The sequence below is a fragment of the Centrocercus urophasianus genome, unplaced genomic scaffold, assembly GCF_019232065.1.
Source record: "Centrocercus urophasianus isolate 14NV4802_14NV808 unplaced genomic scaffold, USGS_Curo_1.0 seq_12, whole genome shotgun sequence".
NCBI lineage: Eukaryota > Metazoa > Chordata > Aves > Galliformes > Phasianidae > Centrocercus > Centrocercus urophasianus.
In genome coordinates, this window is record NW_024884364.1 from 51,915,581 (window position 1) to 51,987,669 (window position 72,089).

The 72,089-nt window shown below is 37.3% G+C and overlaps 1 protein-coding gene across 1 annotated transcript; it reads left to right on the forward strand.

The window, feature by feature from the left end:
- The first annotated feature begins 1,254 nt into the window (after window positions 1-1,254).
- On the forward strand, window positions 1,255-18,817 carry MXRA5 (matrix remodeling associated 5). Its single transcript, XM_042810866.1, has 6 exons — window positions 1,255-1,442; window positions 5,045-5,174; window positions 5,499-5,889; window positions 8,188-13,170; window positions 13,788-14,688; window positions 16,100-18,817. The coding sequence occupies exons 1-6, from the start codon at window positions 1,255-1,257 to the stop codon at window positions 18,009-18,011; spliced, it is 8,505 nt and encodes a 2,834-aa protein (XP_042666800.1). The 3' UTR covers window positions 18,012-18,817.
- The last annotated feature ends 53,272 nt before the right edge of the window (window positions 18,818-72,089 follow it).

Genomic DNA, 72,089 nt, shown 5'->3' on the forward strand with positions numbered 1-72,089 from the left:
TTTCCGCTCAAGAGAGATTTAAGGAAAACGGCACCTGAATAGTCTCAGAGCAAATTATAAGCTGGTTTTTGAGTTGGTTTTTGTTGTGGGGTTTTTTTTTTTTTTCAAAGAATGGTAAGTGTCTCATTAACTTAACCACAGATATTTGAAAAACGTCTTCATCTCGATGAGCCTCTCCTTTGAACTTAATGGTTTGCACATGATGCAAAAAATGATGAAAAAAATCTCTCACTAGCTGGCAGATCTGAGAAAAGCTTACGTTTATACTAAGAGTAGTGACTAATGGAACTAATAATCTCCAGCAGAACTGTCTTTCCCTCTTTGTCACACTGTTATACAAGAGCAGGAATGCTAAATTTCTGAGGCTAATAGTTTGCCTCCTTGTGTGGCTTTAATCTGAACAGCTCAAAGTCTTTTGATGGTGGAGATAAGAACAGGGAGGCAAACTTTCTTCAAAGCTAGGCAGCTTCATCTGTAATGATACATCTGTACAAATTATTTGATACTCAGACGTGGCCGGTGCTCAAGTTGCTCATCATCAGTTGCATTTATTTGCCAGATCTGGCATAGTGTGCCTCTTCAAACGCCTCTCCATGAGCCCAGCCATTGGTCTTCACCTGCGCTGCTCTAAGAATTTGAACCTCAGTGCTGATGGACACGGCGCAGTTATGGATACTTCTAATCTTGCGCTTGTGCTTCCTCTGAGGGCTGTGCTTGTATTTCTAAATCTAAATCTAGTTAGCAGCCTAGGGACTTCAGGAGGTTGATTTGTACCATTTTAGGCAGTTTTCTAATGGGATAAATATCTAGTATTACCTTGTGATGAAAATGACTTTCTTTCATCGACTGTAGAGGGAGCCATGGCAACTTGCTTGAACTAGATGCTTCCTTTGAAATTCTGATTTTTAGATGAGATGGGCACTAGCCTTGATGTGTAGAGCAAACCTACGAAATTTATTACCTTAAGGAGACAGAATAACTTTAGTAGAATAGGTACTGAAATGTGTTACAAGAAAAAAAGTTGACTTTGAAGTAGCAAGAGACCTCGATGAAATAAAAACTCCTTCCAGTTGAACTTTGCCTTAATTGCCTACAGAACTTCTGCGAGGTTGCAGAGCATCAGAAAGTACATAAAGCGTTTTCAAGGGATTGAAAAATCATCATTTCTTCTCTCTGCCCCCCCTCCCCGTTCCCCCTATTTTTTTTTGTTCCCTTGTACAACCCAGGAGGAGCGAGGCGAGGCGAGCCGACACGATGCGGGAGAGGGCCGCGGTGGGGGCACTCTCCGTGGTGCTGATCCTGGCGCTGGAGCTCCCACTAGGAGCCCTGGCCTGCCCCCACCCTTGCGCCTGCTACGTCCCCACCGAAGTCCACTGCACGTTTCGATCCTTAGCAGCCGTGCCGGCAAGGATTTCTAAACATGTGGAAAGAATCAATTTTGGGTTTGTATTGCAGTTTATAGCAAACATTTTTGCGTTCTTGGTGTGGAATCCTGGAATGCTTCGAACACGTGCGGCATTCCAGGATCTTTGTGTGCACTTTTTAAGTAGAATTGCAGATTGCTGTTACTTCCAGACACTATATTTCAAACATTGCAACTACTGGCATGAAGGGAATTTTAGTGTAAGTTCCATGTTCCAAAAAAAAAGTTCCTTTTTTTTTAAAATAAGTATTTTTACGGTGCTGTCAGTTTTTACGCTGTCACTTGTTATTGACAAATAGTACATGCATCTTACAGTGTTTGAAAACTGTATTGATTAAATCTACTATGGGATATTTACTAAATGTTGATTGTTATACCTGATACACAAAAAGGTAGTAGAAGTAAAATTCTCTAACTAGGTAGCATTTTGGATCACAATGAGATAGCGTATCCTAAAGCAGTACAGTAAAGAGAAGTTACTCCATAGGATTTGGAGTTGTTTGTTTTTTCCCAAGGAAATTAACTGTGGTAGAAGCAGACATCACTGCTATGGGGGAAGAGAATTCAGGCTCCAAGTCACCTTTCTCTGAGTACTGCCAATTCACATCTATCTATCAGACTATGAGATAAGAAGGCAGAGTCGAAAAGATGCATGAGCCAGCAGTGTGCAAAGGCTGAAAGCCCAGTGTCCTGGGATGCATCAAGAGAGAGTGCCAGCAGGGAGAGGGAGGTGATTGTTCCCTTATCTCTGCCCTTGTGAGGTCCCATCTGAAGTGCTGTGTCCAGCCAGGCCTGGTACTCCCAACACAAGAAAAATGTGGAGGTGTTTGAATGGTTCTGAAGGAGAACCACAAGGATTTATCAAAGGGCAGGAGCACCTTTCCTGTGAAGAAAATCTGAGGGAGCTGGGCTTGTTCAACCTGGGAGAAGGCTCAGAAAAGACCTCATTGCAGCCTTCCAGTGCTTGAAGGGAGCTTATTAACAGGAGGAGACTGACTTTGTAAAAAGTTTAACAGTGTTAGGACAAAAGGGAATGGCTTTAAACTAAAAGAGGGGAGATTTAGGAAATTCTTTACTCACAGAGTGGCGAGGTAGTGAAACTCATTTCCCAGAAGAGTTCCGAATGTTGCATACCTGGAGGTGCTCAAGGCCAGGTTGTATGGGTCTCTGGGCAGGCTGATCTGGTGCATGGCAACCCTGCCTATGGCAGGAGATTGGAATCAGATAATCTTGAAGGTCCCTTCCAGCCCAAGCCATTCTATGATTCTGTGACTGCTGACAGGCTGTGTATCCCAAAAGTGCTGTATAGGGCCATTGCATGACATAGCATGGTAAGAAGTTGTAGTCCTCTTTTTCTTGATATCAGAATTACGTCACTGGCTGACATGAATTCCTTTCACCATTCCAAGGCCTGTAACCTGTGTCTGATGATGCTGAGTGATAGTAGGGATCTTGATTTATTTTGTCCTCTGTAATTAGATTGTCTATCCTCCAGTAATTTATCCATCTAAAGTCTGATTTTATTCTCATATTCCCAGGTACTCGTAAATCTGTATTGCAGAAATCAATTTTTTTTTAATTTTCATTCAATTTTTCAGTCATCCCAGAGTCAAATTAGTGGAATTAGTATTGGAGTTAATCACAACTGACAAATTTCTGCAATTACAAATTGAATTGAATGAATGTCCAATTGGGTAAATCTTAAAACATTCTGTGATGTGAAGGATGTGGGGTTTGTTTGTTTGTTTGTTTGTTTTTTAGCATGTCTCAGCCTATTTGTTCATGATCCCTTCTGAGAAAATAAAATTTCGTACACAATGACTACTAATTTTGTCTTGACTTGATGAACTTAACGCATGATTCCAAAGAGAGTCATTGAAGCAGATTCATTAAAGGGTGCTTGCCAAAGAAGCTGTAGTGCAGACTGGCCAAATTCTATACACCAGAACATGTCTGCAAGTGGCCTTATATGCCTCTTCGACTGTGCAATGAAAGTATTTTGGAGCCTGATGAGTAATCCATGTCCTTGTTTCCCTGGCTCATTACTCTTCTTTGAAGCCTACCTAATGTTACGTTACTTCAAAAATCCTGTGCATCAAGCTGCCCTCCCCTTTCTTGTCCCACATTGAAAACTATACATCTTCAGTCACCTCTTCTCTATACATTAACATTCTACAGCAAATTCTTTTCCTGAATTGGTTCAGAAGATCTTAAAAATCTTTTTCTAAGCTTCTAAATTATGTAGGCATTTTGGAAGTTTTATTCTGTTTTGTTTGTTTGTTTTGTCTTTTAACAAAAGTACATCATTTGATGCTGCTATGGTTAAAGTCCTTTTCCATTTTTTGTATTTTCATTGCTGCAGATCACGTTTTCTGAAACAGTCTTCCCTACCTGTTGCATTTCTTTCATTTTTGAGAAGACATTGTAGAATATTTCCATTTTAAGGTGTTATGTATTTGGAATGTAAAAATGATTCGTTTCCTAACTAGAAATAATTTAGGAAAATTTAATTTGTAATATTTAAAGACGGTTGGTTTTTAGTGGGCTTTTTTTTTCTTTTTTCTTTCTTTTTTTTTTTTTTCCCAGAAGGACTGATTTAAGATAAAGGAGTTTTAGTACGATGGCTGCAGTATAAATTTAAGTGGTCTGTGGTAGGACTAAAAATACTGAAATATTAGTCTGAATTTTTTGTAAATTCAGAATCTTCAGATAGGTAAGATGATGAGAATCTAGAAGTATTCCCTCATCAAAATATTTACATTTCTCTGTGTCTCTTCCCTTCATGCCTAGAAAGAAACTTTTAAAAATAGGAAAAAATCTTTAAAATTGGATGCTTAATTTGGAGCTTTCATGCCCAGATTAGCTTGTATGTCTGATTTTTGTGTCTACATTTGGAAAACTCAAATGCAGAACTAGGCAGCCAAACTTAAGACTTAGGCACTGGCAAATAAAATCTGACTTGTTAGCGCAAAGTGAAATCAAATAGTTTTCAAAAGGTAGATTTTCAGTATTACTTCTTACAAAAAGGTTCCTGGGCTCAAATTATATGATTGGAAACTCAGTTCCTAGATCTTATGTAATTAATTGATGCAGCCAGTTAATTGTTGCAGCAGTTAAGCATGATGTGACTTCCTGCTTCTCTTGTTGTTTGGGAGATATCCATTTTTAATGTCCTCTTTCCAAGTCTTTATTCATTGATTATTAGATGCTGTTTTGGCAACACTGCAGCCCAGTTTGCCAAGCTCCATAGCATCATGGATTGGATACAAGCCATTAATTTATTACCATTCCATAAACTGAACTGCATGGAAAAACATACTAACAACTATTAGAACTTAAACGCCTATTTGTTACTCCCAGTTTTAAATTAAGACTAAAGTGCCATGAATTGATTTGAAAGAAATCTTAATGTAAACATGAGCTAAGTATACTTGGCCTTATAAAAATGTTTCAGTTACTTCTGGCTCTTTGACAGTGTGCTAAGATCCATCCAATTTTTGCTGAAAGTTAGGTTATACTAATTTTACATCTGCAGTCCATGATCATTGAATCATTCCAGTTGGAAGGGATCTTAAAAGGTCATCTGTGTAAAATGTAATTGCATTGTGGTTTTTTTTCCAGGTTTAACAGTATACAGTCTATATCTGAAAACTCCTTTGCAGGACTCACTAAACTGGAATTGCTTATGATTCATGGAAATGACATTCAGAATATACCTAATGGTGCTCTGAAAGATCTCATGTCCCTGCAGGTAATGCTCAGGTCTTCCTAGATTTCCTAAATTCTGACTTATATGAATAACTGAGGACAAAAATAAGCTTTTTCTTTAAAATATCTTTCTTAGAATAAAGGTAACATTCGCCCTGCCCTAAAATATTGGACTCCTGTTAACTTTGCCAATGTCATGCTTATTAATGCCAAATAATATTCAGTTTATTTTCCAGCTTTTGTCCAGCAAATCATTTTTTTAGTGGTGCAAAGGATATTTGAGTATGTGAGGAAAACTTTGGAATGCTTGTTTGGATTTAGATACAAAAACAAAACTAATCTATTTTTTTTTTTTTCTTTTTTTAAGGTCTTCAAAATTAGTTACAATAAATTGAAAGTTATAACTGGCCAAACTCTCCATGGACTTTCAAGTTTAATGAGGCTGCATGTGGACCACAACAGAATCGAGTTTATTCATCCAAATGCTTTTAATGGATTAACTTCTCTGAGACTGGTCCACTTGGAAGGAAATTTACTCCAGCAGCTTCATCCACACACCTTTTCAACATTTATGGTTCTTAATTATTTTAAACTGTCAACAGTAAGACATCTCTACCTATCAGAAAATGCTATTAGCATGTTGCCTGCAGGGATGTTTCAAGGTATGCCACTGCTGGAGAATCTTTACCTTCATGGGAATCCATGGGCCTGTGACTGCAGTTTACAGTGGCTCCTTGATTGGAATGAAAATTCTGGAGGTAAGAACAAGATTAGAAATACATTTTCAAGTCATAATATTTAAAAAGTTTTGCATATGAATAGCTTTGTTATTTCTTGGCTGGCATTTCTTACACGATGCCTATGTGCACTATGTTGTTGGGCAAAGGAAGGAATGTGGGAATCAAGTTTCCAGATTCCTCTGTGAGTCCTTTAACTTTGAGCTATTAACTTTAATGCTGTTATTCATTGGCATTTCTCCATAGACCACAACTTACTTTTCTGAGGGAGGCAGTTTACACCTACAATCCTGCCACTTTTTCAGAGGAATGTCATTTAGGCTTAGATGTGAGAGAAGTACCAGGCTAGAACAGTTACAGACATATGCAGAAGCAAAATAAAAAAAGCAAAACCAAAACAAAACAGTTGCATAATACCTGTAGGTCAGGAACCCATTAAATGTCAGCTTCTTTGAATGCTTGTTTTTCAGTTCAGGTATCTGAGTGCCCCATCTCAGGTTACTTAGTGCTTACTGTGTAGTAGACCAGAGTGACTAGTGTTACACCACAACTGTTAAAGAGGGAATCATCATTTAATTGCAACTGGAGAGGTTTCAGAAGAGTTCTGGAGTGATTTATATAACCGTTTAAAGCATTTGATGATGATGGATCTTGTCATCTTAGAATATGTTCATTGCAATTTTGCACTTAGCTGTACTATTAGGAAAATTAGTAGTATTAGCAGTACTTAGCTTTACTTTTAGAAGTGTATGATACTTTAATACATAGTGTAAGAGTCACTGATGGAGCCATAATTGAGGCGTCTGACTGTTACTGTATGTAATAATGTTCTTATATATTCTCCCTTATCAAATAAGTGAGTATATTAAGTGTACTTAAGATGCACTCCAAGTAGTAGTGATGAAATATTAGATGGTCTTCTATTCCCTACACAGTGATGACTTGCTACCATTTTTATTCAAGTTGATTATTTTTCTACAATAAACCAACCAGTGATTTTAGGAAAGAGAAGATAATTATTCTATGCCATTTTCATGTGTGACAATTCTTGTATTTTTGTACAACTGTAGCACTAACTTCTGTGGGAATTCTGACAGGAAAACAGCAGTGCTGTTTCAGTGCTCACTTTGAGTATTTCAAATCAGTGTAGCAACTGCTAATAAGGTGACTGTATGCTAGCCCTGTCATGAAGTATGCTTACTTCATCTTTGAAACATATATGAATATGCAAGTAATTGACAGCTTCACTTAATTATTACATTTGTAAGAATTTCTCTATAAACCTTATCTTTCAGACTAGCAAAGTATATGTTTTTCTGTTAAAAAATAGGTAATGACATTTTTGATATTCTTTTCGCCTTCTAGTATTTTACATTGTAACTCATTCATTCATCCTTTGTTCCTCAGTAGTATTCAACATGACACTTATTCCTAGAAAAACTGGAATACAGCATGTGTCCAAATCAGTTATGTAAGGCAGCATTTGAAGCTATAGTAAAGTTAAACATAAATACACGACTGTTGTTTTCCAGACAAGAGTCTTATTGGCACTGATAGAAGGACTCAAGGCTATCATTTCCTGTTCTAATACTCCTCTGTTTAATCTTCATTTTGTCATTACAGTTTTGTTCTTTGTTTGCAGTTATTTCAGAGATCAGGGAAGAGGTGACATTTTCATTTTTTTTCTGCTGTCAAAAGATTGCAAGTGCAGGAACTAAGCAGTATAGTAAATTTAATAGCTATAGGGGATTTTTTTTATTATTTTTTTTTTGTGTGTGTGTGTGTGTGTGTGCCAGTACAGTACTGTATAGTTCTCCTGTAGCTACTAAAGGTTAAAAACTTCTATTTTTTTTTTTTAATGAAAAAAATCTGGCATTTCTCAGGCAAATGATGCATTTTTGAAAGGTGGTATGACCTAGTCTTCAGACGTCCAAAAGATAGATAAGCAGGTTGTTGTTGTATACATTCAGGCTTTTTTACACAGCATAAACATTTGCAGGCTTCTAAAATGTTGCTCTGGACACATCAATTTCTAGTCACTTGATTCAGAAGGAACAAATCTAATTTCCAGAACAACAGAGTAACCTGTCATTACAGTCAGAAGAATTTGTGGTTGGTAGGAGAATCAGGCTCATTCAACTGTGAAAACAAAGAGATAGCATTTAAAAAAAAACACTGGCTTCTATATGCCACATGTCCATGTGTCATACCATGCTTCCCATGACATCTTACGATCTTGGAAATTCTTTAACTCTGGGACACAATTCTACAGCTTACCCGTGTTTTCTTTTACTTTTTTAGTTTTTTCTTTGCTTACAGGTGTTCTAAAATGCAAAAAGGACAAAGCCTATGAAGGGGGACAGCTCTGTCCTAGGTGCAACAGCCCAAAACAGCTGCAAAAAGAAGATATCCAAAACTTGAAAGATATTTCCTGTAGGAAACCTATCATTCAGTCCTCACTGAGGCACAATAGCAGCACTCAAGACGAAGAAGATGGTGAGAATTATGAACTCCCTCTGGAAGTGTTTCAGTCTTCTCCATGGAACATTACACTGAATATGACTGATGAGCATGGCAATGTAGTCCATTTGAACTGTGAAATCAAGAAACCAACAGGCTCTACCAAGATTCAGTGGAATCAAATCCAGACTCAGGAGATTGATATAAATGCTACAATATCATTGGATTTTGAATGCCCAATGAATCGAGAGAACTATGAAAAACTGTGGAAGCTGATTGCTTATTATAGTGAAGTGCCTGTCAAATTAGAAAGGGAACTTATGCTCAGCAAGGAGCCTAAAATAAGCTATCGGTACAAGCAAGGCTCAGACTATGATGCTCTTTATTACACAGGTGTAAAAGCTCAAATACTGGCTGAGCCTTCCTGGGTGATGCAACCTCTTATAAATATCCAATTAAACAGGCGCCAGAGTACAGGGAAAAAAGTGGTGCTATCTTTTTTTACTGTGTTTTCTCAGGCAATTCATACCAAAGACATGAGGCAGCAGAGAAGCTGGGTAATGATAGAACAAAATCAAAGCATGAGGAAAGCACAGAGTGTGGTAGAAGGGTCAGAATGTCAGCTGAACTGCAACGTGAAAGCCTCTGAGCGTCCTTTCATTCAGTGGCTCTTTCCAGATGGGACAAAACTGCAGGCACCGTTTAATCAAAAGGACAGCAGATTTTCTGTTCTCACTAGTGGTCAACTAGTAATCAAACCAGTGAGTTACACTGATGCTGGCTTGTATCACTGCATTGCCCAAGTGAGAGATGATGTGGATATTATGGCTTACAGGCTTCTAGTGCAGCCTCCTGCTATTCAAGTAGCTGACTCAGATATAGTGAGAGTTGAAAAAAATGTTGGAGATCCCATAGTTTTGCCTTGCAGTGCAATTGCCAGCCCAGAGGCACAATTGAGCTGGATTCTTCCAAACAGCCAGGTACTTAATGTTTTGTCAAACTCTTCAAAAGGATATGTGATGGACAATGGTACTTTGCTTATTCCAAAAAGCCACGTCAGTGACAGTGGCCATTACAGATGTGTGGCTGTCAATCAGCAGGGATCAGATCAGTTTACTGTAAGAGTGACAGTAAATAAAATGGTGTCTGACAGGTCATTTAAAAGGATAAAACTGAAAAAACGCACAGGCTCGAAAAGCTCATCGAAAACAAGAGGGCGGGTCATAGATGACGGGGAAGGATCAGGCACAGGAGGGGTTGATGAATTCCCACGAAGAAAGAACCACCTGAAGGACAGGGAGATATCCTTTAAACAAAAAAGTGACCAGATGCTAGAGGCTCAAATTAAAAAGGGGAAGAAAGGCAGAAGGAAAATGAAAATTTGGAAAGGTACTGATAGAACCCAAGACAGCAATGTTGCGGAAGGCCGAAGGGCATTTGAATCTCGAAGGAGAATTAATATGGCAAGCAAACAGATTAATCCACAGCACTGGGCTGACATTTTGGCAAAGGTCCGTGGGAAGAACCTTCCTAGAACTACAACAGCTACAGCCATTTTGTTAACAACTGCACTGCCATCAGATGTGCAGAAAACTACTCCTGTCCCTCGTCCAGTAGCCATCCCTCTGCCTTCAGAGACAACAGCTGACGTAATTGATTCTTCTGCTGATGCATCACCACTGGGAGAAAATGAGCCGTTCTCAGTCACTGTTTCCCACAGCAGTAAAACATTTTCAACTTGGTCCACAATAATAGGGCTAGAAACTGAGCACTTCTATGACCAAAGAATTTTAAAAACACCTGCAAGTGTACATTCTGTTGAAATCCCTGTATCGAGTCCTGTCCTTGCAACAGTGCAACCCCAAGGCCAGCAGCATCAGGATGGCAGGGCTGATTCTTCAGTTGTAGTCACAGAAAATACTCATGCTGTCACTGAAGAATCTTTGACCAAAGAAACAGTGACCAACTATCTTAATATTCAGAGTAATTCATTCACAGTGGAACGTGTAGATGCAACTGTATCTTCTAAGTCAGAGGAAAATTCTGCTTTTGCTGAGCTACCACTTGATGCTTCTGTCCTAGCTGAATCTCAGACTGTAGATCTTTATAATGTCTTGGAGAGAAATGAGAGATTAAATGAAGTGGATCAAAGGAGTGTTGGCAGTATAAGTTTAGCACCTTCTCAGCTGTATGACATCCCTGCAGATTCTGTAGGTTCCACTGTCATTTCTTCATCTGTTACAGTAAAAAGCAATGACTTCATACATGTACACAGAGATGGATCCACTGGTCAGACAAAAATAGCAGATTTAAGTACAACTTCTCCAGCTGTTATATCCATCAAAGTCCAGAGCAAGGAAGAATCAGAGACCCACAGAAGTACAGTGACTCAAGAAAGCATGTCCAGCACTTACACAGAAAGTATTCAGGGAAGAGAACAGAGAAACCTATCTACTCCAAAAACAGATCCCACGTTTGTTTCACCAAGCACCAAGAATGTTTCTTACAAAAAAACAGAGGAGATAACTGCTGCTTCCATCAGCAAATTGACTGCTGCCACAACATCAACACCCTATAGGAAAACACCTTCACTAGTTACTCAGCATGCTAGGAAAAGGCCTTATGGGAGAAGGAGGCTGAGACCAAATAGAATCCGCCAAAGAACAAAACATTTCCCCCGTGTTGTTTTAACTACAGAGGCAATGCCTAACATTCCAAGAACGTCTAAAGTTGAAGCTGTGACCCAGGCTTCCTCTACAGTACTTGAAAGTCCTGATCTTAAAAGCAGTGTCAAAATACAGGCTAAGGAAGAGGAGCATAGGGAAATCACTCCTTCACTAGTAACTGATCCTGATGTATTAGGGAAAATGACCAAAACCAAAGAGGTGGTCACGGCTTCTTTCTTTAGGCCTACTACTTCTCAACCTGAAAGAAAATACATGACACACTCTACTCCTGAAACCTTGGTACTTCCAGTGACTGAACCCATCACAATTTTGTCATCATATGTTGCACATAACACAGTTCCCACAAAAGAGTCAAGTGCACCTCAGAAACCAGAGCAAAATAAAGTGCCAACATTTGACTCATTAGAGAATGTATCTGAAGAGAGTAGCCTTAAAGCAGATCCTGAAGCTCCAGATAGTGAGGCAGAACCATCAAGTACAACTACCTCTGAGTATAGGAGCAGCTTGGTATCATCTACAAAATCCAGTTACCCAGAATCTCAGGAAGAGACCATCGCTTTTCACTCAGATGTTGTGGCTAATGAAGCTACTGCTGGAACATTCCAGCCGATGTATCCTACTGTGACAGATTTAAGTATTCCTTCTGACACATTGGAAGTTCTTGAAGATGTCTCAGATTCAGAGGAGTTATGGAAGCCCACAGTAGTTTCAAAAACACCAGCAATAACGGAGACACCCCAGCAACAAGAAATGATGTCCTCCTCCTTCAGCACAATGGAAACTCAAACTTTTCCACATACAGAAACAGAGATGTCTATTGTGTCTCATGCTGGGGCAAAATCATCTTCCATGGATAAGGAGGAAACAGTATCAAATGTATTTCATCACGATCCCACTTTGCAGACATCTGAAAAACCTCAGACTACACACTATATCCTTATTCCGTTTACAAAACCTCCTACTCTTCCTCCCCCCATCTCAAGCACTTTACGTCATTCTCTTCATTATACTTCCAAAGCCAGTAATGCCTTCAATCAGGAAAGGTTGCCAGCAGTAAAACAAGTTGAAGCAGAAAGTGAAAGAACGGTGGTGAGCTCAAGACTGAATGTACGCCCTACTCCCTTCTCTAGTCAAAACAGGATTAGCATACAGTCTAAAGAGGAACAATTCAAAGAGATGTACAGTAGCAGGTCAAATAACAGTATATTGCTAAATCCAAACCTTCCCCATCCACCCGCTGGAATGATACCAAGCCTAAATCAAAGACTGCCGGTTGTGCCTCCAAGACATGTTCCAGTAAGAGGCACAGTGAAGCCTCCATATGTTGTAACACAAGGTTCATTTCGTTATTTTATGACACATCAGCCTCTTCACTACACAAACAAACCAGAGATAACGGCATATGCAGCAAACACCATCCAGGACAAAAAAACTTTTGCCTCTGAGAGAGAGACAACTACCCCAACACAAGCTACTCCATTTCACAGAACAAATATATTCCCTACAAGCAAGTTTAGTAATCATGGTCAGAATAGATACAATATGAATTCAAGATTTTTTGGTAGCAACTCTGTTCCAGATAACAGAGGCACAGCAGGGAGACTACCAAATCAAGAGATACCCTACTATCCCAGTTCCAGAGTGCCGTTCCTGTTCAACAGAACAAGGATTTTACCTCACTTGGGTATACATCCTAAACCTGTGATCCCTGGTCAACCAGTTCCAAAAGACTCAAATGAGAAGAAGGTTGCCCAGGTCTCCCCTCCTCGGATTACAGTGCAGAAAGTTACAGCTGTTCCAGTGCCTTCATATACCACAACCACCACATCACCACCAGCAGTGATTTTGAAGATAACCCCTCCATCCTTTTTCTCTCAGAGCAGAAGACCCCAGACTACAGTTCAGCCTCTTCAGCCTCTTAAAAATGCCCACTATCACCAAAAAGTTCCATCTGTGCCTTATGTGGGAGGCATTACATCACACAATTTATCTGTAATTCAATCTTCAAGCAATTTCAGGACACCTGGAGAAAGACCTAAAATTATCACGAAAGGATCTCAGAGCATATCTGTCCTTGCTGAAACAGATGCTCTTATCCCTTGTGATGCAGTGGGGGAACCAAAGCCTTTTATTACTTGGACAAAAGTCTCTACAGGTGAGACAGATGAAAAAGTTTTCTTCTACACAGTTTTAACAGTACTAATACTTGGGATTTTACATAGAAATGCAACGTAATTACAGGGATAGTCCAAAACAAAGAACAAACACTGAATATTTTGTCTGTATCAGTACTGATAAAATGTGATTAATTGCAAGCAATAGTTACAGATAAAAATAAGTTAGCAGTACCTCTTGTAGTAAAATAAAAGCTCTAGCATTTAATTAATTTATTTTTTGAAGGAGGAATAGCAACCAAAAGATTATTCACAGCAGTTGAACTTGCTAGAAAGCTTGTGAATAACTGTTAGCTTTGCCACCTTAAATAATGTTGTATGTATTATCTCCATAAGCAAAAGAGAAATTTTCTGAAGTTCTAAAGTAAAGCACAGAGCATGTAAAGGTTCCCATACTGCATGTACTTGCAAGCTTGTATGGTTAGATTTGAACTAGAAACAGACTGTGGACAGTATCAGAAGATGTCATGTGATCCATATGAAGTTGTAGTTGGCATTAAGTAGATCTGTTGTCTTCCATAAGGCTTCTTTAGTGCGGGAAAGCATGTCTGAAAAACCAACCCTTTGCCTTTCTATTTCTTTCCTCTTAATTTCTTAGGAGCTCTAATGACAGCCAACACCAGGTTACAAAGGTTTGAAGTCTTGAAAAATGGTACCTTCCTTATCCGAAATGCTCAGCTTCAGGATCGTGGACAGTATTTGTGCACAGCTCAGAACCTGCACGGTGTAGATAAAATGATTTCTGTGCTCACAGTTGTAGCCCATCAGCCCAAAATTTTACTTTCCCGCTACCAAGATGTCACTGTCTATTTTGGAGATACCATAGCAATGGAATGTCAGGCTAGTGGGACTCCAAGTCCACACATTTCATGGATTTTCCCAGACAGGAAGATTTTGCAGACAGTCACTACTACAGAAAGCAGGATAATGCTTCATGAAAATCGAACCTTATCTATCAAGCAAGCAACATTTTCAGACCGGGGAGTGTACAAATGCATAGCTAGCAATGCTGCAGGAGCTGACAGCATAGCAGTGAGGCTCCACATTGCAGCCTTACCCCCCATCATTCAACAGGATAAACAAGAGAACATTTCTTTGCCCCTTGGTAGCAGTATTAATATCCACTGCACTGCCAAAGCAGCACCTTCGCCCAGCATCCGTTGGGTGCTCTTCGATGGCACACAAATTCGACCTTCCCAGTTTGTCAATGGGAATTTATTTGTTTTTCCCAATGGAACTCTTTATATTCGCAATGTCTCCCCCAAGGACAGTGGGGTCTACGAGTGTATTGCCGCCAACATGGTGGGAGCTGCCAGGAGAATAATACAACTTCATGTGAAGAAACAAGCATCTAATGCTAAAATCACTGGGAGCTCTCCTCAGAGGACAGATGTAACGTATGGCAGTATCCTGCATTTGGACTGCAGTGCTTCTGGTGACCCGTGGCCTCGGATACTATGGAGGTTACCTTCCAAAAGGATGATTGATTCCCTACACAGGTAAATTACTATTTCAGGTGTTGAAACTAAATTAGAATTGAACAAACATTAAGAGAACTCATATCTGCTGAAGCTTCACTCTTGCCTTCTGTGAGTTTTGAATTAGAGCTAAAACCATTAAGGAAGAATTTGAAATTATATCAAAAGATAGTCAAGTTGTAATGTAATAGCATAACTTTCCTGAAAACAGCAGTACTCTTGAAAAGAAGGCTTCAAGTGTTGAGAATAATTTGCCACTATTTGTGTCTGTAAATGTAGCAAGTCCAGTGCCAAAAAGTCTTGTTTCAGTGAGTATGATAGTATATTTAGAGTTTGCATAGATCCATACTTCCCCTAGAACAACTGGGATCACTATTTTTCACTTCTACTTGTATTTATCATTATACACTATAAAAATGGGACAAATAAATTAAGTAATCATGAACATTTTAACATTAGATAAATTAATGTTACCTTACTTAGATGGTACCATGCTTAAAATAATACCTTCTCTAACATTCATTATATCAAGTAAAATATTGATTCTCCAAAACAACAAAACTGTCCTCAGATTTTGCTGAAAACACAGTTTCTACTCTATAAATTCTCTTTGAGCACTGTATACAAGAAATATACTGAAATTTAAATACACAGTTACCAACAGCTTTCTTAATAGTGGAATGTAGTCAGCATATTTTCATTGGGCGAACAGTATTTGAGTAATCTACAGATAGTACAAAATCCAGAATTATTGGTTTCTTTTCTCTTCTATGACCTTCAGTTTATATAGCACATCTTCACATTGGGGAGAAAAGTGTGAATCCACTGAGGAAATTATTTCTGGACACAATGCACCAATTCCATAGTGCACTGGAAAGTAATAATAGTCTTTTAGCACATGTAATTTTTTTTGCCATGTTTTGACATTTAGATCATTAACAAAATTAACACTGTAGAAGCTACCTACTCTGTATTATTGAGTCTGAACATTTTGCCTATCTGAGATTTTCTGAGGGTTAAAAATGTTGAACCTAAGGCCAGAGGAAGTAGCTCATCTAGATTTGTTTTTAACTGAGTACTGGAGTATCAGACTCCATAGTTACATTCCATATAGGTTTGGATGGAGTGTATCATTCAGACACAACGTATTAGAGAATTCAGCGTATGTAGTCAGAGGGTTCAAAATAAAGGAATAATATTAAAGTCACTACACAAAGCAGGGTAGAATTGTTTGGTTATGAGTCAGTGGAATTATTTTTTTCCATTTTCTTTTTCATGTGACTGTCTTGGATATTTCAGATCACCTAATTGTCTTAACGACAGCTTTGCTCCTTTGTTTCCATATTGTTGGATTGTGGTTTTTCCCCAGGTTACACTCAGTAATTACTAAAATGTGATTTTGCAACTCATATCCTCTTTTCTTTCCTTACAGTAACTTGGAGACTAGAATCAAAGTATTCAGCAATGGGACTTTGGTTGTCCATTCAGTTACAGATAAAGATGCAGGAGATTATTTGTGTGTGGCTCGCAATAAGATTGGGGATGACTATGTGGTCCTCAAAGTGAATGTGATGATGAAACCTGCAAAAATAGAGCACAAGAATGAGAATAACCACAAGGTCAAGTATGGAGGTGACCTAAAAGTTGATTGTGTAGCTACTGGTCTACCAAATCCTGAGATCTCCTGGGGTCTGCCAGATGGCAGCATGATCAATACCTTCATGCAGTCAGATGACAGTGGCAGCCGGACAAAGCGATATGTGGTCTTCAATAATGGAACCCTGTATTTCAATGATGTTGGACTGAGAGAGGAAGGGGACTACACCTGCTATGCTGAGAACCAAATTGGGAAGGATGAGATGAAAGTAAGGGTCAAAGTAGTGGCTGAACCTGCAACTATCCGGAACAAAACCTATGTCATTATTAATGTACCCTATGGTGATGTTGTCACAGTAGCATGTGAAGCCAAAGGAGAACCTACACCCAAAGTAACTTGGCTTTCCCCAACCAACAGGCCCATTCCTACTCTATCTGAAAAATACCAGGTATATAGGGATGGCACTCTTCTCATCCAAAAGGCGCAAAGATCTGACAGTGGTAACTATACTTGTGTAGTGCGGAACAGTGCTGGAGAAGATCGGAAAGTAGTCTGGATCCATGTCAATGTTCAACCTCCCAGAATCAACGGGCATCTCAATGCAATAACATCTGTAAGGGAGACAGCCATCAGGGACAGCAGGAAGCTTATTGACTGCAAAGCTGAAGGCATTCCAGCTCCACGAGTCCTGTGGGCTTTTCCAGAAGGAGTAATCCTGCCAGCCCCCTACTATGGAAACAGGATCACTGTGCATCGCAATGGTACTTTGGACATCAGAGGGGTGAGGCAGACAGATGCAGTGCAGCTTGTATGCATTGGACGGAATGAAGGAGGTGAAGCGAGACTGATTGTGCAGCTCGTCATCACAGACCATTTGGAGAAACCTTCCTTCAGGGACCCTGTCAATGAAAGGATCACTGCCATTGCTGGGCACAGCATCAATCTGAACTGCTCAGTCCAGGGGTACCCTGAGCCCACCACAAGCTGGATCCTTCCCAATGGCACAGAAGTGCTGAGTGGCAACCGTCTGCACAGATTTTACCATAAGCGGGATGGAATCTTACACATCAGTGGTCTTTCCACAGGGGATGCTGGGACCTACCGCTGTACAGCTAGAAACCCAGGTGGTTACATGGAACGGATAGTCTTCCTGAAGGTGGGACTCAGGCCAGAAATCAGCAATCAGTATAACAACCTGGTGAGCATCATCAATGGAGAAACTCTGCAGCTCCATTGCATCACCCAGCCAAACCAGAGGGCGCAGATCTCCTGGACACTGCCCAATGGGATGGTCCTGGATGCTCCCCAGGCTGTGGGTCGCTTCTCCCTCCTGGAGAATGGCTCACTGACAGTGCGTGAAGCTTCTGTTTTTGACAGGGGCACTTACCTGTGCAAGGTGTCCAGTGACTATGGCACTTCTATTATGAACGTGCCTGTCATTGTGATAGCCTATCCCCCTCGGATTACTAGTGAGCCAGCACCTGTGATCTATGCCAGGCCTGGAAATTCAGTAAAACTGAACTGTATGGCCATTGGGATTCCTAAAGCAGAAATAACATGGGAGCTTCCAGACAAATCTCATCTGACAACAGGAGCTCAATCCCGTCTGTATGGAAACAAATTCCTCCACCCTCAGGGGTCATTAGTCATCCAGCAGTCTTCTCAAAGGGATGCAGGCTTCTATAAATGCACTGCTAAAAATATACTAGGCAGTGATTCGAAAACAACTTACATACACATATTCTAACACTAAAACAAATGCCTTTGGCTCAGTGCTAGAGTTCCAGTCACTGCCAGCAAGGAAAGTACTGTTTGCAACAAAGCCAGAAAGGCTGATGGCAGAAAAAAAAAAAAAAAAAATCTGTTTTCATGCAAAGTGCATTGCTTTTGTACTCAACATAATAGTACTTCCCTGCAATAGAAGAAGGCAGTAGATGTATCTAAATTAACACATTGGAAAAGGTCTTTAAATTGTTAAGACAATGTGATGTGTTTTTTCATGCTACCCAGTAGCATTTGAGATCTGAAGTATTCTGTTTTTGTCAATAGTCCAAAGCTATTCCGTGTTTTAACAAGCACCTTAAAAGCACCAAAGAAGTATTAACTGCTAATAAATGAGCTGCAGTGATAGAAGTGCTTTAGTATTTTGGAAAAACATACTTTTCTTTTCCCCTGCAGCGCTTTTACATAATCTAGTCTTATAGAATATGATTACTAACTTTTCTGTTCGTTCTCCTATCAGCTCTTCAAAATCAAAAACTAATTTAGCAAATAAGAGTGATCTATTTTAATAAAATTACATGCAGACATTAATTACCATAACATACAAACAAACCTTTTCCAGCTACTATGGATGCTCCAGTCAAATCATCCATATATATATTTTATATATATTTTTAAATCAGACTATGAGACTAGAAAGAGTAACAATGAATTTGGTCTCATTTTATAAATTATTGGTCTTTACAAGACTCTGATACATTACAGTGTTTTATAATGTTTAGGTCAATATACTGTACATTTTATAATAAAAAATATTTTCCAAAAATTGTATTCATTGGTTTTTGTTTGTTTATTTTTTGAGGAAATAGTGATCTCCAGACAGTGAGAATATGAAATTAAATCAGAAAAACAGAATTCATACATTGTTATACATATTCTTCTTCTTTGTAAACATGATGTCCTTATAAAAATGCAAAACTTCTGTTATATATAATTCAGAATGCATTTACATATAAGTACTTAAATACTTTTCTTCCAATCAAGGATGGTTATTTGGGTAATTACATAATTTTAATAAGATTCATCTATTTTGCTGTTGAAATAATTGCTACAAGTAGCTGAATATGCCCTTGTTTCCACTCAGAATTTTGAATAAGTTTAAAACATATGGATTCTCTGAGGTATTCCTGAAGTCTTAAACTTCTGATTGATCGTAAGATTTTTGCTCATATTTTAAAGCAATGTTGAGGGAAAAAAAAGCTTTCTTGTTCTGTTGATTACAACATGATGGTAGTAATGTATTCAAGTATTTACATTTTGTAAAAATGTAAACTTAATGATTATCACATAACATAAGAAAATATTAGTTAGAATTTACTTTTAAGTTGGTGCAGGGTAAAATGGGTTTTATAGGATGATGTACTGAAGTTGCACTTATGTTTAATAAGTGCATAAGTCAAATAAATAGCACTTAATTATATCTTTTTTTTTTTTTTTAATATTTAAATGCTTGGTCACTAAATTAGCAAATCACAACATAAGTTGAGGAATAAGTCTAAAAAATTGGCAGGGAAGTTGCTGCACAGTGGAGCTAATGAAGAAACAGACAAATGTTCAACAACTTCAGCAAGATCATTGACATGGTCTTTTCTAATCTTGCCAATTTCATTGAACGTGTCACAGATTAGGTGTGCCTTTAGTACTCAATTTTAAAACTATTTTATAGTAGTTCTTGTAAAATGGCAATATAATTTTTGATAATAATATATCTTTTGAAGGCACTGAAGTTCTCATGGTAACATTTGATCAAAATCAGGCACTTGCATTTATTTCTCTCTCTAATCTTCATTTAATGTTTAAATGAATTCGGATGCTGGATGACTTCTAGGTTATTCTATTATGAAAAAAAAACAAAAACAAAAACAAAAACAAAAAAAAAAACCCAAAACCCTAAAATCAAATGTTTCATCAGTTGGGATGAAATGAAGCATCTGATAATGTGCTATTCATGAATCCAGAGTTTGCTGCCAGTGGAAGCTTTGCAGGCATAAAAAATTGAAAGATTTGGCTTTAGAATTCTTTTTTCAGGTCAAGACCTGCATGCTTGCAAAATTCCCTCAGAATTGGATGTCACATTTTTTAATGTGTTATGATTTCCATTATGTTTACCTTTAACCTTTCATGAAAGCATATTACCAGTGAGAGGCCTACAAAACACAATTCTCTTCCAAAAGAAATATCACTACAGCTTAACAAATATCAGATGAATATGTTTCACATTCACACACAGGCAGTGTATGTCTGTATATTCTGCTGCTCTTAGGCCTAAGTCTGAATGTCACTCCATATGTTAAAATATTCATTAAATGAAGGTAGTCATAAGACTATGAATATAAATCATAATTTCTTCCAATATTTCCGTAATTATATGAAGACATTAAATAAATCAATGAAAAATTCACATTACTTTGAGGACATTAGGCTTCACTAATTTTTTATTCAGAATCCCTCAGTCATCTTTCAGAACAAGCAGGAGCCATGCATTCAAGCCCAGTGAAGATAATTTCTTTTCCGTTTTGAGAGGTGATGGGAAATTGCTCTTGATTTGAGAAGGTTTTCACAATTTTTACTTCATTAATCAAAGTAAGTCCTGCATAGTTTCCTTGGGGGAAGGGGGTGGGGAATAAAAAAAATCCTTTTTTTGATTTGAAAATGGATTAAAAAAAGATTTACTTGACATCTTCTTTGGAGAAACAGAGTAACAAGATGTTTCATTACAGCTGTGTTGATTATAAATTGTAATTGGAGTTTCATATACAATTTGTTGCTTTGACCATCACAAAAAGAGGTTTATTTTGACCACATCCCTAGTACTACTTACAAGCAATATAAGCCAAGGTGGGAACATAGGCCAGAAAAGCAGAAAAATAAAAAAAAAAAAAGAAAAGAAAAAAAGGAATTAAATAGAGTGTTCATACCGTCAAGATCTGATAAGATCCCTAAAACACTAGCCAGTTCACTTACATATTTTAGTGATTATCTTCAAAAGCTCATGAAGGCCAAGTGAGGCACAAGAGAACTGAAAAAAATACTAATGCCGTAGTTGAGAAAACATAAAACAGCTGAACTCTGGTATCAGGAGAAGTATTTTGTTTAATTCATTACTAAACAATCTAAGAGCATCTGTAGAATAACTCCGTGATAGGAAGCAGCTGTTCTGCAAGTTTCCACCACAACTTACGTCAAAGCAAACTAGTTACCTTTTCATAAAAGTAATTATCTCAGAGAATGGGAAGAGAAGATTGAAATATTAAACAAAATTTTTGACAGTCAGACAGGATGCTCTCATCTCTAAACTAAGGAAATATGATTTATCTGTTATTAAGTGAGAGAACAGATATTTTCAAAACATTTAAAGAGGAGTCATGAATAATGGGTTGTGAGTTATGAGAACATGTCAACTGAGTCCAGACTAGGTTGTTTTTTTTCTGGACCAGTAGAGTTCCAAATTTTCGTTTAAAAATCTCAGGTATAGAGAATACATTCTGAAAATAGGTGGGTAACATAAAACTTGAAGAATTTATAGCACGGAAAACAGGATTATGATTCAGAATGATACTTTAGATAAGTGAAATGACTGGAAATTGATTAATTTAATTCAAAAATTACAAATTCAATAATTTTATTCAGTAGACCGAAATTGAATAAACAAATAGCAAACAATCAGTGAGGAAGACACAGGAGTGGTCCAAATGATGATACTGTTTCAAACAAAACATCACATTGAAAGGAAGGTTTTGTGAAAGAACACAACAGAGATAATGGAGGTAATTATTCCCTTTTCAGCCAGGCTCAAATATAAAAAAAAATAATTAAAAAAAAAAAAAAAGAATGGAATCCAAGAAAGTGTTTTAGGTAAGTCAACGTATAAGGATAAGTCATGTAGTGTAGAGGCAGTATCCCTCTGTTCTTCAAATAGTTTAGTTAATAAAGCATTCTAGCATCAGGCAACTCACAGAGCTGCACAGAGCATAAACAACTGCCAGGCCTTTAGGTTTTTATTTTGCCCAACTTGTATTTTATTTATCAATAAACAGAAAATGAATTTTCAAATGAGCATTCACCTTATCTCAATATAAAATTTCCCCAAACCTATGCGCATCTGGCTTGTGCCTTCATTGTTAGTCATGTGATGTAATAGAGAGTATTCCCTCTCTCTTGTTTGCCACTTGACCATAGTGCATTGCAAGTGATGAAATACAGTTTAAGGTCTTTCAGAAAGCAATTAACAGTCCATTAATCATCCCCAGAAGAAAATGCTCCCTTGAAAAGATAAACAGTAAGACAGAATCCATTGCAAACAGTGAGGAAACACATGAAGGAAACATTGAGAATTATCATCTTATGGTCGAAATAGTGGGTTGTTAGATGTCATTATATTGATGCATAAAGCTGAAGATCGATGTCTGTGTTATAAAGGGTCATGTGATTTTTCAGCTACTCTCATTTTCTAACAAAATCTACTATTTTTTCTCTGAAAACCTTTTACTGCTTGTTCATTCCATTAACACTAACACCGAACAATAGAAAAAATGTGAATAACTTTGCTAGAATAGAATATTCTTAGAAGGGATGAAGAGCAACCCAAAATATTAACCTTCTCTGTGAGCACTTTTTCACTGACATCATGTTGGGTTTCAGAGGTGATGCAATAGAGAGAAACATGGAATGCAATAGAGGGAGGGGATCATAATTGAGGACATTCCTCTCATGCTTCTCTTCCCACAGGCAAGATCCACTGTCACTCTTGAAATGGTGAGAGTGATGCATCCAACACCTAGGGTAATGTGATGAAGAAGATGCTATGACATTGGACTACAGCTGTGTTCCACTTACTAAGCACTTGTTTGAATGGGCCTCCATAAAAGGAAATATGTCTGTTGGCAGCAGTACTGAACGACGACTTCTTTCTCCTCCATGACTCCATTTGTTAAGCACAGCTGGCCACAATATCAAAGTATTTATGCATTTTTGGTGTCTAATGGGCCAGATCACCAAGTGGGAACTTCTGGTGGCTGGAGATGGGATGCAACAGTATGAGTTTTCAGAGGTGTAGGGGTGGAATGACATGAGATGGATAGTCAGATTATAAAATTCAGAGAATAAGTGGTGCTGTCAGATGCAGTTGCCTCCTATGGGGCTTTGTATCACTCAAAGAGCACCTGGCATCACATGTATATTGAATAGCTCTTGAAGTAACAACACTTTAGGAGGCTCACGGTCAACTCTACTTCCATTGTTATAAATCATTAAAGCTCTGGCTTAAAAGTAGGTGTTTTTCTTGGTTTTATCATAAATGCTCAATGGATTGAGCACTAGAAAACTGTAAGAGGCATGTTAACATTCTGTAACATTAACCCGTGTCATTAAAATAATTCATATATATAATCTTTGGATCTCTTGTCTGTCATGCAACATGTTGTTCGTGTGGGCAAGAAGATTACTTACAAGGCAGCCAGGCAAGGTCAGGTGGCCTGATTTAATGGGTTGCAACTACCAAATAATGCACTGTTGTACTTCCTCTGTTCCAACAGAAATTTTCCATTAGATTGCTTACACCATCTATTTTGTTTAATGTAGGAAGGGAGGGAGGGAGGGAGGGAAGGGCAAGATCTGTAATTGTGTAACTTTCTGCCTGATAAGCAGAGATGAACTGGCTCATCTAGGAATTGTAACTATTAAAAAGTCTATGAGCAAAAAAGAAAGTACAAAGCAATCTGGAATGTAATCAGAAGCACCTCTTCCAACAGTAGTGATAAGTTAAGTTTACCTTAACATTCCATCACACTTTGTCCTGTGAGTAATTGGGGAAAAAAAATAATAAAATCTCACAGAATATAATGAGATTTTTGTATTATATCAAAGCTGTTCTATGTACATCCTTCTATATAGTCTTGTGAATGCTTTCATGGAGCATACATAAGTATATGTATATATATATATAACCATATGTAGTGATCCTGAGCAGGAAACCATTCTATGTGTAGAAGTTGGTGGTCCACATCATGGTTAACCTAAGCAGGATCAGGCATCCCGTTCTGTGCTATGATACACCATGCTGTATGTACAGTGTTGTCTTTCTGGCCTGTGTTATGCTGTGCAAATTCCTTGGCTGCAGTTGATTAACTGAAACAGAGGAGCCCACAAGCAGTTCTCAATTTGTTCTGGTGATAGTCTACTACTGTCACAGCCTTACCTTTATGTAACAGAGTATTAAGTGGTTCTTGTATGAACATCCTTTCATTTGACTGTAAAAAAATATTGAATAGAGTTGTTTAATTCTAAAACATAACTAGAATGGCCAAAATGGGCTAACCCTTCCTAGGACAGAACCTACACAGCATGCTGCACCCTAATTAGAGACAAAATTAGCACTGAACAACTCAGAGTTTCCAGCATCAGAAGGGAGATAAGGTTACCTATCTTAAAAGGTTGCCATCTTTTAATACTGTTAGTTTTAGCACATGCCATTTTAAGCAATACTTGGCAGAGTGTCTGCCTCACTGGGATGATAATGAACGAGTACCTCCCAGTGCAAAGCACCATTTGTTCAATGCTCTTGATAGCATGAAAGCTGCACCACCTAATGATCATTCTAGTGAAGAAATATAATAATTACAAAAGCCAAAGATATTATTCAGACAAGTTATCTTTCACAAAAGTTCTCATTGTTTTCCACAAAACACAGCTTAATTTCAGATTTTGTAGACTATAAACAAGGAACTATTTGAGCTGAATTAGTAGCAGCTTTCAAAGGCCAGAGAAATTTATGTAGATTTTTCCTTGTGTTGTGGATGACTTGAAGATTTGCCCTCAATTAGGCTGTATCCCTATCTTTCTCAAACTTGCACCAAAAAAAATTGTTCTATATCCTTGTAATCTCAATACACTGTACACACAACTGCATTTAATAGCAATGCAACTAACAATAATGAGAACAGTGTTCCCCTCATTAGTGGGTATTTTGAGTACCCTGGGAAGCACTGTAAGACACACACTTATAACAAAGGTCTTCCTGGTCCTGGGATGTCATGCTGTATGTCATGCTGCTCCATTAATCGTGTTTTGACTCATAAATTATCTGTTCTTATGTTGAGAGAGAGGGTTAAAGGGTTGCAAAGAGTTAAATAGAGAGGAGACATGAGGTGAGAGTCTGAATATGTGTCGTGAAATAAAAGATTTTGGAGACTAATGAATTTTCTTTGTTGTGAACCTTTTTTTGGTATTTGAGTCTTCATTTTGTGCTTATTTGAGCTATGTGGAGCCAAGCCTTTAAAACAAAATGTATCCTGTTACAGTTTCCTCTAACAGCTTCCAGTTCCATTCTTAAACTATTAGGCAACATTTAAGAGTTTTCAGTTTATCCAGTTCAGCTTTTAAAAAAGAATTATTATTAGAATAAAAATAGTCCAAGTGATTCATACAGAATGCCAGTGAAGCTGAGAGAGATTCCCAGCTCATAAAAAAAACAAAAAAAAAAACAAAAAAAAAAAAAAAAACAGGCTTTTTTACATAATCAGGCACAGAAACACCAAGAGGCTTAGGGTTTGTTAGCTAAGAGACCCAAAGATATATTTTTAATCTCTCTGATTAACTTCATGTAAAACAAAGCAACACATAAATATACTACCTAAATACAAAATATAGGAAACAAAATAACTCGATCATAGGAGACTTGCTGAACAAAGATTTGTTTGAGCCCTTCCTGGATGAAGATTTCTTCATATTTGTTGACATATCCCATCAGCTAAATTCAATTACCGAAGATTAGAATCGAGCTTTCTGGCACTACATGGATTTTCTCCAAAGTGAAGAAAGCAAAAATTAACACTAATTACAGATGTCAGACCATCCCTTAGAGCAAAATGCATCCCAGAGTAATTTCTCATACTGTGTCACACTGACAATTTCTTGGGTTTAGACACTATGTTCTTTCATTAAAAGTAATTAAATTGAAGTTGATAAATCTAAATATACTGCAAGATTTCACTAAATAGAGATTGAAATGTGAAGATCTGGTCCAGAGTAAAGGAAAAACAAAATGACTAAACACTGCCTCCCATTCAACAAGAGGCAAGTGGACTGTGCCATTCCCACTGTCATGGCCATTCTGTGAGATGTTGTTGCTTATGTCCAGTTTATAAAAGCTTGGGTCATTAGTGATTTATTCTAAAAGTAATCTGATTTCATACTGTTCACCACGGCTAACAGTATAATATTCTGTTTTCTGTCTTTATCCAGAACAAATGTTCACATAGATACCTCAGAATTAAGCAGTTATATCAAGTCAATTGTAAATATGGGGCAATATTCTATACTTATATTCCATTTCTTTAAAAGCGCATATCCTGTGCATTTGTATGGCATACTCTTTTAATTTAGGTATGTGTATGTAATGTTCATGTTTGTATATGTGCCTTCTCTCTGTGTATACATATGCATAGACATGTACATATATATTTCTTTCATGCACTCCCCTTCAAAGGCTCAGTTACTGCCTTTCATAGAAAAAGATTATCTTCCAGTATAACTTTGAATAGCCTCTCTTCATTCCTTTCAGCTACTCTGGCATTTTTGGAAGCTATGGTCGAGTTGCAGATGCTGCAGTGAAAACAGTGAATATTGCAATGTTTTAATCATCATCTCAGGAAAACTCTCAGCTCTGGAAGACTCTTATGTTCTGCCAGCAAGATTCAGAGAAGATGCCAGAAGTAGCACAAATGATCTGGTGAGAAGCACACTTCAAAACTTTTGTAAATTTAAAAATACGTATTTTAAAATGGTATCAATATTATAGAATCACTGAATCATAGAATGGTTTGCATTGGAAAGGACACGTGAGATCATCTAGCTCAACCCCACTATAGGCAGAGACACCTCCCTCTAGACCAGGTTGCTCAAAGCCCCCCATCCAGCCTGGCCTTGAGTACGTCTCTGAGCAGCCTGTTCCATTGTCTCACCATCCTGACAGTAAACAATTTCTTCTTAATATGTAGTCTAAATCTACCCTCTTCCAGCTTAAGCCATTTACACTCATCCTGTTGCAACCTGTTGATGTAACAAGTCCCTCTCCAGCATTCCTGTAGGCCCCCTTCAGGTACTGGAAGGCCACTATAACGTCTCCCTGGAGCCTTCATAGGGAAGGTGCTCCAGCCTTCTGATAATCTTTCTGATTTGCTCCAACAGCTCCATGTCCTTCTTGTGCTGGGGGCTCCAGAACTCGACACAGTACTACACATGGTTCTCACAAGAGCAGAGTAGAGGGACAGAATCACCTCCCTGACCTGCTGGTCATGCTTCTCTTGATGCAACTCAGGATACAGTTCATCTTCTGGGCTGCAAGTGCACACTGCTGGCCTGTGTTGAGTCTTTCATCAACTGACACATCCAAATCCTTCTCCTCAGGGATGCTCTCAAGTCATTTCCCGCCCAACCTGTATTTGCAATTGGAATTGCTCCTCCCCCAATGCAAGACCTTGCACTTGATATAGTTCCTAGTTAATCATGTTCTTGATCTCACTATATTTATCCTAAAAATGCAAAGCTCCTCAAAAGCAGTTTTCAAGACAGCCAAAATCTCTATCTAGCACAGTAAGGGGGAAATACTATCTGCTGAGCACAAGAATCCTTGCCTGTTTGTGGATATTTATACAGCACTTCCTATTTAACCTTTCCCTTTGTTTTTGTACTGATCTGCAAGACATGCTGAGAAAGATAACAAGGAAGGCTACATGCTGCAACAGACAAGACATGCAGAAGTCATCAAAAGATATATTGCTGTTGTAAGAAGTGAGTGAATACTTATTTGTTTTAACTTGGTATAATCTTATTGAATTTGGTGAGATTAAATTGTCAATAATAAGGAAAAATTTTGACCAGTCATTGCAGCTGATGCTTAAGCAGGTATACTCACACCTTGACCATAACTCTTCAGTAAAGATAATAAGGTAAGATGATTTTGAAACTTAAGAGCTTTGAGATAGATGGTAGCACATATTTTTTGAGGCTTCCTCAAAAATAATTATAATTATCATATTACTATCATGTCCAGATTATCCTCCTTGTTTTTAGTTCAGGAAACATGCAGAAGTAAGTATGTTTGACATTCATTTTCAAATCACAGGACAGATCTTTGTATAAGAACAGTAGGTTAAAACCAACCACTGAAAATGTTGGAAAGAATTACAATAAAAAGTCTAAAGAACAAGGTTAATATGAACAGCACTAGAATCCACTGGGTTGTTAAAATCACAGTGAGCTAACTTTCAAGATTTGTTTGCATACTAGTTCAAAAATGAGCTACCTAGCTGGCCTATACTTGCTAGAATAGTAGCTGATTATTTATTAATAAATTGTTATCAGTTTAGAACACTTTTCAGACATGGAATCTTATTTCTACATTAGCTGCACAAAGAGTCTGAAGAAATTTATGTATGCAGTCATCAAGTAATTAATCCAGTAATGGTGGAGTGTATTATTCTGTAGTCATATCAACCAGTAGTGTCTGAAATAAGATTACTTAACACTCTTCAATAAAAGCCTCAATTTGTAGGTTTTTATTACTTTGGGCTAAAAGTAATTTATTACTAATTATTTTGGCTGAAACTTCCCAGCTTGCCCTTTGCTTCTGATTCAGGACTCATGTTTTTATTTTGTTTCTTTGTAGTTCATAAAAGGTTATACTGAAAATGGCTCAGTTGCTTCAAAAGTGAAGTAAAGGAAAAAATATCTGCCAATATTACAAACAATTTCCAAGTATTTCATTGAAGCATTTGGTGAAGACTATAATGTTTGGAAGAACATAACTCTAGGATCAAAGACTCACAGAACAGCTCAAGTTGGAAGGGACCCACAAGGATCATTAAATCCAACTCCTCAGAGATCTGTGTGTGTTCTGTTTTACACCTTAATCTCATTTGGCTGACTCTCACCCTAAATGATGTGAATAAGGGGAGCAGAAACAACACACTGGTTAATATGACTCTCTGCAAGAAAATGTTCTGAACTAAATTCTCAGTGGTGCCCCCACATCCTGTTAGGATTCCAGATTCCAGCTTGGAAAAGAACCTAAAATTAAGTTGCCACATGCACAGATGTTCAGCATCTTTCAGAATAGGCTAGGACTGTTCAGTGTGCCCAAATAAACCTCAAGTTAAATTTAATAATGATTTGACCTGCTTGTGAAGCATTGCAAACTTTGAAAATGCTGAACTGTATTACACAGAAAGGAAAAAAAAAAATTCCACGTGGGAAATCAAGATGAACTCATGATGCCACAGGAATGTACTTCTTAAATTACTTGACTTTTATGAATATGCTTATATTCAAATCAACGTCTAGCACGCTGCTGGATAAGAAATCACCATATAAAAATTCAAATGAAAATCTAAGTAAAACAAAAAGGCAAGCAACAGAAGAACATAACCTTCACGAAAAAGTGTCCCACATTAATGCAGGAATGAAGATACATGCGAGTTAATAATTTTACCTACAACTTTTCTGAGAACCTGAACCTGGGGTAGAAAGAAGTTGAAATAGAGGCTTCAGGTTCCCAGAAAGTATTCTAATTAATTGTGAACTCATATTACCATATTTTAAATTTCTGTGTGAGTCTAGAGAGCTTATTTTCAGACATATGTGAGAAATAATAGACCTGCTAGAAGAGCTCCTTCAGATGACTTTCCTTCTGGGAAAGTGCAACCAAATATATGGCAAATGAGTCTTTCTCCTTGCCCCCTTTTCCCCTTAACGTCCACTTGGATTTCCAGCAGGACAGTCATGGACATAAAGTAGAACTGCTAGAATGATCAAATTCCTCCTGTGTTGCAATAAAATGTGCAGTTGAAAAAAGAATATGTTGTCTAGACTTACCTGCTGGGATTCGCTGCAGTGAAAAGCAGAGTCTCGGTCTCTTAGTCTTTGAGTTCAGACATCTGTCAGAGCATGTCAGAGATTCCTGCAAGCTCATATACCCAGGTGTCCTTTATATTTTTTTTTTTTTTTTTTAAGGAAAAAAAAAAAAAAAAAAAGGAGAAAGAAAACACCCAAACATGCAGCAGAAAGATGACTGGCATTTCAATATCCTGCCTTCTTTTGAATACATGGTACTAACAGGTCATGCACCCAGACGTGGGAATTTGAATGTTTTCCTGAGCTCAGTAATATAAATCAAAATGTTCATTGTCAAAAGTACTCAGAAAAAAAATATTGTTGCTTTAGAATTTTTCCAGGCTTTTTTTTTTTTTTTTCTTTCTTGATCTAAGATGTGAATTGCTTGGCTGACAGGCTTTTACCTACAGATTACAGCTAAGATGGCATTTTACTACCTCTCTTTTAAACAAAATAGCCTTCAAACTATGGATCTGCTCAGCATTCACCTTGTACAGATACTTCTGGTTGTGCACGTGTGTCTTTGTCTAACACAGTTTCCACTTTGGGCTTTATTTACAGTGCCTCCTAACACTAATCTAAGTAGCGGTTCTAGTGTTACAAGTATTTCTAAAATGTGTTAACCTAAGACTTGCAAAACTCTTTCTAGCTTTGTCTTTTACAGTCTCCAATCTTTTCTAGGATTCTGTGTTTCCTGTCTGTTCAGTCAGTCAAATTACTCTGCTGCTTGCATTCCTTATGACATATTTCTAATGTGATCTTCAGTTTGAAATCTTAGCCAAACAATAACAATTTTCTTCTGAATGGGGAAAGTAATTACTGAACTTGTGCTTGCATTCCCATCAATTCACTTTTTGCTGCCCGGGGTATTAATGCAGGTCAATTATTTTTTCCTTTGTGGCCTTTGTGACTTTAGGCTTGAAAGTGCTCAGAGGATTTACCACCTCTGAGATGACACTAAACACAGGCTGGTTATCTGACATAAGCTGAAATGACATGGCGTTGTCCTCAATGTGTAGGCTCACTTGATTACTTAAACCATCCTTTTTTTTATGCTGTTTAGTTTCCTGAGCATTCTTCACCTTAGCAGTCCAGCCCTGCTGTCAGCAGTTTTGAAGTATTTGTTGTTTTATACACTGTGGACTCCTCTGTGCTCATCATCCATTTATTTTCAGTTGAAAGAGTCCTTAGAGACTTCATTTAAGCTTGTTTTGATTTCTCTTACTGTATCTGCTGAAACTGGCGTCACATTTGGTAGACACTGTTTTTATTTATTGCTATAAAAATTTCCCTACATTATGAGTCAAGGGGATTGTCTTCTTTTTTTTTACAAAACTTCCATCTCATTTCATAGTGTAACATTTTTTACAATGAGTATAGCCATTTCTATGCTTTTTTTGCAATATGAACAAGAACAGATAATATAAACTAGTATTAGACTTTTAAATCTTTTAAATGCTAACATAAAGATAACTATGAGTGTTGTTCAGCCACAGCAACAAGGAAGTCTTATTCTGCAGCTGTCTGTGATTTCTGCCTTCAGTCTACTTGAGGCAAAAAATTGTAGGTTATTGTCTTGGGGAAAAAGTGTTTAAGTAGTTAACTTGTATATCAAGAAGGTAACTAGCCAGCCATTGTCAAAAAGGGTACCCACATGCTTAAGTGCTTTGCTTGACTGAGGCCTCACACGTCATCTGCTTACTCCAGAGTGATGTGATAGCCTTCCTAGCCTGAGCTATCCCTCCTGACTTGGAAAAATTCCCTCCTCTTCCAACTTTTCTTGGCAGACACTCAAACATTTTGGTTCTTAGCACTGTCGATCTCTTACCAAAAAAATAATGCACTCCACAGAACTTTTTCTTGGTTTGTATCAGATTTTCTTACCATTTTACCAATCAGTCCAATAGTTTTTAAAAGTCTGCAGTGCATCTTTGATCTTTGGTTTGTATTGCTCCAAAGTAAAATTCAGATTTGGTGAAGCAAATCAGACGTTTTTGTTTAGAAGAGTAAAATGAACCCAGGCAAAATCTTAATGAACCAATATATGTTATGTATAAAGGCAAACATCTCAAAACTGCAAACTGTATATATTAAAGGATTTTGTACAAAGTTCTGATTCATATTTTACATGACTTTAGTGTGACGCTGCAGCTGGAAAGATGAAAAGCTTGATACTAAAATCCATATCTGATTTATGTTTGAGAAACTGATTTCTCCTAGTCAAATGAAATTCTGCCCAGGGAAATTTGAACCTGGGCAATGCTGTTTGTCTCAGTTCTAACTCTAAAACATGCCCTATAGTGTCTGTTCTGAGAATAAATGTTCATAAACATTTACACTGAGTTTAAGAAAAACACTAATAAACACAGTAGTTTTACAGCCCTCTTTCCTCCCCAGCTAATCATCTAGGGACTTCTCTCTCCTTAGTTCAGTTATACTCTTCCTAAAGTGAATTGAAATTGTACCTTACCGAGTATTAGGACTTGTGTCTCCCAGGGAAAAGTTACTTTATGTATCTCTCTTACAGCTACTCTACTCCAAATTATGAAAACTAAATATTTATGAAATGACAGATAGAAAAGGTCCTAAAGTGATAGATGTAGGTTGTTCCAAAAGTAATGCCTCCTGTTTATTTTCATGGAAACTAGAACAGCTACAAAGAGCACAAAAACAGTTTTTGATGGAACAAATTCTTAGCTACAAACCACTTTTTCAACAGACATCATTAGCTATGCATTATCCCAACAAACAAAAGCCTGCATGGTGCACTCATAACATTCTGCAGAGGTTACCCACTGTTGCTGTCACCACTGTTGAAAAGCACCACCCTAAGCCTGTACTGAAATCCACTGTTTGGTCTCCATCAATGTTCAGGAAGGATTGATGAATGCCAACGAGTGCCATTTTTTTCTGCATGGAGGTATTAAGTTCCACACATTTATTTCACCCACACTTCCATGTCTGACACCATTCTGTCAGACTGCCCCTCTGCTGCCATTTGTTGTACAGAAACAAAATGTAATGCGATATTGGTGGGAAGGTTAAATCCCTGTTTCCATACAGCCAACATCATAAAGTAGGAGACATCAAATTTGGAGCAGCCCTCGTACAATTAAGCTGTACCACTTTCTATTTTCAACTTGATATTAATTCTTTTTGCTTATGGAAAGGTTCTTTCATCATTTATTTTCTCTGATGGTTAGATGGCTATTAACATGTACCCCAACACATCCTTCAGCATAATATTGATAGGAATAATTAAAAAATACAAATTTGTTTATCTCTAAATCTTTCTTCTGACAGACCTTAGAATTTTATCTATCTATGTACCAGGTTCTGTAGATTTTCAGGTCTACTCTCATAGAGATAATGACCACAAACAGACAAAAAACAGGTTCCCAGCTGTGGAGTTCTGTGATTAGCTGAGTTTATCTGTGCCAGGAAAGCATTGGATTTGAGTTTCAGCTGGTGCTTTGCTTCTTTTGTTGTTCCTGTTGCTGCCCCAAGTAATCCAAAGTCACAAGAGTTCAGCTCACAAAAGTCAGCAAGAGCTCAGGACTACAGAGATTCTGCTCTCGGGTGCTCCTGGCATTCAGGAAGCTGTCACAAATGTCAGTAACACAAAGCAGCTGTAGGATCTGGGGAGCTATTTTATTCTGAAGCACTTTCTATATAGTGTTCCTTGAGCACAACTTCTTATAACTTACAATTCACAGAAAGTTTCAGAAATGTTTAGCTGAGATGGAAATCAACAGAAAAAATTACATGTCTGGATGAATAGTATTCCAAACCAGAAATCTTACTTTATTCCCAAACGTACTGCTTTTCACCCACCAGGCTGAACACATCAGAACAAACAAGGTGTACCTTAAGTTCTTTCTATACAGTAAGTTTTCATTCCCCTGGTCATACTCGTAAACTTTCTCACATTTACTTTGGTTGTTTTGTAGAGAAATAGGCAAAACAGAGAATCACAAAGTTGGAAACGACCTGCAAGACCATCTAGTCCAACACACTTCGATTTGTACTATTTCCTTCACTTCTGTTGTGGTTTTTTGGTTTGTTTGTTTTTTTTGGTTTTTTGTTTTTCAAAAACCAAACTGCTAGTTATCTTTTTTTCTCTTTTGTGGTAGTACAATTATTCTCTACCAAAATTTGCTATAAGAATGTTAAACAAGACTAATCACAGACTTTATCTCAGAAAATTCTGATCACAGCATCTTTTTTGACATTAATTTTAGTAAATTCAAATCTACTTAATAAGAGGTGCATACTATCTTATCTAGTAAGATGTGACAGAACCAGGTGTTTTGAAAGAAACTGTTGTCTACAGCATTTTGGTTTGTTTCTAGGAAGTCAAGCAAGTTACTATGAGATGCCACATCTTTAGTAAAAATTTGCTGTTTAGAAACTTCTTTGTTTAACATCATGTTTCTCATGGTAACTTTTATTTTGAATCTTTGGGGTTTTCTGTTAGTTCATTTATTTCTGTTTTTATTATTATTATTATTATTATGTTTTATTTTTATTTTTATTTTCATGTTTTATTTTTATTATTTTTATTATTTTTATTTTTTATTTTTATTTTTTTATTTTTATTTTTATTTTTATTTTTATTTTTTATTTTTTATTTAAACTTGATCAGCTTTCTAGTGCCTCATCTGAAATGACAACATATTAAGTAGAAATTGTTTACTGCCAGGTGAGATGCTGGAGCAGGCTGCCCAGAAAGGCTGTGAATGCCCCCACCATGAATGTGTTGAAGGCCAGGCTGGATGGGGCTGTGAACAACCTGGTCTAGAGGGAGGTGTCCCTGCTTATAGCTGGGAGGGGCAGGGGTTTGGAACTAGATGATCTTAAAGGTCCCTTCCAACCTAAACCATTCTATGATTTTACCTATAGAAGGAAGAATTGGAGAGAAAGAATGAGAAATTTATATCAAAATCAAGAAATATTATTCATACTGTGTGAATGAGCTCATTTTTAAGTAAATTTTGTGATTTTGATGAAGGAATATTTAGAGAAGCATAGATAATGCTTTAGATACTTCTTCAGTATAGAAACTACTAGTACTAAAAACTACAAAATTAATTCAATTTTTATGAACACAATTCACAAGATCTACTTAGAAAAGATAAAAAGCATAAAAAGATACATTTCTGTCATCACAGTCTCAAACAGGAATATTAAATGACAGCATGAAAAATGGAACTAACTCATTCAAAACTCTGTAAGAAAAGAGCTAGATCTGAGAATTTGCTTTACTTCCTTGGAGCTGATGTCAGTATGAATGTCAGCTCTTTAAGAAGTGCTGTGGAGAATTATACAATCATGGAAAACAAAAATTTGACAGAAGAACTAATGAATAACAATAGTGCTAGAATGATTGTGATGGAAATATGAAATATCTTCACAAACTACACCACCAGGAAGAAATCAAGCTATTTAAGATTTGTTGTCAAGTAATATAGACACTGTACAAAAACTGGAAGTCAACTCTCAGCCTTTCCTTATATGGGAGATACTCCAGCCCTTTGGTTATCTTCATGGCCCTCTTCTGGACCCGCTCCAAACATAGTGCATACTAATAAACACGTATGCCTTTTAGAGTGTATCATTAAACATACATATATATATAGGCAATTCATTTATCACCAGAATAACAACAACAACAACAAAAAAAAAAAAACCACTGCATTTTTGCATTTTAAAAGTAGATATTAAATAAAACTTTACTGTTTTCTCATCCCTGTTTGTGGGAACAAAAGACCAATGGATTTTGCTTCTACAAATATTTTACAGATTAGTACTGGACTGGGTCAGTGTGTTTCCATCTTCCCTTGCCTTCCCTGCCTCTGAAGTAAATATCCTAACTTCTATACTAACATCATTTATGAACGTACTTTTTTCGGGACCTAACAAATATCTTATTTGTCTTTGTTTAAATGAGTACATTTAGGTCACACACTGCATGGTTACAGAGCATGGAGAGAATTCCAGGAGGTCTGGATTCGTTCAGGCTAACTTAGCACTCAGAGGATTTAAGCTGTATCGGGGATCATCTGGTCATGTACTCAGCAAGGAGCTAGGACGAAAGCACACAGCCAGCCTGAGCTCCATATCATGCACTTTAGTTGATTTAGCAGGACAGAAATGTCGGTATGTGCTTATGGCTTGATCTGGATCACATTTTTGTGTATGAATGATGCAGTGGAGGCACAGACTGGGAGATGCAGTGGAGGCACGGACTGGGAAGCTCAAGTCTATTCATGCAAAGAGAAGCTGTTTCAACAGGAGGAAAGCAGAATTTTCTCCCTAACCCACAAATGTATTAGCACAGTTCAACTATCTTCTCAGAGTTGTTTGGAACATTACATTTTTTCTCTTTCCGTGCTTGTGGGAACCAGAAAATACTGTGTCCCAGGAATCAAGACAGCAGCAGTCAGCAGCTGGAAACATTTGGCTCTCACAAACATCTCCCAGCGATCTACCAGCTGTTGTCTCTACTGAACGTCATTCAAAAGCTACCATTCCTGTCTTTGGTCCCCACGCCTTTGTTGTTGCCCCTCATGTATTTCAGGGTCATTGTGCATTTTCAGAACAAGGATACAGACGCAACAAGACAGAAATGGACCAAATATTTTGCACCTTCTTTTTGTAAAATGAGAGTTTTTAATTCTCTAACCACAAATGATAGGCCAAGATGAAGTCCAAGGTGGAGCAGTACAGAGGTAAAAAAAACAAGTTTCACATTAAGAGTTAGACTCAAAAAGCCCAACTGTCTTCATAGACATTTGTAGGGTTTTGTGAAAAATTAGCTTCCTAGCTTTGGTAGCTCTTTAGATTTCTGTATCACACTGTGTTCCTATTAACAACATACATAAATTTAAGTCTGCTGTTGAGGATGAGTACATTTGTGCACAAAGGCCTATGTGTCCAAAGTAGTACAAATAAAAATGGAATTTTCAGCACATTTTCACACACCTCGGAAATATTTAACTCAATTAATTAGTAGTCATCAGAAATCATTGCAGGATTATGATGGAAATAAAACTTTTTTCCCTCAGCATTGCTTTGCAGGTTTTATTGCCCTGTAATTTGTGTTTTGCTTTGGGACATTGAGAAAAGTTCTCTCTGTCTTTTATAATTTAAACATTTTATAGATCTCAGTTTTTAGTATACACTGGACCAAGTATCTTACTGCATCTGTGTCTTTTCTACTAGGTGTATTTAATTAGTACTTCACGTTGCCCAATTTGATAGAATGCCTTTAAAATCATACAGTGATTAGATGATTTCATTTGACTTGTTAGAGATTTGGTATGTGCAGTATATCAAGCAATTCCCTGCTTCTTTCACAAGACCAATGAAGTCATCACATATGCTGGCCTTCTTCAAAGGGCCAGTCTGTTTACCACCAGTTTCATAGGACCACTGGTTGAAGGATTTCAGCTAGTATTGTTTTAGGCACAGAAGAACCACTCATTGCAGGAGAAGATTTTATGCAAATGTAAGATAGATGTCCTCTCTTTAGCCCCCAGCAAAGATTAGTAGACAACACTTTGTCATTTGCAGGTGAGATAAAGAGAATGAGAGAGGCAGAACAGTCAAGCAAAATCCACTAAAATTTAAATTAACATGTGGGTTGAAGAGTTTCATTTCTTTTATGTGGAAGCACATTTGAAATTCTGTATGAATTTTTACCAATTTTATCCACTCCTTTCTCCAAAACAATTGTGGACTTATACTTGACTATTTTATTTATATCCACGACCTGCTAAAGATTTCAAAAGCTTTGTATGATGAAAGCCAAATTCTGAACACAGTTACACACATCTTGATACACAGAAATATTACCTTATTTTATTTCTGTAAGTCAGATACTACAGGGTAGTTCTGAAGGCAGATTGCAAAAAGCAATTAAATATTACGGTTCTGAAATAATGTGAGACCTTTTCTTAGAGTTTTTATTTTATATGTAAATGAACATTTAATTGAACTGACATGGTGAAAACCTTGAGCATGTAGCGTGCCAGTCAAGTTAGCTCAGCTAACCTTGCCCTTTTGCGAGCTGCAATGAATTCTGAAGTGAAGCTCTGGTCTGAGGCAGTAGATCAAAACCATTATCCAGGCTTCCTGTGAGAATTAGGTTGGATCCAACCCAAGACAAGACTCCAGCTGTGCCTCCCTGCTCCTTTTAGACAGGAAACTCAGAAATCTCAGTTAAACTAGCCTAACCACAAAACATTCACAGCTATATATTACATTCCTTCTCTTTGCAAAGAGTTCGTCTTTATTAATCAAATGAGATCAGTTAATCTCATATGAACAATTTTTCTGTTGTCTATCAAGTGTCTCTGTATGTGGAGGGAGAGAGAGAGAGAGAGAGAGAGAGAGAGAGAGAGAGAGAGAAAGTAGAAATATGTACATAGGCTATCCATGAACCTGTACCATGTTAAAGAACACTTATGCTATGCTTGAGACCTGTTAATGTTTTCTTTGGCTTGTTACAACTTTTTTTGTAAGAAAAAAAGGGAATTTCTATAAATCCATGCCTTATCATTAAGAAAACCTTTGTCTCATTCCAAAACAAGCTGAGACTATATTCAGGCATTCCTAAAGGAAAAAATATCAACTATAGCATAACCAGTCAGAGTCAGTACAATGATGTCTGAGGAATGCTTATTTAATTTCATCATTTTTGACAGGTGGACCAAAGCATGAAAGGAGGAGACAATTAAACACTGTAGAAGAGGCTGTTCTAACAGTAACCAGGTCTAACACGAAATGCAGAGGTCTTTCAAAGAAACCGTACTGATGGCAAGATTCAGATTAAAAAAAAAAATTGGATACCAAAAATAAGCATCAACAGAAAATAGTGTTCGGAAGTTTCCCTCTAAAAAGACCCAATGGGCACTGTCATGATCATGCATTCAAATTGGAAGGTAGCCCTTCCACCTTAAACAAACTTAAGGTGTACACCACTCTAACTACAGCATCTACTTTTTGGGCACTTGCCAGAAACCAACTACTGCTTCTTATCTGCAACAGTGAAAACCATGTGTTTCCCAATGTTTTTTTTAAATATACTTACACATATTCCATTTTTGTATCTTCCTCCATTTATAAATATGCTCTGTTTCCAGCTGTTCTGCATTTCCACCCGTATTTTAAGGATTTAATAACATCATCTGAAAAAAAGCCACCACAGACTGTTTTGGCAAATAGAATCTCTACAGAAGTAAACACTGAAACATTACGTCATCACCATGTTTACCTTCCACTGCTTCTGTGAAACATTTATTGCTTCTACTTTCTTGAAGAAGCAATTTAGGCAGTCATTTAGAGTTTTAAAATGTGAGCTTTATTTTTTACAGTATGACCAATGGCAAAGATGTAAAAAGTAATGTAAAGAGATCAGAATAAGCTATTCACATTTCCTTTGACAACCGACTCCATTTATTAAGAAACTTACAATGTACCCCACTATCTAAATTTAGATATTTTCATTCACCTGTTCAAATGTTGAATTCTGTTAAACAGTCACTTGTAACATCAATATTATGATACCAAATTACCTATTACTGTTTGCACATTTAGATTTACATGTATATTTCACCCTTTTCCCTAAAATTCTGTTGGCCTAAATATCATCAAACAGCATAACCATGAATACATCTCCATTTGTCCTTTTTCAGAATGTTGAATTTCCAGATGTATCTAGAAACACAGATCCATGGGTATACTTGCATAATGATTAAAAGAAGCTGTGCCAAGAGAGGAAATCTTTCTGATATCTCACGATTGATAGAATTGAATGCCTATGGAAACAATGAACAGAATCTTAGCTGGTTTTGTTAGGTCACCTAGTAGATTTACATCTTTTGACAATTATCATGAGACTGGTTTTTCTATGGTTTTACTCCCACTTTCTTTTTATTATGAAACAGTTCAAGAACCATATCGCTGTCTACTTAGAATGCAAAATATTTGTAAATCACATTTGCAGATTCTTCCCCTTTTCCTGTAAACAAACATTTTGATCTTTTATCAGGTCTTGTTCAAGGAGTTAACTTCTCATAGAAAGAGTGCTGGTGGGCCACAAATGCCAACACATAAACAAGAGACTTTGCAACATTTTCTCTAATAGATATGGTATTACCTATTACTGAAATCTTACTTTCACAATTTTTTTCTCTAAAAATGTAGATTTTTTCAGGCATGTGAGAAACATAGTCAATCACAGAAACACAGATTAGAAGTAGACTTACTTTCCTATCCAGACTAGTGAAATCCTGGACCTCAATGAATTCTCCAGCAGGGGTAAAAATATTGTCTATTTCCTCAGGAATGGAACGAGCCATGAATCTAGACATCAAAAGCAAGAAAAAAAATATATATTGGGACAGAAAATACTTCAAAAGGAAGTGTGAACAGAAAACCCTCCTCCCCATGCCAGCTGACTGGACTGAATTGAAAAATCCTGTTTTTAATAGAACATTTCTAAAACAGACATCCTCAAATTTACTTTCCTTAGGCAATCCCAGTTTTGGCCCTGATTCCCAATCTCCAGGGACCAGCACTGTGGCAAGCATTTCATCCCTCACCAGGTCTCAAAAAGAATCAAAATTCTATGCTCTAGAATGAAAGATTAAAAATCATTATTTATTAAATCACCTGCAAGTTTAAGTGCCAAATAAAGCAAGTTACTTTTGCTTCATGATGTCCTTTCTTTGCTTTTAACATTAACGATATTATTCTGACATAATGCTAGTTATCCCCTGTGATGCTTCCATTTAAAGATACTGGTATTCATTAGTTTTCAGAGATTTTTAAAAAATGTATTAAGAATTACAAGCCATGTATGTAAATTCCTCAATTTAGATTTATCTCTATATAATTGAGATGTTTTACCCATTTATGTCTACATATATACACTAACTTTTTTTTTAAAAAAGTTTTCTAGTTTTTATTAACTACATTGGCATAATCTCTAAAGTTTCTGAAGTGAATTATAACAGATATGCTTCTAAGAGCTGACAATTATTTTTATATATAGGAAATAGTTTAGTCAATGAAAGCATTATGCTTTTTGCAGGGTTGTAGTGACTGGGTACTAAGAGATAAGAAAATTCACATGATGTGCATTTAGCATTAAGTTATTAATAACCAGAAATTGTTATTACAAAGAAGTTAGACAATCAAAGTTACTGAGCCATTGCTCTTCTTGTTTGTGTATTTGAACTTAAGACTCGATTATTTGTACATAGCCATCCTCTGAGTGATGTCCTTGGTATCTACCTTCTAAGTGCCACACCACAGGATTTTGATTCTGGTCCTCAATTGGAAGAACAAAGCTCTACAGTTTCTCCACCCGTAACAAATTTTAGTTCTGTTTGCTGGAACGCATTTTCAGACAGAATCACGCCTTACAAATTTCAAGTCTGCTTGTCTGAAAACATTCACTGGAACACAAAATCTCAGATTATTCACAAATGTTACTGAACAATAAAACTGAACACAGTCTGAAGCCACACCCAGCATCTAAATATTTTGTAATTTTTTATATCTTTTTTTTATACTGCTTTACCAATTCTAATACAACAATGCTTTCTCTTCCTTTTGGATGTATTTCTTTAATCCATGTGTTCTATTAGAATGGTTCATCCTATGGTTTCTCCCTTGGATCCATTTTGGGTACTATTTTTCATTTCTGCCAAGATGATATGTAAAAATAGAGCATTTTTCATGGCCAAAACAAATATAAGCAGGATAAGCAGAAGAGATGTGGTCCTTAGGCTTATAAATTCATAGGGCTAGAAAGGAATCACATATCTTCTCTAGGTAGTGTCTTACCTTTATTTCTTATTTCATCAGACTATTTTTCATTCTGGAAGTCATAACAGAAGTTTCTAAGTTTCCTTTAATTCATACTAGCAGCAGTTCACTACTGTGAAGAATAAGTTATGCCTACGCTATCACTGATAATAATTTAAATGAAAATAAATTTAATTAAAAATTACAGCAACCACAAGATTTAGGAGATTATTTATTCAACACCTGGATGACATCAGAAAGTGAGGAATTTCTTTTAAAAAAAGTTTAATATTTATAGTACTTAGAAAGTTAGCCTCAGTATTTCTTGATCAGTCATATTGTAGATTTAAAACTTCTCTTTAAAATATATTCTAAATTTCATGTTTCAGTTTTTTAATTTTACATTTCTTTTATAAAGAATACAAAAATTACTAAAGGCACGTACTTTTCAAGTCTTAAATGAACAATGCAAATATGTCTAACAAAGAAATAGCCTTTTTCTCTTCAAGATTTCATCCAACTCATAATCTTTTTTGTTCATCTTCTTTTCAGATTATCATCTTCTAAAATGTGACACAAAAAGATCTGAGTGTGGCCAGAATTTTCCCATGGCATAAAGTATGATTCATAACTTTAGCCTTATAGTTATTTTCAAGAAAATGAGTTGAGTTTGAAAAAGATCACTTTCTTACTTCTATTAAACTCTTCTAATTTCAACAACTAAGGTTTTCTTCTGTGTTCAACAGTATGCTTTAGTTAATCCACTTTGCAGTGTGCAAAAAAAAATACTCTTCTTGTGCACCTTTGCCCTGTGTATGATCATTTGAGTTCCAACACTTGAGAAAGCTGATAATAAGGAGATGAATTCTGTATTTGGTTCTGGTTGGCTGAGCATCTAAGGGTGGATGAAGGCCAGATGCTAAACAGAAGATCCTCAGGGGCGTATTTGAAACAGTCATGTATTATTTACAACCTCCGCTGTAACAAAGTCCTTGCCTGGATGTCTTTTATATGCAACAAATATAAGACTGTTCAACAAGTATCAAGTGATTAGAACTGCATGGAAGCTCAGATGTGATGTCCATAGTACTGGGCATGACACTTTTTGTTCACAGATGCTAATCTTCCATCATTACCAGTTTCTCTTCTCTTAGGGGAATATGTGGGTTAGAAAGATGTATTGCAAACCAGATGTAGTGGCTGTTCATCTCAAGAACCTATATAACTCTGCCAAAATGAAGAAATGGAAATAGATTCATCAGTGATCACATGGAGATCAGACTTCCTAGCAATGTCCTGAGACCTGGAAGTCACTTGCATAACTTGCCTGCACTGTAATGTCACTATCCCAAAACAAAAAGTGGGAGAACCACAGAACTGCTGTGACTGAGAAGACAGACTGTGGAATAAGGAAGCTTGTATTTGAAGTTCAACACATACTTTCCAGTATGTTAAAGCTAAATCGTGTGACAGTGTGTAAAAATGTTCATGCAGGAGAATAAAAGTATTATTGAGTTTGTTCTAACTTATTAAAGCAGCTTTCTCCATAGCACCAATGGCATTTAGATTGGTGGACGGTTCTGTTGAAGATTTTCAATCACAAAAGAAACCAGTACTAGTTTAAAAGAAAGGGCAAGATTCACTGAGTACTTTTCCACAGAACAAAAACATTGATACTGGAAAAATACGGATTTGTTCCTATTGCTTTTAATAAAGCATTTGTACATACATTTTAGAGTTTTCTCAAACGGTGGGCTTGAGGGAAATAGCGTCTGGGCATTCATATCCCAGTTGGTCTGGAAATACTGCCAGAAATATTATAATTGTCTTGTGTTTCTGTTTCTGTGTTCAAACAGAAAGAATGTATCAGAAGATTATGAAAATGAAAACCAGCTCAGCTTGAAGACTAAGTGCATGATGTACAAACGTAGACTTAATCATATTACATAGCATTCATGTAAATATATTTTGAGTAAAAAGCAAATTATTAATCAACCTTTTGGTTAAAGATGAATGTTCAGTTTATTTGTTTATTTATTTATTTTTAAATGAAAGATAAACGGGAAAGTAATTGTCCTACACAAGCAATGTGAAGGATAAATGAATATACGAAAATCCAGGAAGTGTAAACTGTGCTTTTTGAAATAAGTAGAAATCCTGTAAGCAATACCAGTAGTAATAATAGAAAAATTCTAAAACCAACAGTTTGTTCTAAACAGTTTATGTGACTTGAGCCAGATTTATTCTTTGTGTATATATATTCGCAATCAAGGCATGGATATGTTCCAAAGACATGTAAAGCCAATAGTAGAGTAAATCCTACAGTAGATTCCTGATCAGGCCCGTCAGTACGATTTTGACCCAATATGCTAACTGGTAGACTTAAGGCACAATCTTTTTTTATTTTTTTTTTTCAGAAAACCTTCAAAGCAAATGTTCTGCTGTATCAATTCACAAATACTAACCAGATCTCTATGAAAAAAAAAAAAAAAAGACAAAGTTTTTAAACTTTGTGATGAATTACATATGTCACTATATGGTTCTAAGATATATAGCAAGTCAGAAACCTAAAGTACTCCTCAGATTCATTTAAAAATAAGTAATGTACTCCAAGATGGAGGAGTTAATCACAGCACACACAAACCACATACATAAAGCAGAGATATACGTATGTATTATATTCACATGCCTATTATGTACATTCTTTTTAGGAAATAGTATTATTGTTATAGCTTATTCACAAACTTCCAGGGCCTGATTATCCACTCTCAGAACACCAGTGATTCATTTTCCCCTCAGTGGACCTATTGTGCACAAATTGAGGACAACAGCAGTTGATATGTGGCAAGTGGATCATTGAGTGGGTCTATCAAATTCATTGTTTTCCGTGAATCTGGATCTTTAGCTACAGTGGATTAATTTGCCCTCCTGAAGTGGTCTCTGTAGATAGTTATAAAGCATTTTTTTAACTCTAAAGAACGGAAAGGCTGTAATTACAAGAGAAGGATTAAATGCTAAAAGTACAACCAAATTGCTGCTCCAGTGGAAGCAGAATTCCTTTAAAGTAATCTATAGTACTATACAGTACATATCAATCTTTACTCTCTATGCCTATAATAATTGATGACAGATGTGAAATATGTCAATGTAGGGTTGCAAATAAATTCCTCTTTGTATTAGAAGAGAAAGGGGAGAAGAGAAATGATCCCCAATTTGATGAAAAGAAGGTATCCTTGCCTGTTAATATCATGACTGACAGAACTGCCTGTAGAGATGGTGAGAAATCTCTATGTAAGTAATGATTCCACTGGCTTACAGTGAAAATATCAGATTAATAATTATTCAGTGTTTGAGAGAGCAAGTGACTTAGTTAAATGGAATGCTTTTAAAATAAGCTAAAAAAAAACAAGTATCACAGCAGCACACGGATAGTGTAATTTTGTAGACACGTACAGTGTAGGATCAGCTCTGCCAATTGAACTAGAGGAAGCCAAGAGGTTCAGTCACCACATTGGGTTTCAAGTAAAAAATATAGATGTACAAATTCCCCTGCAATTACCGTCCATCCTGGGGGATGATTAAAACATATGGGCTGCTGTGCTGTAATCACCTCTTAAAGGCATTTGACAGATGATTCTGGACATGTCCATAGATGTGGAATAAATAGGTCTAAACTCTACTAAGATTCACAAATTACTTATTTCACCACCTTCTTTAGGTAGGAATACAGATTTGGCAAGGATGATTAGATAAAGCACAGTGAATGAAAATAAGCCTAAGTTAGTCGTGGCTCTGTTCAGGGCAGAAGGGACAAAACATTGCTGTGCCTTTCTTAGGTGACATTACTCGTAACAGGCTCATCCACTCGCTCCTCCTCTCTCTCAAAGGTCAGCGAAGGGCCTATGCTTATGAGAAAAGATTAAATAGAAAATGGGTAAAGTAACAATCATTACTCATGCACTATTTACGATGCCTGGATATTTCCAGACAGAAAAGAAGATAAACATCTGTATCTCCCTCATTCTTACTTCCAAGGTGTGGAATAAAATACATGGCAGGATCGCCACCTGCATTCTTGTCAGTGTCAGAGGAAGGACTGAGCCAGTATACAAACATCCAGACAAATCTGGAGATGAGAATCCCAACAAGATGACAACTTTTTTTTTTCCCCACAAATCAGAATATTTTCTTACACTCTCTGCAGTATCAGCAAATAGCCCCAGGACTGAGGCCATGACTTTCTTCAGTGCCACTACTATCCTAGTACCATAATGGTATCCACAGACCCTATGAACCACCCAAATCTTGAAAGAATTAGATCCAGAGTACCTAACCCTGATCCATAAACTGCATTTTTCTGGTCAGAACATAACAGTTAGTCCATGAAGCAGAAAAACTTATCCAAGCTTTCTTCAGTATCCTTGTTGGAAAAAATACTCAAAGACAGATATGTACAGCCTTAAAAATGGCTACCTTGCCAGAATTCAAAGAGATGGTTAAGTAGGTAAAATGTCTACCTGAAAAGTCATTTTGTCCATCTTCACATTGTTGTCCTGTTGTAAGCCAGTAATCTAGAGATATGAAAAAAACAAAATAGAAGTTCGAGATCTGAATTGTCTTAATCACATCAGACTTAAGATGTATCTTATTGTGATGAATTCTATCTTGTTTTAACAATTGAAAGTATGTTTGTCCTTTCTTTTTGAATTTGTCAGGAAAGACATAAATTCAGTGTAAAAAAAATGTAACTGTCGCATGTGAAACAAAGAGTGTGGATATGAAAAAATACACTCTAACATTTCCTTTTACTCTACTCTTTACAATTTTGTTCTGCCACATTTGATACATGAAGGATTCTAAAGAACCTATCTGTGTGGTCTTCAGAAGTGTATAAGGTGATTTAGTAGGGAATATGGTCAGTAGCAGGGTGGAATGTCACTGAGGATTTAGGTTAAAGCACAGCTTCACAATACCTCTCCATCCTACACACTGCTCCCAGACTAAGCCTATTACTGTGATGTATTTGGCTTCAAAAACAGGGAAACATAACATTCCATAAGCTTTTTTTCATTATGAAGAACAGCTGAAAGATTATATGTATCCATATGAAAAAAGAAAATTGCTGGAACTTTTGAAAGGTGAAATTTAAATCTCCTTCTCACAACTTCATGTTTTTGAGCAGAAAAAGAACTCCTTCTCTCTCTATCTCTTTCTGCCAGATATTTTAATCCACTGGAAGTCAGGTATGAGAAGAAAAATTTCAAATGTTTGTTGTAATACTGAAATGAAACTATCAGTATTTTGAAACCTGTATCAATAAAACTAATTTTTAAATTAATTCTCTTGTGTTTTTAAAGCTGTTAAGGATTATTTGACTTCTGATCATTCACTCTGCTCTGTCCTACTCTACAACTGGTTAATTTTCTTTTAGAATTCAAGAGGCTGGACTTTTCTTCTTTAAAATGAATGCACAAAATCCTAGCCTTTTACATTCTTTCTCAAATATGGCTTTGCATTTGTATATACTGACCAGTACAAATACTCATATCTAAACATCTGCATCTTATTACCTCCCATGACCTACTGCGAAATGATGATGAACATACTCCTATTTATTTACTGATTCACAACCATGATTAGGACAAAAAAGAGGGAGGTGCTTTTAGCTATCCTGTGTTTTAAAAACTTTTCTGAAAGAGACTGTCTAATCAGATTCAATCAGCTAAACACCACTCTTTGTTTTCATTCATTACAGGGCTTTCTTCCCAATGGCTCTTGATTGGGCCAAATTATTCTTGCTCATTCCCTCCTTGTAAGGGAGACAGCATAGGATGGTTAGGTACCGTATCTCTGGTACTTACACTTGGATGAGATGAACCCAGACCTAAGTGAATAAAATGGTGGAGGTACTAATCTAGCACAAGTCTGTGGCTAGTAGATTCGTAAGAACAAAAAACCTGGTTTACTGTCTTCAGCAGCATTTCTGCAATTCTTATTTATCTTCTTCTCCTTTTTCTGTTTTATTCAATCATTTTCACAGAATCACAGAATTACCAAGATTGGAAAAGACCTTCAAGATAACCCAGTCCAACCACCCTCCTATCACCAATAGTTCTCACTAAACCATGTCCCTCAACACAAAATCCAAACATTCCTTGAACACCTCCAGGGTTGGTGACTCCACCACCTCCCTGGCAGCCCATTCCAGTGCCTGACCACTCTTTCAGAAAAGCAGTATTTCCTAACGTCCAGCCTGAATCTCCCCTGGTGCAGTTTGAAGCCATTCCCTCTAGTTCTGTCACCAGTTACATGAGAGAAGAGTCCAACCCCCATCTCACTACAACCTCCCTTCAGGTAGATGGAGAGAGCAATGAGGTCTCCCCTGAGCCTCCCCTTCTCCAGACTGAACAATCCCAGCTCCCTCAGCTGCTCCTCATAAGTCCTGTGCTCCAGTCCCCTCACCAACTTCATTGCCCTTCTTTGAAAATGCTCCAGGGCCTACTTTTTCAATGAAAAATATTCTTAGTATTTGTGTTTTAACAATTGTCTTTACTGTCATTATACATAGGCGTGTCTGAGTTTAAGGGATTTTAGTTGGTTGGTTTTGCTTTTGGTGGGAAAATGAGAGAAAAAGAGTAGGAGAGGAAATGTAGCAGGACATTGAATAGATCTAAAGACTTTATAAATGTAAGCAGTGGAAAACTAAGGGAGACAAAAATCCTGAACATGTGTTGGAGACAGCAAGACACCTTCCCATCTGCTCTTACCAGTCTGTAAAAAAGTAGAGATGTGTAATAATGGAAACATCTGGATTAGAAAATACAATTCCCAAATTAGATCACCACAAATAAGTAGTTAATGAAACACTGGGCTTTCTTCAGTGTTGGAACAAATTATTCATTTCCAGCTAAAACTGTAGGGTAACATTTTCACATCCGAATGGAATGTTTTTCAATAATTGCTTATTTGCATTTATTCCCTTTTTCTACCTAAACTTTTAGTCCATGTTAAATTAACTATTAAATGAATTTCGTAGTAAGGCTCACTTCAATCGTAATGCAAAATTAAATTTTAATCTAAAACAAGGTATGTAGTAGTCAAATGTTAATGCTTATGCAACTGTACATCCCTCATAAATTCTATATCATAACAGTTTGAAAGTGTTTCTCCTAGTTCTTCACATGATCTCAACTGTGTAAGAGAGCTGTATTTGCCATAAAAATTCCTTTTCCCCTCAGAAATATTTCCAGTTTGGAAAAAAATGTACCAGACCATCTTTAATTGTTCCAATTGGTTCAAATGAACACCGTATTCCAAACAATCTGGTTAAACATAGATTACTCAAGCATCAACAAGACAGAAAACAAATGACTAATTGGCATGGATGACATAAGTGACATAAATAATGATAATAATAATCAGCTGTAGACATTTTTTTTAAACGAGTGTTCCAGACTCTTTATAGCAAATGTATACTTTGGTTGCTGCTGATTACTCTTTTTAATTCAGCTTGACTGAAAAAAAGTGCAATAAAAGAGCCCAGTAGTAAATTTACCATTAGCAATACAAAGTCTCACTTCTGTGCAATTTTTTAGAATATTAGATTTCTTTACCACATAAAAAATCACCATAAATGTTTAATCTAATTGACACCTAATTGCATAAAAAGGGCATATTTTTGCACGACTTAACAGTTGAAAAGGCTGTACAGAAACTGTTCCTTCCCTCCAAAATATGGCACACATTCAGCCCCTTCCCTGTTCATAGAATCATACAATCACTGAATCACTCAGTTGTAGAATCATAGAATCATAGAAAGGCTTGGGTTGGAAGAGACCTCAAGGATCATCAAGTTCCAACCCCCTGCCACAAGCAGGGCCACCAGCCTCCAGATCTGGTACTAGATAAGGTTGCCCAGAGGCCCATCCAACCTTGTCTTGAACACCTCCAGGGACAGAGCATCCACAGCCTCTCCAGGCAGCCTGTTTCAGCACCTCATCACTCTGTAAAGACCTTCCTTCTGACAACCAAATTAACCTTCCCTCCTTGAGCACAAAATCATTCCCCCTTGTCCTATCACTGTCTACACTTGTAAAAAGTTGATTCCCTTCCTGTTCATAATCCTCTTTTCAATACTGGAAGGCTGCATTGAGGTCTCCTTGCAGCCTTCTATTCTCCAGGCTGAACAAGCCCATCTCCTTTAGTCAGCCTTCCTAAGGGAAGTGCTCCAGCCTCCTGATCATCTTTGCAGTCTCCTCTGGATCTTCTCCAACACTTCCACATCTTTCCTGTATTGGGGGCCCCAGACCTGGATGCAGTACACTAGATGGGGCCTCATGAGAGCAGAGTAGAAAGGGACAATCACCTCCCTGTCGGGGGTGGCCGCCCCTTTTCTGATGGAGCCTAGGATACCATTGGCAGAGTCCTGGAAACCATTGACCTCTAAGGCTGTTAATCAGTGGTGTTTGGGGACCAAGGTGATTACTTTCCAGCCCCATGGTCTTGCCAGTCAATGAGTGACCAGATTATCATAGAATCATAGAATCAGAGCATGGTTTGGGTTGGAAAGGACATTTAAGATCATCTAGTTTGATCCCTCTGCTATAGGCAGGGATACCTCCCTCTAGACCAGGTTGATCAAAGCCCCATCCAGACTGTCCTTCAATGCCTTCAGGAAGGGGGCAATCACAACCTCCCTGGGCAATCTGCTTTGGTGTCTCACTGCTGTCAGAGTAAAGAATTTCTTCCTAATATCTAGTCTAAATCTACCCTCTACCAGTTTAAAGCCATTTTCCCCCACACTGTCACTACATGCCCTTGGAAAAGGTCCCTCCCCAAGTCCCTTTTCTGCAGGCCACCTTCAGGTACTGGAAGGCCACTATAAGGTCCCCCTGGAGTCTCCTCCAGACTGAAGTGCCCCAACTCTCTCTCAGCCTGTCCTCGTATGGGAGGTACTCCAGCCTTCTGGTCATCTTTGTTGTCCTCCTCTGGACCCACATCTAGTGTCTAATTCTGTTTCTTATCAATGTCTGTGTTTACAAAAACAGAAAGGAAAATTGTGAGTGTAGAAACAGTGATAATTATCATGGGAGCACAGATAGGCTGGAGTCTTCATTCATTACTGAATCTGGCCAGGCCACTGCCATAACTGAAAAACAGTCACTTTAAAAGCTCTCAGGTATGTCTCTTTTTCGCCCCAAGCTCTTTAACTCTGATACTATTGGGATGAAAGACATACAGTTGGTCACTATAGGATTACAACTGTAAATTAATTATGGCAGACTGACTTTTTTTCTGTTTCTCTAAGATTTGGGGAATTGTTTCTGTATATTAAAATGAATATGCAAAGTGAGGAGGCCTTGTAAAAGTAAAGAGAATTGTTAATGAGTAAATTAATCGAGGAAAACACAAAACAAGACTGTGAACTGCTTTCAAAAAAGATCATGAAGTGTTAAAATAGATCATTAATTACCAAGCTGATGAAAAGGGAAGAACCCACGGAACCCGCAAAACTAAAAGCTATCTACATTTAATAATCCATTTTGTATAGATAATATAATAATTAATGATTAGGCTTTTAAGTTTTCATATCTTGAAACCAGTACCCCATGATTAGACAAATATTCTGCCTGTGCATCTGACTCTCATGCAAAAATTAAATTTAAGCAGATATAAATATAAGCAGATATAAAAACACAAATGTAAACATATACATCCACACAACTTTTGTCCCTCTGTCGGTCCTTTAAATAGTTTGACTGCATAAAATCAGTGCATTATTCTATTAGGTGTTTTGGAAGAAATGAATTAGAACTGAAACTGGCTTTGGTCTGGAAAATGAATTATTTGACCTAATGCCATTACTTTTTCATCATTAACATTCACTCTTAATTGAAAGTTTTTATTGTGTTCTTGTAATAGATGGAATGTCTTGATGAAAGTCAATATTCCGCAAATTCAGTGTTCTGAAATTTAACTCCATTTTGTTATTTCTTTTGCCTTACAGGAGCATCCATCTGGTCAAGAGGCTTTTAGTAGATATAAGTTCATTCTTGAAAGAAAATCAGAGGCAGGAAACATTTGCTGGAAAAGGCAGATGAAGACATCATTTTTACTCCACAAGCCACTTTGGTATATTCTCATTCTGCTACACTTGGTGTTTCCAAGCAAGATCAAGGGATGTTTCCTACTGTTTCAGGCTTGTATTAATTATTCTGCACATCTGTTCCTTCCAAACAGCAAGTACAGACATGAATGCTTGTACAAATGACAAAAGAAGGGTAGTCTACAAGTATTTTAGATGTGTACAATAGTGTTTTGGATGTGTGCAATAAGGATCAGGCTAAGACTGTTTTTTTCCACTCTGCTGGAACTGTAACCTCTGGACTTAACATTTTTCTTATAAAGGCAGCATTCTCCAATGAGGAATAACAAATTTCTTTCACTGGACTGTTACAAGATCACTTTCTAATCTCAGTCCTACAGTGAGCTGTACCGTATATGATAAAAGCCTTCTCATAATATTATACTCAAGTCAAACTGACTTGGTACACAAAGGAAATGAAAAGAAACATCTGCCTTATGTAATGGTTTCATATGTAATTAGTTTTCCACAGACTGGATTTCATCCACAATTCCATCATTTTCTCCATTTTGTTGAATCCCTGTTGACATCTCAATAAATTTCTTCCATCGTGAATAGATACTTCTACTCTAGCTGACTGGTGCAGTGGTATTAATAGTTTTCATGAGAGTTGCTGGACAGAAACATGTGTGTACATTTAAACACACACACACACACAAAAAAAAAAAAAAAAAATTAAAGAGTTTTTCATCAAAAATGAAGGAGCATCAGAATCATTTTTTGCAGCACTGTATGAACCAAATTCACACAGACTAGAATGACTGCTCAAAAGCAGAAAGGGGAGCATTTATTTCCCAGACCTACAAGAGGACTGGTTGTGACCACATCCACCTAAAATGGAGGCAGCTAAGATTCAGCTCTCCTTTCTGCTTGGTCTTTACCAGCAATTTCTGCTTAACTGAACTAGAAGGAATCAATTTCTTGAAAACAGAGTGCATTGTTATTTCGTAAGTAAATCAGAGCACTAGAAACAGGTGACCTACCAAAATGGTGACTATTTACATTATTACTACGCTTGATTCAGCCAGAGACTGCAGTCTGACTGCATTACAGTTTACTGGGAGGAGCTACTCCTGTCATCTCCTTCTAAGCATTTCAATGCCTAAAAAAAGTCCAGTGTGCAAACTGTTTAAAAGACGTTTATGACTTCACACCAGCTTAGTCTCAGAAACCTATTTTATTTGGTGGCATTCTAGTGGTTTTTTTTTTAAAGCATTGGTCAGTATCAGTTTGACACAAAAACAGGGATATTACTTCTGGCACATCTACAGCAACAAATACACAGGATGAGATGCAGTGATACTGCCAAGGGATTAAATAAATCAGTTATGCTTATTGCTAAACAGAAGGGTTTTGTTTAAGATTTTATCTCTTTTCAGTAGCAATAATAATAATAATAATAATAATAATAAATTTAAAAAGCTATAGTCTTCTTTTTCTAGAAAAACACTTTCTGAATAAAAAAATAACCCAAAACATCAAGTATGAAGGGTGTCCGTCATCTATTAAAGGACTTTCATGGCGAAGCTGGATAAGGCTCTGGGCAACTGGATCTAGCTGTGGATGTCCCTGTTCATTGCAGGGGAGTAGGACTAGATGGACTTCAGAGGTCCCTTCCAACTCTAAGGATTCTATGATTCTATCTCTTCAGTCACCATACCATGCAACACCTGAGTATCAGTTTAAAATTCTAGTAAGAGTCCTGGACTTTTACCCTGTGAAAAGTAACTGTGTACATGCCATGTTCAGAGTGAGCAGTCAGACTCATCTTACTATTTCCACACTCGTTCCATTTTTTATAATCTATAGTATATCCTGCTTTGGAAATAGCACAGGACAGTTTTTCTTTTCAGATGGTCTCTGCCACAGGATTCAGCTGGAAAAAAGATATTTTACAAGTGGAGAAATAGCAATAGACACAATTTATTTTTTGACAAGGAGCTTCCCTAGACATCAGAACTCACTTTCTCTAAATGCTTTGTGACAATCAAGCAATATGAGTGTGATAGCATCTGGATAATGAGATCTAACCAGCCAACACTGCTCTCCTAACACTCTCACTTCCAAAAAAAAAAAAAATGAATTCAAGATTTACTTCCTCCTGTTTTGCTACACAAACGTCAGAACAGAGACCATATGTCTGATTTTTCTTAGATGATTCAATTCTATTTTACCTGTGAATAAAATATTAAGTACATCACTATAGCTGGAGAAATATTTTACTTTGTGCTCTGGAGTGCCTCTTCATTTCCTTTCAGTTATGTATATAAATTTAAAACACATGTACAGTGTAGGTAACTGGGAGTTCTCTTCATTCTTTTCAGCATGAATGATGCTGACTAAATTGTGTTGTTTGCTTAATATATGATTTGAACTGATACTACTAATGAATTTATGATTGATAACACCATCATATTATCCCCTTGCATGTGAAAAGTATACCACAAAACTTTCTTCCCCATTGATGACCACTGAGATGACCTAAAGCTACAAATCTATAACCATAAACGTGGGTTTCTATCATTAACAAAATTAGAAAAGTACAAAAAGGCATAACTGATGAATAACTGATGCAGTCACACTATGCCAGGAATGAAAATATTTTATTTCCTGATCTAAACTATGCCTCATACAGAGAGTCCAGGTCTCCTGGCTAGAAAATTAGTGCCTCTGGCAGAATTTTAGGTTTTATAATTATGAAAGTGCCTACAAGATGAGAGGTCTGCTGAGGCCTGACAGGATCCACCTGTCTCAGGGAGGGAAACAATTCTTGAATCGTAGCCTGGTGAGACTGACTGAGAGGGCTTTAAACTAGGAACAGTGAGGGAGAGGGATATCATTAAGAACACTGAAGTTAAGCCAAGGGATGGTACAGCACTGTCTAAGGGTAGCAAGGCTAATGGAAGCATCTATATAAATCCAGGGAGCACATCCAAAATGCCAACGCAAGCACTATGATGAAGGGCAAGCTAAAACTTTGGTCCTTTTCCAGAGCTATAATACTATCAGTATTAATAAAACTTAGTGGAATGAGTCCTGTCTACTGCTGAAGTGCTGGGAAGCATTACTATTGGCTGCAGGTAGAAAAGAAGAAAAGCCAAAGTTCAACTTTTGTTGACCTTACTTAGTGTGATGTCAATAAAAGAAGTATTTTTTAAGTACATCAATAGCAAATGTCATGGTTCAGCCTGTGAGTTGCGTAGTTTCGTTCTTTGCTGGATGATGATCTGGCTGAATGGCAGAGCACAAAGATTCATTGTGAGTGGGAATACATGTGGTTGGTATCCAGTCACTGGTGGTATTCCCCATGGCTCAGTTCTAGCGCCAGTACTGTTCAACATTTTTATTAAAGGCCTGTACACAGGAGCGGAGTGCATCTTTAACGAATTTGCTGATGATGCTAAACTAAACTGCTGACTGTCTGGAGGAACAAGAGGCCTTGTGAAAGGATCTAGATACCTTGGAGCCCTGGACAATCAGCAACGACATGAAGTTCAACAAAGGAAAATGCTGGGTACTGCATTGGGGATGGAACAATACCACATAAAGGCACAGACTGGGAGACCAGGGGCTGGAGAGCAGCTCGGGAAGAAGTGATCTGGGTGTGCTGGTAACAGCATCTCAGCATGAGCAGCAGCATGCTGTGGCAGCCAAGAGGCCAAACTGCACTGTGGGGTGCATTAAACACAGAATGGCCAGCTAGTCCAAAGAGGTGATTCTCCTACTATATTTACTGCTGGTGTAGCCTCACATTGAGTATTGCGTGCAGCTCTGAGTAGCACAGTGTAGAAAAAATGTTAATTCCTTGAAAGCAGTCAGAGGAAGTCACCAGTAGCAGGGCTTGTCCCAGTCTTCTAACTGAATTAGCACACTTGTTCTCTGCCAGACAAGGAAAATCTGAGTTTCTTCCTAAGTCTCTCAGATGTGTTTTTTAAGATTACATAGGTGGCAAAAAGAGAGCTTAGACTCCTAAGCATGTTTGAAAATTAAGGCTATCCCTAGTTCATCAACAGTACCTTTATAAATATATATTTATATGTAAGGTTACAAAAAGATGGAAATAAACATTACTGATGCATCTACATCCAAGAAGATCCAGACAACCTTTCTTGACATCATTAATTTAATATTTATTTAAAGGACTTGCATAAATCTTTTAAAGATTTACAGAACTGAATACCATGCAACTGTTATTTGTCAAATATAATCACAGAATTAAACACAGAAGAATGTAGCAGAATTTTTTTAAAACTTTCTAGACCAAAACAGGGCAGTTAAGTAGATCACTCTTCCATGGCAAAATTTTACAGAGAAGTACAACTAATAGTTTATTATATGTTTCCCTTAAACTTCATTTTTAAATAAATGACTGGATAACACACTTATTTTTGTGACTGAAACATGCTGTGGGTTTGGAAAGTGATAAATCAAATGCAGCAAGAACTCTTCTAGTTTAGATCAGGAAATCAAGGACAAAACAGTCTTGCCAGATTGTCTTTAGGGAATGCACACCCTCCAGTTACCATCCCACAAACTTCATGTACGTGAGTTGTTTTATTGAATAATAGTGTAATAAATTCATATAAGTGAAATTAAGGGCCATAATTTACATCCTTGTTGCAACTATTCCTTCCAGATAGCTATTTTGCATCATCTTAAGCCAAAGTTTGTTGATGTTTACAGTAGTTTACAGAATCACCACATTAATTTCATGTGTGACTGCAGACTGTGAATTACATCTGTTCTAAGAAACTGTATTTTCTAATATCTTTGAGTCTCTCCTGTAAGAAGGAAAAAAAAAAAGTTTTCTTTACCTCTACAGTGCTCCTCAAAATATTGTGATGGCAATGTGAAAAAGTCATCATAGAGTCAATCTATAATTTATGTGACACTTTGGAGTTCTTCCATGTAATTTCAGTTTGCTGTGGTATATAACAAGTTTAATAATCTTTTTTTATATATATATAGAAAAAATGAATCAACATGAACTTTCAATAGCCTCTTATTAGCTGATTTTGACAAAACATTTATTGTTTCTTCCATATCAAGGTAGCTGGAGGGTAGTAGGTTGTTTCTGCAATATGAACATTTATCTTAGATATCTGTACTGGACAGAGTGTAAATACTGTAAGAAGATTCTGACATGTATATATCAAATATAATCTTCAGTTTGAACTTTTGACCACACTTAGTTTGCTTTGAAGTACAATTTTAAGGTAGAATTAAATACCAAGGGACTTCAGTAAATAAATACATCTTCCATGGAAAATAATTTTAGAAATATTAACAAAATATTAAAAAACAGAGAGGACAGTTTCTCATTTAGATTTCCCCTATCTAAGTAGCTGTACAAACGTAATATTAGGTTAAGACACCTATAGGCTGGGAAGAGCAAATAAACCTCTTTGGACAGTTCAACTTTATTACAAAGGAAGTATTTATGACACCTTTATTCCTAATAACTTCTAGGAAATTTAAAATTTATCATAAACCTTTGCTAATGTCAAAAATATATTTCAGTTCCTCAACTGCTTTAATGCGGCCCAACTGATCTGTGCAAAATAAATGCTTCACTTTCTTATGGTGCTATGGAAAATTCTAAAATCCCCAATTGTAAACATCATAGTCAAATCTGTTTTGTAGATTTTCAAAACGTTATTAAAATAACTCATGATAAATATCCTCTACTTTACCAATGAGTTATGCATAATTAAAGCATAGAAACACAGAGAGTGGTTGAAGCTGAAAGGGATCTCTGGATGCCCTCTGGTCCTACCCCTGCTTCAGCAGGGCCACTCTGAGCAGGTTCCCCAGGACCATGGCCAGGTGGCTTTTATAAATGTTCAAGGAGGAAACTACAACCTTTCTGGACAACTGTGCCAGTGTTCCACCACCCGCACAGTAAAACATTTTCTTCTCACCCAGGGAAACATCCTGTGTTTCAATTTGCACTTACTACCTCTCATCCTGTGGGCACCAATGGAAAGAAGCTGATGAGGCACTGAGTTTTCCTAGTAAAAACAAAAACAGGCATTTCTAATATTTTTCACATAAAAGTTAAATCCTCAGAATCAGACTGTTTGGTACTAATTTGAAGTACTTATAACAGGTCTTCTCACCTGACTCTTGGACATTCGAGAGAGAACTATGTCAGGACGAGAAGCCTACTTTCTGTGGAAAATGGAGGAAAAATGGACACATTTGGAAAGAGATTTGTCACATCAATGTATGATAGGCAAGCCTGGACATACCTTGGTATCTTGACTAACTCTGTGGGATCTGGATGACATCTGTCCATCTCTAGATAGACCAATTTAGGGAAAATAGTTTCAGACATAAGTAAATATTTGAAACAAACTTTTAAGTGTATTGGTCATATAGCTAACTAGAACCTAAAAACATATTTTGAATGTATAACTTCATTAATCCCCTTAACATTAAAAAGAAGGAAAATTAAAAGCACAGTATACTATTAATATTTCTGTCAAGATAACCCCACAAAATTCAGTGGAATAATCTGATGTTTAAGACTTGGTAGAGACTTAAAGCACAGCCGTACTTTTCATTTTGATAAAGAAATTTGAGAAGACGTTTCAAGATTACTGAAAAAATCATCAATGTTGGACACCCATGGACTAGATTGAGAAAGTGTTTTGAGAGAGGAAGAAAATCACCCTAATGCCTTTCTGTCAGAGTGGTTTCTAGGGTTCTGAAAGAGATGGCTGATGTAGTTGCCGAGCCGCTCTCCATCATATTTGAAAAATCATGGCTGTCTGGTGAAGTCCCCAGTGACTGGAAAAAGGGAAACATTGCTCCCAGTTTTAAGAAAGGAAGAAAGGAAGACCCAGGGAACTACAGGCCAGTGAGCCTCACCTCTGTCCCTGGGAAGACCATGGAGCAGATCCTCCTAGAAGCTATGTTAAGGCACATACGAGATAAAGGGGTGATTCAAAACAGATAGCATGGCTTCACCAAGGGCAGATCTTGTCCAACCAATCTGGTGGCCTTTTATGATAGAGTGACTGCTTTGGTGGACGGGGGAAGGACAATGGATGTAATCTACTTGGATTTCTGCCTTTGACATCATCCCTCACTACATCCTTCTCTCTAATTTGGAAAGGTGTGGATTTCAAGGATGGACTTTTCAATTGATTAGGAATTGGCTGACTGGATGCAGGCAAATGGTTGTAATCAGTGGTTCTATGTCAGGCTGGAGGCCAGTCAGGAGCGGTGTCCTTCAGGAGTTGGTCTTGGGACTGGTGCTCTTTAACAACTTAATCAATGACATAGATGATGGCATTGAGTGCACCCTCAGCGAGTTTGCGGGTGACACCAAACTGAGCGGTGCAGTCAATACACTGGAAGGAAGGGAAACCATCCAGAGGGACCTGGACAGGCTGGAGAAGTGAGCCCATGAAAACCTAATGAGGTTCAATAAGGCCAAGTGCAGGGTGCTACACTTGGGTTTGGGTAATCCCAGGTATTTATACAAACTGGGGGAAGATCTCCTTGGAGAAGGACTTGGGGGTCCTGGTGTATGAGAGGCTGGACATGAGCCAGCACTGCAAATGTGCAGCCCGGAAGGCCAACTGAGTTCTGGGCTGCATTAAAAAAGGGGTGGCCAGCAGGGAAAGGGAGATTGTCCCCCTCTACTCTGCTCTCGTGAGGCCCCATCTGGAGTACTGAGTTCAGGTCTGTGGCTCCCAGCACAAGAAAGACGTGGATCTCTTGGAATGGATCCAGAGGAGGGCCACTAAGATGATCCGAGGGCTGGAGCACCTCTCCTGTGAGGAAAGGTTGAGGGATCTGGGATTTTTTAGCTTGCAGAAGAGAAGGCTGCAGGGAGACCTAATTGTGGCCTTTCAGTACTTGAAAGGAGCACATAAGCAGGAGGGGGAACAGCTGTTTACGAGGGTGGATAATGATAGGACAAGGGGGAATGGTTTTAAACAGACAAGGGAGGTTTAGGTTAGATATTAGGAGGAAGTTTTTCACTCAGAGGGTGCTGACACACTGGAACAGGTTGCCCAAGGAGGTTGTGGATGCCCCATCCCTGGAGGCATTCAAAGCCAGGCTGGATGTGGCTCTATGCAGTTTGGTCTGCTGGTTGGCAACCCTGCACATAGCAGGGGGTTGAAACTGGATGATCATTGTGGTCCCTTTCAATCCAGGCCATTCTGTGATTCTATGATTCTATGAAATTCAACAGGATACATTTAGAAAGTAAGGCAAAACCTAATTGCTTAGTCTGCAGTTTCTCTGTTGGGTGTAAGATTACGTGGACTCTTGTAATATCCAAAATTTTAGGGACAGATGTGTTTATATTTGGTGATTCATATGCTAAGTGTGTTGTTTTGGTGAGTTGGAAAGTTCTGTTGCAATTTATATTGTAGTTAATAAGTTGTTTAGAAAAATACAGGAAAGAAGGGTCATCGTTTTCCTTTCTGTATGTTTTCTGGCAGACCTCACACTTCATCATAAGATGAGGAAAAGACAACTAGCAGGAAAAACTTGAAGCTTACTTCAAAATCCTGGAAGAGACATACTTTAAGCTGACTTTTCTCTGAGCTGACCAAGCTCTCTTAAAAACATGAGGACTTGGAGAGAACGAAGATTGTTGTATGGTGATGCATGCTGGGACAGTCTGAAGAATGTGGGGCTTACTTTCCTGTCCAAGACAGCATGGGCAGATATTAATGTGAAATGCATATCTATGGACTTTTGAAATGCCTTACATTTTATTGGGCTTTATTCTTAAGATGGGAAAAAAATTGAAGACACGTAGGAAACAGGAATAGGAGGAAATTTTAGACATTTATTCCATCCCTGCTCTGACAGAAGGGTTATCTGTAGATAAAGTAATTTTCATCAGCATCTGCTTAACATGTTTGTTTATACATACCTTTATTGAGTAAGGCTTTACAAAACTATTGAGTAAATTATTCCACAGTCCTATGGCTATTGACAATGAGAATGTTTTTGCTTTTTCTCTATTAACTCCGTTTTCTGAAATACAGATCCTTTATTTCTCGTAAGTAGCTGGTAAAAAAAGCTTCTTTCCTCTCATGCACATTGAAGATGTATCATTTTCCTCTTCCTGAAGCCTTTTTTTTTTTCAAATTCTGATTATTCTCAGTGTTCATCTCTGGTGTCTGTCCAAATGGTTCACATCCTTTCTTAATTAAAATACTCTACACAATATTTAGCACTCCATCTGAGGCTTCAAGAGCTTCAAGAAGACTTGAAGGACCACTTAATGTGTTGTGCAGACAATATGTCTCCTGGAGTGCAATTTTCACAATACTTCTGGCTCACATTTAGCTTGTGTTCCACAATAAGCACAGACCCTTTGTATTGTTGTTAGAGAGCTGTTGTTCAGCCAGCTCTTCCCTGACTTGCATTTGTACAGATAGCCCTTCCTAGCAAATACCTCACTTGAGGGACTCTGCCACCAGCTCCAAAGAGAAACCCAGTAAATGCTGTACAGACCCAGAAGTGTAACAGAAATTATTCAAGGTTGATTCTGCTATTTAATCACTGAATCAGAATTCTCAGAGTTGGTAGGGACAATTAGAGGTCATCTAGTCCAGCTCCCCTGCAATGAACAGGAACATCCGCAGGTAGATCAGGTTGCTCAGAGTGCCATCCGGCCTGACCTTCAGTGTCTCCAGGGATGGAGCATCCACCACATCTCTGGGCAACCTGTTTCAGTGTCTCTCTACCCTCACTACAAAAGACTTTATATCTAATCTAAATCTGCCTTTAAGTTTGAAACAATTTCCCCTTATCCTCTAACCACAGACCATGCTAAAGAGTCTGTCCCCTTCCTTCCTGTAGCTCCCCTTCAGATACTGAAAGGCTGCTATCAGGTTACCTTGGAGCCATCTCTTCTCCAGGCTGAATAACGCCAGCTCTCTGAGCCTGTCCTCCTAAGGGAAGTGTAGAAAAGAATGCTGTTTTATGCTGGGAGAGATAAAGGCTTGAGACTCAATGCCTCTAAGGATGTTATTTCTGCAGAACAGAAGGGGACCCAGTGCATACATCTCAGTGCAACGGTAGGGTTGGAAAGAGTTATTGAGTTCACAGTAATAAAAGGAGTAAGGAATTGGTCCCTTTGATACTGAAAAACTTCATGCAATATGCCAGGATGAAAAGGGAGTGTAAGGCTTTGAGGAAATAGATACAACTCTCCCTTTTCTGGAGCTGCTCTTTTACCAGAAGTTCATTTTCAATATGCTTATTGGTGACAGATTTACTAGAAAAGGCTAAAGGTGTGGTGTCCCTCCGTTTCAACTTCTCTACCTTTCCACACACACAGGTTGGCATAGAACACATCCTCGGAAGACAAACTCTCACCAATTTACAGTTTTTTCCTCATCACACTGTGACCCTGTCATCAACCTTCTCCCTTCTATTAGCTCCTGTAGCTGAGGTTATTGTTTGTTAAATGTGATTCTGATAATCTGTCTTCCACAGGGGTGAAGTACATAATTTGAGCAATAACATTTCCTGCACCACATCAGCTTTTGTAATGATGGCCATGGCCAAAAGATTATTCAAACAAATATCAAAATTTCAATTTATTTTCTCTTTACTACTCTTTTTTTGCATTTAATTGGAAAGGCTTCACGATGAAGTTTGATCCTCTGTGGAGCAGATATGCAGAGGTGAACTTACAGCCACTGAAGAACAGATTCAATGTATAACATATGAGTAATGGCATTTTTTAAAATACAAATTAAAGTGAGGAGGAGGAACAGATTGCTGCCAAATGGTGAATTGTAGTGGAGAATTATTTTCATGTATTTAAGAGAAAGTGCTGAAGTGATTTATAATCTGTTTTATAAAGTACTTGACGATGTCCCTCAAACATAAACCTGGCCAGAATAATTGCTAGATTCCTTTGTTATTCTCAGCAAGTTAAAATTAAAGCTCCAGCTTTCCCTGTATGAGAAGTTGTGATTTTTGTCCCTTCAGACAGAATGAACATATTCTCCTGCATCTTTCACTGAATGGCTTCCTCTAAGCAGCTGAGGGCCAAGCAAAATGCAACTGTTTTCTGTTTGTGGTTCTTTTTTCCAGAGATTGAAAGGGATGCTGGGTCTTTTCTTTATGCTTTTAATTTGTAATGAGCTTCTGCCAAAGCACAGGTCAAAAAAAAAAAAAAAAAAAAAAAGAAAATTTAAAAAAATTGGGTACTTAATCCTCCTGACAGGCACAGGTCCAGTACCTCATGAAGATCCTTATTAAGGATGTCTGCTCCATTTCAGTCAGGTGAACAATGTCATGTTGATGAAGTAGCCTAGAGGAACTGTTCAGGCATGACTTCATTAACGCTGAAATACCACATCTAATAATCTTAGCACGGAACTGTGACTGTTTCTCTGAAGCTCCCCATTTCAGCTGCTTCAGGTTGAGCTGAAGCAGCTCCAGAAGCTTTTCAGCCATTGTCCTTTGGAAAACTCCTTTGGAAAAAAGCAATGACAAGTGGTTCAACAAACAGCTATGAGGCATCTGAACACATATTCCATTCTTCTTGCTCCATTAATGCGAATTCAGTAAAAGATACTTACGTTTTAATTAATAGTGTGCAAGACATTGTAGAACAACTCCAAATCCATGAAAAAAACTTTGGGACAGCTCTTCCATAAAGAAACTCTTGTCCTTGAAAACATTTTAGAAGATCGGGGCAGCCAAAAAATGGTACATAGCACTATCTGTGAAATCCTCGTTAGCTGCAAAAAATATCAGATGTGTCAGCTCTAATTAGTAAGAAGGCTACGTGGTAGACCAGGGCAACTTATATGATAACAAGGGATCAAGTGCTTATGTAGCTTTTGTCTTCAACAACTTGCTTGTGTGAGCACACGACCGTAAAATCTTGTAGTTTTATCTTTTCCTCCTCTTTGGAGGAAAGTCAGAAATAGTAGCCAGATATGGGTTTTTATTTTTCCAGAGAATGTTTATAGTGCTTTCCACAAAGCAAAGATGTCTACTTTGAAGTCTCTATTTTAAATATATTGTTGGAAACTTTGATGTATATAGCACATACAGAATCACAGAGAGCCTATTACAGCTATTTCAGTTGTGGAGGCAATAGAAACTAGACTCTGTGATGTCCCAGCATTTCTGCAAATTTACTGTGGTTGGGTTATCATTTGTCTAACTGATACTACAGGACAAAGCATCAGTACCTGAGAGTGAGGAAAAAATATTTCATAAGGGTCATCTATGTAGCAAGAGACAAAAATGTGGAGTTGACCACAAGTTGGCTAAATACCTGTCAGTAATTTGTTTCTCCAGGAAATAAAGTTTCCAATTTCTCCAATTTAAGTACATAATCATACAGGAATAAACTGTGTTTGCCGAAAACACTCAATCCATTTGGTCACTTCCCTTCAGGCCTCCCTTTCCCTGACAACAGGATAACACTACTTGAAGTCCAATTTAATTTTTCAAAGCTTATATTTATGTTCTGGTAAGCTATTTACTTTTTAATACACCTGTATGTGGTCAAGAGCAAGGCTTTTCTAAGCATTCAAAAAGTGATTTCCTTCAAACATCTGCAGAACAAAATCCTCTAGAAACAAAAAAGTCCAGGAACAATAAACAAAATCAGACAAAAGCAGATCCTTCATTCTCATATTGAGAGGTCCCTCCACTGAATGCTGGAAGAAATAGTTTACATCTTTTTCTAGGTGTCATGCCTATTAAGGCTCCCTCATTAGTGAGAGAAGCCTACTGAGCAATGAAACTAGTCCAAAAATGAGTGTTTACTGAAAAAGCTGGCCAAGTAATTCTGGGCAGGAGCTGCAGGGTGGCCTTCTGCACTAGCTCTGCCTTTCCTAGCGGGGGAGCTGGATAAGCTCCCTTGTCACTCTGCTAATGAAACCCAGGTGAACTGTATCTTTTTACAAGTCTATCCAACTGCAAAGGCCCTGCACATCCCAGCTTTATGCATTCTGTAAGTAGAACAGCAGAGCTCATAAGCGTGATCAGAAGAGGTATCCTTTGACTCACAACTCTTTGCTGTACTGAACTGTTTCCAAATAGCACATGAGCAACAGGTTTTTGAAACCCTCCTGCAGGGAGGAAGCACATCAGTTTATGGCTAAAAGCTGATGCAGAAAATTAGCTGATGTGCATGCATCTCCTGCAATATCTCCTATTGTCTATCCTTTTAGATTCTTTCCAGGAAATAATCTTACTTTTATACTTAGCAATTAAGCAGGCTTGAACAGTAAGATGAAATGTCTCACCTTGTCCAAGGAAACACTGGATTCTGAAAAATCTAAGGGCTATATTTCTGTTCCTGTTACAGGGTTCTTGACCAGCTATCATTATTTGTACTCTACTAACACACTCAACAAAAAGATAACTCATGCACCAAACAAACTAAATTCATGATGACAATTATGTTCTTGTGGTTAATCATATTTCACTTTCTCTCCCATCAAAACTAGAGATAGTACATTCTAGAGGAGATAGAGATAGTATCTACATTCTAGAATGTATTTTGAGGCAAGGGAGAATTGCTCATGAAGTTTGGCATGTGCTTGCTTTTTAAGGTGCAGGTTACTAGAAAAGTATTAAATAATATACAGAATTCCCCTCCCAACTAAAATAAGCATTGCAAAGAAACTATGTACCAAATGTAGCTGTTGCAAAATAAGCAACTGTAGTATTACAGATTTTTTTTTTTCTGCATGAATATTGAATAAAACTGTTTTTTAAGTGACCTCAGGGTGTTGTGGTAACTGAGACCACATTCCTTACAAGTCATCATGGTGCTTTGTTTTATTAATAATTATACAGTAAGTTACAGTAATGCTGGAAATCTCCATCTTTTGCACACCCTTACTATTAGATCATCAGTTTGACAGGAATATGTGAAATACCTAAAATCCCAAACCAGCTCAGAAAAGGCTTGTCAGCAGACATTAAAACTGCTTGGTCTTTAACCAGGTCTCTCTGGCTTATCAAAAGCCAATTTTTCCCAGCATATGTGCCTGCTATTTAAGACCTCTGTTTGCCAAAGTGTTCTTCTGGCGGGGATCAATCCCTTGGGTGTTGTGCTGGAATATTTGCCAAAAGAGGAGGAAGATTGCACTGCATTTTGATCTGTCTTTTCCTCAGATTTCTTTTTTAGCCTTATTTTATCTCCTGAAAAATGTCATGGCAATGACAAAGAAGTAATGTTAATGTGCAGTGTTCATGTGAGGTATTTGCCAAACATAATAAATGTATCTTCTCAAAAGCACATTATTTCCCAAATTTTAAATGTAACTATTAGAGGATAAACTTGGAAGCAAATTTGTTCTCCTTTCTGTTAGGCTGTGTTAGATGTTCAGACTCTAAATGTAACCATACAGAAAGCAGCTGCTGTAATAACCTGTCCAGTATGATCTTTTTTAGCAGCGTACTACAGCAAGAAATTCTACATTCTCTACTAATTTTCCAAAATATTTCCACGTCAATATCTTCCACATGGTAGCAAAGTGGTTGCAGGCCTGTGCAAATGAAAAAGTGATTGATAGTGTATTGTGCAGCTAATCCAAAGCTTACTGATGTCAATGCAGTTCTTTGCTTTGGCTTCTGTTGGTTTAGGGATCAGACTCTAAAGCAATTCTTGTGAAATGTTAGATGTTTATTCTAAGTAGGAAAGGATGAACTGCAAGCCAAACATCTTATTCAAAAGAGAGAAAAAATAGCAAGGCCAAGCTCGCTCTCATTTCCATGCTGTAGACTGTGGAGGAATAATTCTTTTCTTAGTGTTGATTTATAAATAACTACATTGCCAATCTGAAAAATCTTAAAAATTAGAAAAACAAAGCATTCACAACAAGCAGTGCTAGAAACAAGAAGAAATCACATGCCTTCTGAGGCAATAAACACTGTGAAGTTTTAAACACACAGTATTGTATTCTTAGAACCTCAATTCTAGTCGCACATTGTCCCTTTTTAAAAGTCCACGAAATTAGCAATTTCAAACACTTGAAAACACATTAGATCTCACATGTATTTTGAGACCTGGATTTCCATTGTGTACCTAGCTTATCCCAACACTGCTTACTGAAAGCAATAAGATAAATGTATCCCACTATCTGTTCAGCTCATCCCAATGATTATTCTCTTTCTTTGCTTTATCTGGCTGCATTTTTTGAGATCTGTTTCACATTAAGTAAAGAACTTTGGAATAGCTATTGGAGGGCTTCACAATTCATTCCGGCAAAGAGTGATGTGAAAGCAGATTCCTGTGTATTAATGGACTCTTTCTTCCTCTTAAGAAAACAGTGGAGTGCAGATTTTGCCATTCCTGATCAGACCAGTGATACTGTATCTCATCTCTATAAGGCAGCCAGGCATGGGTGCATCTGATGAAAACACAGTGGACAATTAGAGGTGCATAAGTCCATTGAGAGCTCTTCCTTATCTTAAGCCACTAGTATCTTAAAGCTAGAGCATTTTATGCTTTCAAAACTCCACTGTGGCCCCTAAGTCTGTGGTTTGATTATATGTTCTGAAATAATTTTTGGTTCATTTGTTTTCAGATACGTTGGAAACCTCTTACTACTGTAACATTAGCGAGAATAAATATCTTAAGAACTTCTCTCAGTATTTCATGTATTTTTCTTCAGTATCACCCTGTGTATCTACTCTAGCAGGAGATGATCCAATGTCTTTGATATTTCCTTGCAGAGAAACCACTTTAGACTTTTACAGCAGTGCCATGTGTCTTTGCATCATTTTATCTACGTGTGTATTATACAAAATATCCTGACTAGAAATGAGAATATTATCTCTGATAGGAAAGTCTTATTTATACAGTGGAACTGTAATCTCTCCCATTTCACAATCTCATTTTCTTTTTTAACAGGTTTGTCTGCTCTGTTGCCCAACATCTGGCACTAAGCAAAAGTTGCTGTGAGTCAGTTTATTTCTCAGTTTTCACACTCTCACAGCTTTCAGAGGGTCCTCAGCTTTCTCAACTTTTGATTAATCTTGAATAAAGTGTGTCACCACTTCACTATTCCATGAGCTTTGCCAGCTCTGAAAAGCAAGCAAACAAAATTTGAAATCGATTGTACAATTCTGAAGGCGTTCTGCTGTTAATTATCTTGTAGCACTTTTCCCTTTACAAAAATAATGTTTAAATTATATCATATTTCTTCAAATTTTATATTTTTTTTCCAAGGACATATTCTTTGGCAAAATGAAAACTGCAACTTCTGCATGTGATTTAAAGGATAAACAAAATAGGGAAAAGTCTGTTAGTTCAATAAAATAACGCTGCCAGAGGAAAACCATAGCTAACGTCAGATTAGTGTCAAGCTTCCTGTGCTACTTGTGCCTTGCCTTTCCGAGAGGCTACCTTTCACAGAGGGAGAGGGGCTCTCTCCACAAGCCTGCCTCCTGCTTTAACTTCTTATTTTTGAACAAAGCTTTCTCACCTTTGCCTGACAGACACAGCAATGCATAAGTCTTGTGGCACTGATTGTGGTTTTCTGAGTAAATGCATTGAGAAGTGAAAGTCAAAGCTGAGCGCAGGAGGTCTCCTGTGACAACCCCTGCCAGCAACTCCCTCCACACAGCATGGAAAGGAGGAGGTACTTCTGAACAAAACAGCCACCCTTTGTTGAAATGCGAATATTAAGCAAGTTTTAAAGCCTGTAATGTCTATCCTAATAAATGCAGCAGTTCCATTGCTGTCAACTAATCCATGCAAAAAAAAACGTTTACTGAGGATTAATGTACCTTAAAAGTTATTGCAGGAAAGATGATTGGTTTCAATTTATCTAAATTGTGTGTATAAAATACAAAGCAAACCAAGATTAAATACAGGAGGTGCAACAATATCAATCACGGTTATTATTTAACGATTACTGTGATTACTGTGTGACAAGCTGCAGTCTTTTCTAATTATAATCTAGGCCTGGAGGAAAACATCCATCTCCTGAGAGGCCAACTGACACCCTTATGCTTAACAGCAATGCAATTACATTTTTACTACTTATTTTAAGTCCCAGATATCTACCAAGAATTTATTTTTTTATGTCATTTATTATTCTTCTGCATGCATGTTAAGTATGTGCATGTATGTACCCAGAAAAAATAAACACATCTTCCTCAAACTCAAAATCTAAGATACAGTTCCTTAGAATATTAAAGTCAATATTCTTGAGTGCTGATACTTGAAATCAATCAGACCACTAAATCATCTGGAAAACAGTACTCAGCAACTATTAAAAATACATCTAACAATCAGTAATAGATTCAGATACCTAATTTCCTTCACTCATTCTTAGAGGAAAATTGGTCTTGACAGCTTATAGATTTTATTTTACTTTAATCTATACTTAAAAGCAGACTGGAAAAGCAAACTTTTCATGAGTTCTAAATTGCAGCACATTTTAATTTATTGAAATTACATTTTACTGTGAAATCATGATGGAAAGTTTTTTTGTTTGCTTGGTTTTTAAATACATTTCTTATTTTGTTTTAAAATAGAAGCTGACTTCTTTTTCAATTCTTGAACTCTGAAAATCGCCACACTGGAGACTGCAGCCAACATGCACATCAACCTAACCCTTAAACAAGCATTCAATTATTCACTGGCCAACTTGATTTCATCACAAATTGAGTGCTTTCTGATGAAAACTGCCAGAGAAAAATTAAAATAATGGGAACGTGGATTATTTTAGCAGTTCTACTTTTACAGCCATTATCACTGCAATCTCAGTAATAGAGATAAATAACGTACAAATTATTTAATTTGGTTTATGATATAATTGTATGATTGCTTCTTGGATCAAAATCTTTATTTTGAAGAAATAAACTTTTTCTCTTCAGAAACACAGGATCCAACAGCTGTATCTTTCTGCTCTTTGCGACACCATCTGACTACCATCATCATAGAGATGTTGTAATGCCTGCTCTCTTTATCTTCTACAAAATATCTGAAATTCCCAAATTCTGTGGTTCTTCTCAGAGAAAGCTACATGGCTTGAGTTCAAAAATTCTCATTCTTAGATATGGTAAGAATACAATGAACTTATCACTGTTCAATATTTTTAACCAAGATTAATCAGTTCTGTGAAAAGAAAACTATGAGTGACTTCAGCAGAGCTTTGACTTTTAGATGGATGCAGTGAAACACAAAATCCAGTTCCACATAGCATTTTATGGTGCCAGTTATGCATTTTAGTAGAGCTAAACTCTCATTCCAAGCAACATCTTTCAAAAGTCATTACACTGGGAGTGTGCCTGGATAAATTCACTTATTTTGCCACTTCAGACCGCTAAATCCCACATGCTGAAAGTGAGACCCAGACCCAAATCTGAGCAGCCTGTGCAATAGAGTGCATGCATGTCTTTGGAAGAATACTCATACATTTCTCTCACAGGTGAGTGTATTCAAGCAGCCTAAGGTGTCTGCAGTTTTTCAGTGTTCATTCAAAATGAAATTCCTTCAAAGTTCAAATACATAAACAGTGGAACAAAGTGAGATCAGGCCTGCAGTCTGCTGCATTCCTAATGCATATACTGATATTTTTAGGGAGATTGCAATGTGTGCTGTTCAGGACAATAATAAACGTAAGTTCTTGTTGAGAGAATAGAAATATTGGAGTTCTGCTGTATTTTTAATTTTTTGGCTGGCTCTTTGCAGTGTAGTGGGTGGTGGAAAATCATAGCATGCCAATGGCACAGTAACAATTTCCTCTGCAGCATCTGCAGGACATTCTTATTTGAAAGCTGTGATATTTTGTAATCAAAATTCTATTTAAAAAACAAACAGTGCTGTGTAGATATAAAAAAGATATTAGAAAACTTACATTTTTTCCTAACTCTATTCCTACTATATTCTTTGACAATGAGACATAAATTGAAAGAGAGAAATGATGTACAAGATTCCATAAGTCAATTTTATATTAATATAGAATAGAAATGCTCCTTAATAGAATCATTAATTCTGGAAAAGGCCTCTAAGATCATTTATTCCAACCATCACCCCATCTCCACCATGCCCACTAACCATGCCACTCAGTGCCACATCCACACATTTCTTGAACACGTCCAGTGAATTTACCACTTTCCTGGGCAGCCTGTGCCAGCATCTGATCACTCTTTTGGAGAAGAAATTCTTCCTAACATCTAACCTGAATCTCCTCTGGTGCAACTTGAGGCTATTTCCTCTCATCCCATCTCAGTTACCTGGGAGAAGAAACTAATACCCGCCTCATCAAAACCTCCTTTCAAGTGGTTGTAGAGACCAATAAGATCTCCCCTGAGCCTTCTCTGCTCCGGACTGAACAATCCCAGTTCCCTAAGCCATTCCTCACAGTATTTGTGCTCTAGACCCTTCACAGCTTCATCGCTCTTCTGTGGATACACTCCAGGCCTTCAGTGTTACAGAGAAATGAGGGGGAGTTGAACAGCTACTACACAAAATAATAACACTACAGTGAGATCTATGAATTAGATGAACTAAAAAGTGAGCAACCTATATGCAAAACATAGAATCCATCAGTGGAGATGGAAAACTGCAAGCCAAATAATTACCTAACTGTATTATATATCACTCATTGAAATAAATAAAAAATATCTGAATTATTGAATTTTACATTGAAATAATCAGTAAAAAGGGATGTGTGACAGTTAAAAAAAAAAAAAAAAAAGTAGAAATTGGCAGAGAAAATATTCAGCCCAGATATCAGTATCTCATAAATCTCATTTACTAGTAATAAAATAAATATCCATAAAAGTGATAAATAAATACAAAAAAACATCTGGAGGCAGCATGCATTTATAAAGAATTAATTTCATATAGTTGCAACAACATATAAATGAAAATCTTAATATGTTGCAAGAGCAGGGCAATCACAGAATCACAGAATCACCAAGGACCTTCAAGATCACCCAGTCCAACCATCCCGCTATCACCAATAGTTCTCACTAAACCATGTCCCTCAGCACAAAATCCAAACATTCCTTGAACACTTCCAGGGTTGGTGACTCCACCACCTCCCTGGCAGCCCATTTCAGTGCCTGACCACTCTTTCAGAAAAGCAGTATTTCCTAACGTCCAGCCTGAATCTCCCCTGGTGCAGCTTGAAGCCATTCCCTGTAGTTCTGTCACCAGTTACACAAGAGAAGAGGCTGACCCCCATCTCACCACAGCCTCCCTCCAGGTAG

Coding starts and splice junctions, on each gene's coding strand:
- MXRA5 (XM_042810866.1), top strand. CDS start 1,255: ATGCGGGAGAGGGCCGCGGTGGGGGCACTCTCCGTGGTGCTGATCCTG. Junction 1,443..5,044: donor GTGGAAAGAATCAATTTTGG/GTTTGTATTGCA, acceptor TTTTTTTTCCAG/GTTTAACAGTATACAGTCTA. Junction 13,171..13,787: donor TTGGACAAAAGTCTCTACAG/GTGAGACAGATG, acceptor TTAATTTCTTAG/GAGCTCTAATGACAGCCAAC.